The sequence below is a fragment of the Cervus canadensis genome, chromosome X, assembly GCF_019320065.1.
Source record: "Cervus canadensis isolate Bull #8, Minnesota chromosome X, ASM1932006v1, whole genome shotgun sequence".
In the NCBI taxonomy this organism is placed as follows: domain Eukaryota; kingdom Metazoa; phylum Chordata; class Mammalia; order Artiodactyla; family Cervidae; genus Cervus; species Cervus canadensis.
The window spans coordinates 119,264,663-119,335,804 of NC_057419.1; the positions used below are offsets into that span (position 1 = coordinate 119,264,663).

The following is a 71,142-nucleotide window of genomic DNA, read 5'->3' on the forward strand; positions in this document are numbered from 1 at the left end:
TATTCTAGGTGGCCAGGAATGATGGGGAAGAGATAAATGGAAGATTTGGGTTCATTTCATGGAAGACATTTTTTGATATTCAGATGGTACTAGCTCAGCCCTGGTAAATAGTGATCTTCCTGTCTCTAGAAACATTCAAGCAGAGACCACGCAGTTCTTTGGAAATACCTGGGCATTTCCAAGGTAAAGTCCATCTTGGAAGTCAGAGATGTTGTCACACTTCATGGTGGTCATTTTAGGTGGGGTCAGGGGCAAGGAGAGCAGAAGTGCAAGTGAGAGGAGGGCAGAAGAGAGCCAGGAGCCTGGGCAGGAAGCCACCATCCCCGCACACATAGACAGCACATGGGGAGCTTGCAGCTCTGGGAAGGCCGGGGAGCCCCTGGCAGCAGGGGCTGATGGGAGGGAAAGACAGTCATCTCTGAATCTCTGAACTCGTGATAAGGTCTGGGTTTAAAAACAAAAAAACACCTGCAGGCAGCTGTGGCAATTACCATCAGAGGAAGAGGCTGGGCTCTATGACCTTGGGCAAGTGACTTTGGGCCATGAGCTCTAATGAAGAGAATGACAATGATAATGTGGGCCTTGCATGGGGGTTGGAGGGGAGGAGTGTGGGGTGTGTGTGTGTGTTTATGCCTGTATGTGTGTGTATAAGTATAACCAGCATTACTCAGACGACACTTATAGAGAAAGTGCTCTTGGCCCAGTGTCCACTGCTTGGAAACCTTGGTCCCTGCTGGGTGACTCCACCTCAGTTCCCTCCAGGCTCCACCCAGAGTTTCTCCTCCAGCCTTGGCACCTACTCCTACATCTTATCTGGACCCCAGCTAAAATCTCTGCTTCGTGACCTGGTAGCCCATATCCTGCGTGTCTCCACCTTGTCAAGGGCAGGGTCCTTCAGCCCAAGCATTCTAGAACACAGGAGGTGTGACAAGCAAGAAGTCCTAGGACTACTCAGGACCACTGGGAGGGAAATCAGCCTTTCAGCTTCAGGGTCTTGCCATGGACCACTGGGGCTTTCTCAACCACCAGCCTACCTCACTTGAACTGCTTGCTCAGTTCCTGTTTCACAAAGAAACTAGGAAGTGAAGAGATGGGCCGGCGTCGGGGCAAGGGTTGGCTGGGCGGGGCGGGGCTGGGGAGTGCCTCCCACTCCCCGCTGAGAGAACCTTGAGGGACAAGATGGACAGAGAGGAAACGGTTGTTATTGAATCTTTCATATTTCTATTTTTTGGCACCAAGAGGGTCCAATCACTGAATGAGGAAGTACCCAGCGAGTTGGTAACGTTCACTGCTGACGTGGTTTAGCGGGGTGAAGGGTGGCTAGCCCCGCCTCTTCTGTGGTTCTAGCCCATGAACAGCTGGAGCAGCTGGCGGGCAAGTGAGAGAGGACTAAGTCATAATTTTGAAAATGAACCGTTTAGAGTCTCTGTTTACATATGCAGGTATGTCATCTAACCTACGTTCTTTTGTATTCCAGAAAGGATATAAAGGGTCAAAAATGGAGGTCAATCCCATCATCACCACAGCCGTTACAGCTGTGTGACCTCAAAGAGGTCTCCGTGCACCTCAGTTTGCTCATTAGCACCAGGAGGGGAGTAACTGAGGCCCACCTTGGGAGTCGGAGGGGAGCTAGCTCAGAGCTGGAGTACTGGGGGCTTCATCTGAGCTCCTACCCCAAAGAACAGTGTCACCTTGGGCAAGTCCCTTCTTTTTTCTGGGCTGCTGTTGCAGTTTCCCCATCTGGATACTGAAAGGGTCAAACCTGCTTTTTGTTTATTTGGTCCTGGAGCTATTAGTCAGGACTGGCTATGGCATTTGTGGGGCCTCGTGCAAAGTGAAAGGCTGGGTTATTCAGTTGCTAAGTTGAGTCTGACGCTTTGTGACCTGACCTCGTGGACTGCAGCATGCCAGGCTTCCCTGTCCTTCACTCTCTTCCCAGAGTTAGCTCGGAGTCATGTCCATTGAGTCTATGATGCCATCCAACCATCCCCTTGTTAAAAAAAAAATCTTAAAAGATTTCAAGATGATGACATCAGAATATCACATCAGGTGTGGGGCCTTTCTAAGCACAAGGCCTCAGGCAACTGCACAGATCAGTCAGTCAGAATGTGGCCCTGCAGTTGCTTCCAATACAACTCTATGGGAAGCCCCTTCGGCTGCTTTTTTCTTTTTAATTGAAGTATAGTTGATTGACAACATAGCATCCGTTTCAGGTGAATTGGCACTCTGCTTTGCCCTGTGGCATTTCTGAGGAGCCCTGGGCTCCAGGGAGCATAGCTGGGAAAACAGAGACTTGTTCAAAAGCCTGTCTAGTTTTGACAATTTATATGTAAAAGTTGAGCCCAAACCTTTTCCTTACCTCCCTCCAAAGGTGAGCAGATGATGGTGTTTTCATCTGTGAGGCTTCCTGGCTTACAGGGCACTGTCACATCCGGATCTCATGGGCCTCTCATCATAACCTCATGAGTAAGGCGGGCCAGGGAGTTTACAGCAGGGATAACTGAAGACCAGAGTGGTGCGGTGACTTGAGCAAGGCCACACAACTGGTACAAGAACTCTAGAATCCTAACTCCTAGGAAAAGGGAGTTTTCCACATGGCCCGCTCCACAGTGGCGATTGGCAGGTGAGGAGGGGTTTGGTAAGCTCTATCCTCCAGTATAAAAACCAAGGACCAGAGCCCAAGGGGGCATTTATTTATCTTTGGTTCCTAATGATATCTCAAGCGCCCTGTGTTAGCCCTGCTGTGAGCCCTGAACGTCTCCCTGCCTGATCCAGAGGGAAGCCCTTGAAGCAGGATGCTCTGTGGGCTGGGCATCCGAGGCCCAGGAAGGGAGGTGGTGAGGGGCTGTAGCCCCCTCTGCAGCCAGGATCCTGGGGCCAGGGTTCTCAACCCCAAAATGGTGGATTGGAACAGGCAGTTAAGTTGTGGGGAGATGAGGCAAAGCCCTGGGTCTTGCACGAAAGGGAGGAAAGGGGTGTGAGCTGCCTAGGGTGAAAGCCTTGTACAAGAGGGGGTCTTGGCCAGGGACTCGGGCCCCTCTGCTGCCCAGGAACCCCAGGAGCAAGTGTCAGGGGTCAAAGGTAAAGGCCAGGGCGGGCAGGCCCTGGGGAAGCAGGATGGTGTGAAGAATGTGAGCTAAGTCCCAACTCACCAGCCATGTGATCGTGGTTGAACCTGTTTTCTCATCTGTCAAACAGTGAGAACCAGAACTTTTTCCCCTTTTTAAGGGAATGGGTCCTGGAGAACTTTGCTTGGTTTAAATCCTGCTCTTTTCATTTCCTTGACAAGTGACCTTGACAACTTGGTTAATCTCTATGAACCTAGCTTCCGGTCTCTCACTTGTAAAATGGAAACAATAGAAGTACCTTCTCAGAGGTTGTGGGGATGAAATGGGAAAATGTGATAATGTATGGTACACTTAAAAATTTAAGAGTAGATCTCACTTTTAATGTTCTTAGCACAATAAAATTGAAAAAAATGTAAAAAACATGGTGAGCACTCAGTGGATGGTAGGTTTGATGACCATGATGGCGACTCATTTTATTATGACTACCTGTCTTTGTGGGGTGAGCTTGTGAGGGAGCAAATGACTCAGAAAACAGGGGCCCACCATGGGGTGCTACAGGCTCTCAGTGAGGATGGCTCAGAGCTGGGGCCTTTGGGTGCAAGCACTGGTGGTGATAACTGTCACAGGTCACCCTCACACTTGGCAAGCTAGGCTTGGTGGTCCCACCCAGGGGACTCCTCAGCCGGGTGCCCTTGCTCAGCACTCTGCCCCAGAGTTCTCCTTTTCTCCTCCCCTGACTGTGCTCCCTTGGCACTGGCCCCAAATTTCCAGGACCACCTTTGACAAGTCCCCCAGCATGGGGCTCCCCTGGTTCTGTCAACAAAGCTACAACCTTTACCACAGGAGGTGGTTGGCTGGGCGTGGCATGCATGCGAATCCACGTACACGCACGCATGCTCACTTGCACCTTCTCAAGCACATGTGGTCCCCAACTGAGCTTCTGGGAGCCTCACGTCCCCGCCCCCACCTCACCTCCTCCCCTTCCTCCCCCACCACAAAAGCCACAGGTAACAGCAGTCCCTGGCTGCACAGCAGACAATGCAAAACCCAGAGGCAGGCTTCATTGCCAGGCTGTTTCAAGCCTTTAGCAGGATGTGAGCCCAGGTGGCTAACGGTTCATTTGGCCAGGGACAGCCCTTCCCTATCGTCCCCCCTGCCCCAGCCGCTGGTTCGGCGAACCTGGAAAGGGCTGGCAGGTAGGCTATGGCATTCTGCATGGTACCAAGGGGCAAAAGATCGGACTGCTGACCCATTCTGGTCCCACCATATTCCCACCAAACACAGTGTGTCCTTGGGCAGGTCTTACCCCATCTGGAACTCAGTTCTCCTATCTGTAAAATGGGGAGACCAGATTTCACTTACACAGGCTAATGACCATCCAAGGATGCTGGAAGATTTTTCAGCATGGTCCCAGTGGCTGTGCTGGAAAGCTCACTGGGTGATCCACATGCTGGGAAGTCCAGGGTAGTGATTGGGTAGAGTTGCTCAGGTTGTTACCAACTTCGAGTAGGGCCACATTCCAGAGTCCCCTCCTATCCCCTGGTAGATTCCTATGGCTTAACTCCCTATGCTGTCAGTAGGCATGGAGCCCACCCAGGGTTTAGGAGTGATGTGCTTACACATGGGTGGGTAGGGGGGCTGGTCTGTCTGACCCCGGAGTGGCAGTAACACAGCCAAAGGATTCGGCTGCCATCCCTTCCTCTCCCTCCAGGGGCACAGCAGCCTGGAGGCAGCAATTGTTCCTTCAGCCTGTGGACTGCAGCCAGGAGGCCACTGTAGGGTCAGGGCCAGGGCGGGAGGCCAGTGGCGGCCTCAAGGGTGCGGGAATACCGACAAGTCAGGAGCCAGTGTAGGTCAGGCTGTATCCAGCAGGTGTGACAGAGTGGGGCTCTCACAGGGCCTTGGAGCTCCTGGGAGGTAGGGTGCTGTCTTGTATTGATCTTTTGAAGCTGGGAAAAAGGTGGGTAACAGGCTCTGCCAAGTCAGTGGCTGGTCTGCTGGACTCACAGGAGGAAAGGGGACCACCTGGCTCTTGTATCCAGGGGCTAGGGGTTGGGAGCTGAGGGTGAAATGTCCCAGCCTGAGGGTGGGAGTGTAGGGCAGAGAGGGGCTGGGGGGAGGTGCTGACAGTGACCAAGAAGCCGCACACCCCTAGGGCTTGGTTCTGGAGAAGGAGGCTGAGGGCAGTGGTTTCCAGGCAATGGGCCAGCGGGGGCTCTTGGGGCATGGGTGTTGTGGGGTGAGGGGAGTTGAGTGAGAGGGTCAGGCGGGGAGTCTCAGACACTAGACACTCCAGCCTAGGATAGTGAGAACAGAGACAGTCACCAGAGGGGCCAAGGAGGTGGTGGGCACCGCCCTGGCGGTCAGGGGCTCTGTGTGCCGCTGTAGCCAGGAGAACTCCTCCTGAAGCTGGCGCCGCTGCAGCTCCGGGCCCACCTTCTCACGGATGATTTGGTAGTAGCGGTTCAGGTACTGGAGCTGCAAGACATAGGAGGGGTGAGGGCCTCCCAGGCCAAGGTGTGGGAGCTCGGTGACACCGAGTCCCACTTCGGCCCAGGTCCCCAGCCATCCTAAGGTGAGCAGGGGAGGGATGCCCCAGTGTGAGTCTACAGGTGCCACTGGTGTGGACCCTCCCAAAGTGAGGGAAGGGGCAGAGGGTCTTAGGGTAAGGGATCAGAGGTGAGAGAGGGCCAGGGCCAGGGAGAAGGCAGTCAGTGGCTCGAGGGCTGGAGATAGACAGCGCAGAGGGGTGCCCGCTCACCTGCTCAGGGGACAGCAGGCTGACATCAATGAGGTTCCGGTCGTAGGGTACCAAGGATACCACTTCAAAGGTCAGGTAGGTCCCTGGGTACTGGGGGACCCACCAATAAAGGAGGAAAGCAGGAAGTGAGCAAGGCTAGATGGAGAGAGAGAACACTCCACCCAGAAGCCCAGGGCACGGGGAACTGGCCTTGTCAAGACTGAGCCCCCACAGTGCCCCCTTGGCCACCCCTGTGTCCACCACTTCGCCACCTGCCTTTGGTGCTTCCCTCATGATTCCTGAAGTTTAGACTTCGGCCTATGTTTCTCAGATGTAGAGATCGAATTTCCATCTCTACGTCTCTCTATCTGTCTATCCGTATCTGTTTCTATCAATTGATGTATCTATGGAGACAAACATAAAGAAGAAGAAATAGCCCATAATTCCCATCTCCCAGAGAGCTCTTGCTTGTATGTGCTTAGAAAATTCAAACTACAAAAAGATACTCAATAAAAATGGAAAGAGTCCTCCTTGCCCGGTTTCTTTCCTGAAAACATTTTTGGCATATATAATATATATACACGTGTATTCTAAAAAACTTCAAGCATAATGGATGCTACTATACACTTTCCTGCACCTTCCCCCACTCTGTCCTCCCCACAGTAAACTTAGGAGAGTGCTCCGTATTAGCATAGGAACATCTACCTCCTTCTTTTCAAGGGCCCATAGCATGTGGATGATAATTTATTTAGCCAATGATGGATATTTGGGCTGTTTCCATTTTTTAAACTATTACTGTGAATGCTACAATCAACATCATCATATAAATATCTTTATACAAAAGTGACATTTTGGGACTATACCCAGAAGGTACATATCTGGCAGTGGGAAGGCTGAGACAAAAAGTACAGGCATTTTTAGTATAAATTTTGATAGATATTATCAAACTGCCTTCCTGAAAGGTTGTAGCTATTTGTAACTACCCAAGACACATATGAGAGTGTCCTTTTCACCACAAACTCACAAGCACTGGGTATCATCAAAGTCTTTTGCTTTTGTCAATCAGGTGGTATTCCATTGTCACTTTGATTTGTATCTTTTTAACAATAAAGGTGAGCATCCTTTCGAATTTATGGACCATTTGTGTTGATTTTAGTTAATTGCCTCTTTATGTCTTTTAACCATTTTTTCTGTCTTCCTTATTTTGGTCTTACTAATTTTTTTTAAGTCACTCAGTCGTGTCCAACTCTTTGTGACCCCATGGACTATACAGGGGGTATAGTCCCTGTATATGGACTATATAGTCCATGGAATTCTCCAGGACAGAATACTGGAGTGGGTAGCATTTCCCTTTTCCAGGGGATTTTCCCAATCCAGGGATTGAACCCAATCCTCCTGCATTGCAGGTGGATTCTTTACCAGCTGAGCCACAAGGGAAGCCTGGTCTTATTTTTAAAAGCTTGTAAAAGAAGGACATCCCCCTTTTTTCAGATATACGTGCTAAACTTGTCATACATCTTTTGACTTCATTTTGGCATTGTTCCCATATAGACGTTCTTTGTTTAACTGAGTCGGGGTTATAAAGGCCCCTTTCTGCCCTGGGATTATAAATGAATTCATATAGGTTTTCTTCTAGATCTTTTATGGTTTCACCTTTAAACCCTGATCCATTTGCAATTTTTTTTTTAGTGTAACAAGGAGGTTCTTCAGTTTAATTCCCCCAACCAAATGATTAGCCATTTGTCTCCCTTGCCCAGTGATCAAACGATCTCTCTTCTTGACTGTTTTGAGGCAACAGCTTTATAGTAAACTAAATTCCCATCTTGTTTGTGGAAATTAGAGGGTCTATTTCTGGACTAACTATTCAGTCCCACTGTTCCATCTGTCTTTCCCATCTCTAGTGTCTTACTGTTTTAGTGACGGCAGCTTTGTAGTGTGGGCTAGTATCTGCAAGAGCTAGTTTCCCTTATTGTTCTTTTCCAGAATTATCCTAGCTACTGAGCTATCTTTGTATGTTTATCTTTACAAATAAACTTTACTATCATTTTGTGAAGTTACAAAAGCATCCAGTTAACGTTGAAATTGCGGTTGTCTTGAATTTATAGATTAATTTAGGGGGAAATGACATCTTCATAATATTGAGGCTTATTTCCAGAGAGCACCATTTACTTAAATCTTTTTTTATGTCCCTCAGTAGAGATTTTCTGCACGTAAGTCTTTTAAAGTTTATATCTAGGTATTTTATCTTCTTGGTTGTTATTATACAGAATCTTTATACCTAACAAGCTCCCCTGGTACTTATTATGTGCATGAAGAACCAATGATTTAGGGCAGGGCTACTGATTCATTTGGCTCAGAATGAGACCTGGGCATTGGCTTGAAAAAAAACTCCAGATGATTCAAATATTCTAATGTGCTAACAGGTTTGAAAAATTGATTTATGGAATTATTCTGGTGCTAAGGAAGACTCTAAAGAAATTCATGCCCATACATTGAGTTCTCCTTTGACCTTCCTCACCCCCGATGCAGCCCAAAGTCCCTGCCACGCTGTCCACCCCTCCAGCCTGTCTTTACCTTGGTCTTTGCTTCTACCACAAGGGCCACATCTTCCAGACGGATCCCAAATTCTCCATCCAGATAGTAGCCAGGTTCTGGGAGACAGAAGAGATGCTGGTGACTTTAAGTAGGGGGAAGACCCAAGCCCAGGTTTCCTGAACTGAATGAAGAGTGGCAGTCCCACCACTTGTTAGATGTTAGAAGGGGCTTGGTGTTATGGTGGGACAGCTTATTTGGGACTGGGGAGGTGGGTGAGGGAGTACAGCAGTGGAGTCTGGGCAGGCCTGTGCGGGGTTGTGCTCCCTGAAGGCTGGCATTTGCTAGAATGAAGTCGTGGAGGAGCCCAAGAACCATACCAATGGAAGTGAACATGCCCTTGGCCATGGCAATGTTGTTGGACTGGAATCCGACTGGCCCTGGGAAGGGAGAGAGGGAGAGGCAAGGCCAGTGTCAGCTCTCCTGCACTCACCAGCATGGCATCTAGCAGGTTCCATGGCATCTAGCAGGTTCTGGGGAAGAGCAGGTAACTGGGTACCCCCAGCAGCATGCATCCACCACATCCTCGTCTACCAGTGACTGGTATGGACCAGGTTGGCTCTGGATTTTATTTCTCTGGGGTCTAGGCCAGTCAGCCACTGTGTCTTGACCTGCCTCTCTTCTTTCTGGTGCTGTCCTAGATGCCAGTTGGAGTGGCCAACTGCCAGCATTTCTTATTTACCCTGTGGAGCACCAACTTCCCACCAGCTGGGTCCCCCGGCCTGGGTCACTGCCCCTCCATGGGTCCTAGTCCTTTCCATACCTGTGAAATACTCCACCTCTCTCATAAGAGGCGGGACTGCAGGGGAGTGCCAAAGAGATACGTACACTCGTGCACACATAGGAAGTTGCCAATGCCGTGGCCTGTCCCGTGACCATAATTGAGCCCAACATCCCACAAGGCTTTTCGGGCAAAGGCCTCCACCATTCGCCCTGGAAGAGAGACGACCTCCAGTCAATTGGCTTGACGCCATAGTATTGGCTTTGCCCCTTCTGGCTAACTTTTCCCAGACTAACCACCAGGATGGTGCATTAGGAGAGGGGCCCGAGAGGCAGGTAGGCATGCCCTGTATCCAGTCTATTCTACATTGTACCCATTACCTGGACCTCCCCATGTGTCAAGACACCCGCTTCCTCCCGGATCCTCCCATGACTGCTGTAGCACAGTGACCGCCCCTTCCTCTGAGCTCAAGGCCTGACTCTCCCACGAACCCTCTGTGTGATCTCGGGCAAGTGGCTTTCTCTCTCTGGGCTGGATTGGATCTATACAGTGAAGGGGGGTATGACATAACCCCTGCCCCAGTGGCCTCCCAGGGTCTGGCTGCAGTGGAATCAGGGCCTGAGGCTCTGGGTCAAGCCTGGTTTCCAAAACCCACCTGAGGTAGCAGCTGGGAAGACGAGTCTGGACAGGTCGATATTTCCTATCAACACACGGGTGTATGCCTCCTGATGGAGAGAAGGCGACAAAATGTGCACGAAGCCCAAGTGGCTAGAAACTCATATGTGGGCCCAGGTGAGGGTGGGGGGATATGGGGGGGCCCATGTGTGCTTGTGTGTGGGAACACGGGTTCTGGAAGATGGCCAGAGGAGGCTGAGGGGTGCCTGCCCAAAGCTGGGTCTTGGTCCACGTGGTTCCCTTTGGCTGGTCTAGGTGGGGGGTGAGCTGAGGCTGCGACAGTAAGGGTTTGGAAGGCAAACTCCCTGGGCTAGAATCCTAACATGGCCACTCACAAACTTGACCTTGATCAAGTGTTTTGAGCTTCTCCGTGCCTCAGTTTCGTGGTCTGTAACGGGATGATCATAGTACCAGCTCAGAAGGTCATTGGGAGGAGCGGGTAGACTCGTGCATGTAGGGTGCTCTCAACAAAGTAAATGGGTCAAATAGAGGTCAGCGGCCCTCACTGCCCTTATCATGATCACCCTTGAGTTTTCTTACAGCCTTATGGTTAAGTTGAGGCCTGATAATGGGCAGGTCAGTCTTGCTCTGTTGGGGCTGTTACCTTGTGGAAAGAGGGAGGGAGGCGTCTTCTCCCAGTCACTCCCGGTGGTGATGTGGTGAGTCCCCTTCACCACACACATACACACACACTCCCACACACACAGGGCTTGTCATCTTGAGCATGACAGCCTGGGGCAGTGGATCTACCCACTAAACTGAGCTCCTGGAGGCCTGACCAATGTTTGTTTTCTCTGTCTCTCTGTTTCAGGTACAATGTCTGAGCCACAGTCTACCTGCTGAATGCACGAATGTGGTCCCAGAGGTGCACAGACCGTGTCCCCACACCTACCCCCAGGGGACCAGCCCTCATCACTTCCTGAACAGTGAAGTCCCTTTCCACCTCTGAGACTGTGCTGGTGCCAGATTTTTCACCCTGGAATGGAATGCCTGTCTTCCTCCTTTCTGCTCAGCACAGGGCTCGGCTCATAGACTGCACTAAATAAATATTCATTGAGTTTCTGAAATGGGATGATGATAAGCTTGGACTGAGGCCCTGCTGGGGACCTGAAGTATCTCTGGGGAAGTAGTCCGGGGCACTGGGTTTCCTGGTACTAATTTGCTGTGTGACCTGTGGTGAACTACTTAACCTCCCTGGGCTTCGGTTTCAGCCTCTGTATGATCAAACAGCTCTTGCAGGAGTAGTTGCTTGGGTGTCCCTTAGGTGAGTGTGGGCAGGGAAATCTGGTCTGATGCCTACCTTTTGGAAAGCTGAGGGGGTACCCCAGTGGACTGTCCTGGTGATGTCTGTTGTCCCGTCCCTGTGGAGAAGGGCAATCATCAGGTCCAGCTCGGGTGAACACTTTGGGGTAGGGATGGTGGCCATGTTCTTCTGGAGTGTTCACCACTGGTGTCTGAGTGGCAGGACTGGGATGGGGGTGGGGAAGAAGGCCAAGGGAAGAAGATGGCAGCCATGATGCAGTTCCCATCCTCAGCATGTGCGCCTGAAGGAGCTCTGCAAAGTTGTCAGGAATCCTGAGTCCCCACATACATCCTCCACTCCAATCCCACCCAGTTTGACCAAAAGTTTCCTTGGGCCAGTCTGGCTCTAAAAGAAAGGCTCCCTCCAGGCTTCCTGTGAGGCAGGAAGGGGTTGTCCCACTCTTACAGATGAGGAAACTGAGAGATCATAACACTCTTACACATTCATACACTTATTTACTATTTACAGAATGAGGGATGCAGAACAAACCTCATTATCCCCATTTCACAGGAGAGGCAACTAAGGCCATGAGGCCCTCTCCCGCACTGGCCTCGGGGAGGCCAGGCTTGGCTCAAGCAGTGGCTTTATACAGTTCTCTCCATTGTAAACATTAATCTGCCCCAGGGATTTGCTCAGTGAACCAAAGCTGCCAGAAGGCAAACAGTCTGACTGCCAACCACCACCTGCAGTCGTTACCCCAGAATGGCCCCTGTGGCCACCCCCCACCCCCGGGGAAGTGGGGAATGGTCCCAGGGCCTTTGGGACTCCAGCTCGGGAGCAGGTCACAGGATGTGGCTGACTTCTTCAGAAGGAGAGAAGAGGAAGTGAGGTGACCGTTTCCCTGGCCTCACCCAGCTCGAGAACGCCCAGATCCAGCAACACGCCGAGAATTCACTTCCCCTTTGCACATCAGCCATCTCAAGTCTGCACTGCGCCATACTGGTGACTGCAAAGGCTGCTAGGCTGAGCGCCTGCCAGGCTGGCTCCCAGTGAAGGGCCTTTGTCATTAGCACCTTCACCACAGGATAGAGGATGGGAAACGATTCCTGGCTCCTGCATCAGTTCAGCACATCCCTTCCTTTCCCCCAAGTTTCCCAGAGTCCAACTGCTTCCTAGATGAGAAGGGAAAATCTTCCAGCCTATTTCAACTCAGCTCCCATGTGAATGATTGGTCATACATTTGGAAGGAATGGGCTTAGCCTATTCTCATGGCTATCGTGGGCTTCCCTGGTAGCTCAGCTGGAAAAGAATCTGCCTGCCATGCAGGAGACCTGGGTTCGATTCCTGAGTTGGGAAGATCCCCTGGAGGAGGGCATGGCAACCCACTCCAGTATTCCGTAAAGGGGCTTCCCAGGTGGTGTTAGTGTTAGAGAACCCATCTGTCAATGCAGGAGACATAAGAGACGCGAGTTCGACCCCTGGGTCAGGAAGATCCTCTGGAGGAGAATATGGCAGCCCATGCCAGTATTCTTGCCTGCAGAATCCCATGGACAGAGGAGCCTGGTGGGCTACAGTCCATGTGGTCGCAAAGAGTCAGACATGACTGCATCGACTTAGTACGCATGGCTATCATGTCTAGGTGTTCAGGTTGTGCACTGTACAAAAGTAACACATCTTAAAAAAATGCCACTCACCAAATGGGTATATACTAATTTCAGTGAGAGCACATAGATGGACACGCAGATTGTGGAGTCCTGGAGCAGGCGACAGTGCGCTCCCACATAACCCTATCTGTGGTCATGCACATACTCAGAACACACACACGTCTACTCACAAACATATCCCATGCTGATGGGAGTGCCTTGTCCCAACTGTGCTGCTGGTTGTCCTCTGATGCTGCGTCACTCACCTGCCTACTTCTCCTGAAGGTCCGATCCTGCTCCCACTCCACATGATGCAGTCACCTCACCAAGCATGCAGTGAGGGGCAGGGTGGGGGTAGGCACTGTGCTGTCACGGCATGCAGGTTGTGTCCAGGGTATTCGGGTGAGAATACGGGCATACTGTTTGCACAGTCAAGCAGGGCAGTTCGGACTGTGTAATAATGTTCAGGCTTAAAAATACCTTTTACTTGCACAAGGGGAGTCTTTTCCTGATTCTTACAGGGTGGCATCTGTGGGCAGCCCCACCTCTGGCCTCTGTTGGTTGCCCACTGGGCAGGGATTTCCACGTGTGAAAATGGGCAGGCTACTTAGGCAATTCAATCCAGGCCTCTCCTTTCTCAGATGCAGGATCCACGCCCAAGAAGGGAAACCTTTGGCTGGTTCTTGTCTGAGCTGACACAGCCGGGCCAGGGCGGGGATGAGGTGGAATACATACCAGTATTGTCCCCCAGAATCCAGCAGGTACATCTCGTCAGAGGACAGCTTGCGGTGCAGCTCTTTGGTGGGGCTGGGAAGGGAAGAGATGCTGAGGAAGGAACAGCCTAACAACTGAGCCAGGTAGGGAGGGGTCCTGAGTGAAAGCAGAGGAACCCCTTCCTCCCTGTGGGTCGGCTTTTTAACTAACTCCTTTGGGGACGTCATCATCTCCCAAAGGGCCCTGGAAGACTAATGAGCTTCTGCTGCTAATGTCTTCAGTGCACATCTGTGTATCCTACATCTCCCCAGGCCAGGTCCTGGTCCCCAGGGAGGGAGAAAGGAAAGAGCCCTGAATGTGGGAGATGAGAGGGCCTTAGCAAGCACCCAGTCCAGCCATCTTTTACATCAGGAGGCCCCTCGGGAAAGCCATGAGGGAACTGGGCCTGGACCCAGATGCTCAGTCTAGAGCTTTCTCTAACTTCCTGCTGCCTCTGGGAGCAGAGGGCCCCAAGAAGCCAGGGCACAGGAAGGGAGGGAACTCAAGGGTGCGGCTGGAGAGCAGCAGTTGGTAGAGCTGAGGAGTTCCTACCCTGCTCCTCTTAGTAGGGAGAGGGGGCTGGACCAAGGCAGCTGAAGGCTTGGGGCCACCAGGAGAAGGAAGTCTGGGATACGCTAGGCCAACCACTGGAGGGTCTTTGCCCTCTCCCAGTTTTGCCCTTGCCAGCCTGAGGCATCTGGTGAGCTTGACCACTCCCCTTGCCCAATCTCACCAGGCTGGCTGCAGGTGTTTGTCTTCAATGGAGCCAAACATCTGCCCAGCCTATATCTGGGGCCCACCTTGGTTGGTTCAGGGAGAGTGAATGGCCCTTCTTCCCCACGTGTTTGTGAGCTTTAAGAATTAAATAACTCACAGGAAGCAAAGGAAAAACATCCAGCAGCAGTCCCACCATCTGCCTTCCAGATCCTTCTGCCCTAAGTGCTCATAAAGTCCTAGCCTCCTGGGCAGTGAAATTACTCAAGTCTTTTAATTCAAAGGAGACTCCCCACACCTGACTGGGCTCTATTCCCCACCCCCAGCTCCCACAGTGCTAAAGACCTCAAAGCTTAAATGTGGACTCAAGTCCTCCACAGGGCCCCAGAAAATTCTTCCTCCTGAAGTACCTGTAGTGGGCCAGGGCGGCATTCAGGCCACTTGCAGAGATGGTTTCAAAACTGGATCCGGAGAAGAAATCTTCCTCTCTAGAAAGGACAAGGCAGGAATGGTCAATGAATGGGCTCAGGGACTAGGCTGGGCCCAGGAGAGCTAGCAAAGGCAAGTGAAAAGTCATGTTTGCCTCTACCTTGGCAAGGCTCCATTTGGCTTTCCCAGTCCCACCTCCTGTCCTTTTCTAAGCCCTGACCTGTCACTTATAGACCACTCAAGGTCAGAGAAGGAGAGACTGCAGACACCAATTATTTCTCCTCCACCTTCATTTTACAGATGGGGAAAGCAAGGCTTTGTGTCCCAAAGTGAGTTCCTAGTAAAGCAAGAGTGAAGAAACCTAACTCCCTGTATCTGAAAACTCCCCCAGCCCAGGAGCAGCATTTTGGGCTAAGTATGCCCTCAGGAAACCTCCCTCCTCAGTCTGATATTCTCAAGTGATCCAAGGTCCTACAGGCCTGAGCTGGCCTCCCCTCAGAAAGGCCCGTGCCTGAAGCAGACACTAGGGGGCGCTGTTGTGTTGTGGCCCTTCTAGGTGTCCAGCTCTCAGCAGAGTTGGGGAATGTCATCCAATACCCCTGCCCAGCTTCCTGACCACTCAAGAACCTGTCACTTCTTATTCCAGAGAGCCCTCAAATACAAGGAGGGTCTTCCTTCCCCAGTAAGTAAGGAGACCAGGCTCCCCTCCCTGCCCCCACTCCCACACTTAGACAGTCAGCTGAAAAGGATGGCTGTGGTCATTCACCCTCGGAACTTCTCCAGTTGTTCTGCCCCTGAGAACTCATCCACGGTGCCTTGGGGCACATTCTTCTCCAGCCAGACCAAGTAGCGGATCACAGCCACAGCATCCCGCACCTGGAGCAGGGCAAGCAGAAAGGCAGACCGAGGAACGGTCTCAGCTGGGGCTCCAGGATGCAGGAGATGATGGGGTGACTGCTCTGGGAGCTGAGCTTTAAAAACGTGAGGGTTTAACTGGCTATGTGATACTATTATGGGATTCTTATTCACGTCTATATACATGATCAGAGTATGGTCATGTTTTGAAAAGAGTTCTTGTCTTGTCAGAGATACTGAAATGTTGCTAGAAGAAACACTGTGATAGATGGCACTTGCTTTAAAATCATCCAGCAGCAGAGGATGGGGAGTGGAGGTAATGACTGTGGGGTTGTAGAGGAAATGAGATTGGCCTTGAGTTGATGATTATTGAAGCTGGATGATAGTGACGGGATCACTAAGCTATTTCCTCTACTTTTGTACATGCTTAACATTTTCCACAAGAAAAGTTTTAAAAAATGAGGCAGCATATCCCAATTTTAACAGGAATATCCAAAGGGGCAAGCCATCCTCTCCCCAGGGTGAAGAAATTATAATAGCTAACACATTTAAGACTTGGGGTGTGCCACGTGGCGGTACTAAAAGCTATCTACATATTTAATATATATAAGTACATAGCTGTATTTATACACATAGAACTCTGTAATTATAAGTATCATATATTTACATAATTATTATATATTTATAGGTATATTTTGCACATATACATAACTGTATATAAATGCATATATGTATACTGTATATATTTAGGGTTTCTGAGGTGGTGCAGTGGTAAAGAACCTGCCTGCCAATGCAGGAGATGCAAGAGATGCAGGTTCAATCTCTGGGTTGGGAAGATCCCCTGGAGGAGGAAATGACAACCTATTCCAGTATTCTTGCCTAGTGGGCTACAGTTCAAGGGGTCACAAACAGTCAGGCACAACTGAGTGATTAAGCATGTACATATTGTATATATTTATATTATGTATTACAATTAATATATTTAAACATATTATTTATTATTTATACTATATAATGTAGATATATATATATCTTTAATTATCATAACAATCCTCTGCTGTAGGTTACAGCTATGATCCTCATCTTACAGAGGAGGTAACTGAGGCCCAGAGAGGTGAAGTGACTTACCTAAGGTCACACAGCTAGGAGGTGGCTAGAGGAACTAGGATTTGAACTCAGACACTGTAGTCCGGGGCTCAGGTTCTAAACCACTGAATCAAGCTGTGAGTGAGGGGGTGGAGCATAAATGGGTGTCCAGGAGTTTGGTGTCCACTTCTGTGTTTCACCAAGGGCCTTCTTGAGGCTTCTCCCGCATGGTCTCCTTTCTAACCCATCAGACTGGGAGCTCCCCAGAGGCCTGTGTGTCTGCCTGCCCACGGACTTACATGACTGGCCCTGAGGAGGGTTTGCTCCTTGCTGTTTTTCACCGCCTTGGTCACCATCACTGGAGAGTAGGTGTCTGCTAGAAGCTTCTCCTGTGAGGAGCAGAGAGGAGATGGTCTGGGAGCCCAGTCTAGGGCACGGTGGGGTTTGAAAAGGATTGGCAGGAAATCCTGGCTGAGATGAGAGTTGCTGTTTCCTGGAGTGGCAGTGCCCTTCCTGTGTGTGCTTTCTGACCATGCAGGGCTTTCCTAGTCTTCTCTGTCCAGCCTAACCTTCCCTCTCTCCCTCCCTCCCTTGCTTCCTCCTCCCTCCCTGGTCTTGGATCCCCACAGTGCTCTGAGATGGATGCGAGCCTGGCCCTTGCCAGTTGTGGGCTGTTCGGACAGTCTATTTCCTGCACATCTCATATCCTGACAGCTGCCACTTACTGAGAGCCTGCGCTGCTGCAGGCACTGGGCTTTATATGCACAGTCTCCTTTTAAGCTCCTCAGAGCAACTCTTTTGAGGTTGTGACTCTTAGTGCCACTTTACAGATGAGGAAGCAGAGGCCTAGACTGACAAAGTCACTCATCCAAGGTCCTGGCACAGTTGGTTCTCCGCCTCTCGTTTGGTGACCTCAGAGCCTCTGCTCCCCCAGCCTCTGTGACAATGTCTGGGCTCTCTGTGGACAATGTCCTGCTGCTGCCTCTCCTGTCTCTTTCCAGGGTGACCTACAAGGGGACTCACTGCACCACTCCTGACTGACCAACTGCCAGAATGGCCAAGGGGCTGTCCCCCCTTCCCTGTTAGATTGAGACTTATCGGGGCTCTTGGTGGGGGTGGGGGGATGGTGCCTGGCATGAGCCGGGGCCTGGCAAACCCACCTTGGGTATCACTTCATAGAGCCCATATGAGGTATAGCTGGTCCCGATCCAGACCTTCACGTCTCCTGAGGTGTAAGCCTGGACACTGTCACGGACTTGGCCGTAGTCTTCGACTTGCACACACAGGGGACCCGTGCAGCCAGAGTTCAGGTACTGCAAGGTCTCAGAGCTAAAGCGACTCTTGTTTGCAAATAACCTGGGTGGATAGGGAAGACCAGGAGGGTCCAGAATTCTCTAAGGACAATGCAAAAGACCAGAGGCCCTGTGTTCCTGGAGGTCACAGGTGGCCCGCACCAGGCAACTGTGCAGAGTGGATTTGGAGTATGTGGGAACAGAGATCAAGGGGGTCAGGAAAAGGTGATCAGAGGCTTCCTAGAGGGTCCTGCGGGGGCAGGCACCCCACTTCTGGGAAGGCTGCAGGTCGGGGCTGTGAGGAGTTGGAGGAAGTCAATGACCACAAGCCAAAGACAAGTCCTACCTGATGGAGGAGTCGGTGAGCAGTGTGTAGGAATAGAAGAAGGGATTATAAGGGATGTCACTGCCACGCAGGTTGAAGAGCCCTGGGGAAGAGAATGGATGGGGCCTACTTGAAGCTGACCTGCCTGTGGCAATTACAAATGGCGCCTTTTGCCCTCTTGCTTGCTTTGGCCCCCAAAGATCCCCAGCAGCATGCCTACCCGCATCCCCTACCCCTGAATGTTTCTCAGTCTTTCTGGAGAGGGGCAGGTCTTTGAAGCACTAATGAGCTCTAGGGACTCTTTCTCCCAGGAAAAGCAGATACCCAGCCAGTAGTCTGCGCCGGGTGTCAGTGGGCTTCCAGCCCAGAGCTGGGGTCGGGTGAGCCATGCTGGGACAGAGTAGGGCTGCACGGGGTGCTAAAGCTGGGCGTGTGAGCGCCCTGGACTCATGGCCAGGTGGTAAGAGGTGTTTGCTGGGCCTCCTCCCCTTCATGAGACAGAAACCTCTATTGCTTTGGTCGCCTGGTCCTCCAATGGCCCGCAGGCTGGCCCCAGATCACATGGGGCTTCCTGGTTTCCTTACTGGGTAGGCATGAGCTACTGCCCTCACCTCAGTTCCTGTGGGCCAAGGCCAAGGAGCTCTCAGAACCCACAGGTACATGGTCATTGCTGCAGGGCCCAGAAAGCTTGGGGGTTCCAGGGGAAGCCAGGCCCTCCCTGCACCCACAGATCTATACTCACAGGCTGTCTCATCCAGTGCGGACAGAAGGACGGCAGTTGGGGCCTCAGGATGCTTCTGCATCTGGCTACGGATGCCAGCTACTTTCTCTTGCCAGGTGCTCCCTGGAAATGAAAGAGCCCAAAGAAAGCATGAGTGACCTACCTTCTCTTTGCCATTCTGTTCCTGAGAGGGCTCCCTTAGGGCAATAGTTTTCCATTCCTTTAAAAAGCAATAGAACCCTTTCTTTAACCAGACTCTTACTTGTGTAGTCAGTAAGGACATGGGGCTCTTGATCCAGACTGTTTGGGTTCAAATTCCAGCTCTGTGATTACTTGCTGGGTGACCTTGGGGAAATTACTTAACTGCTCTGTGCCCTATTTTGCACATCTGTAAAGTGGAGGTGGATTATAATAATAGTGTCTACCTCAATAGAGTTGTTGTGAGAGTCGAATTAACTAAGATCTGTAATGTATGTAGAATGGTGTCTTGCTGTATAGAAAGTCTGGTATAACTTTCTGAGTAATAAATAGGCATGCAGAAGAGAGATCAGCAGAGCAGCCTGAGGTGAAGGGCAAATGGATAGGGCTCGGCTATGTTTAGTCCTCTTCTCTGCAGTAACCCCAGCACTTACTAGAGCCACTTGGGTCTGAGCTAAACATTCTGTGTACATTGTTTTAATCCTTACTTGGCCCATTTTACAGATAAGGAAATTGAGGCTTTAGAGAGGTAAAGTGATTTATCTATGGTTTTCATAGCTGGCAAGGGGTGGAACTGAGACTTGACCCCAGGTCTGTCTGACTACATGGCCTGCACTCTTACTGGTACAGACATTGGATGACCTTGTCCTTAAACTTTGTGTCACAGAGCTGTCCTTTTGGAGATGCTTGTATACTGGTTCTAGGACTTCGATTTTCATCTTCTTTTCTTACTCCCTGCAATCCCTCTAAAGAGTCTGCCCCTCTGTAGGGCCAGGAATTTGCTGGCGGAAGATCATAAGCATGAAGGGTTCTAGCTGGGCTTGGAGATTAGCATAAATAACATAATTCAATTTAAAAAATCTTTATGCAAACAGGTAAAACTATTCAACAAGAACCAAAGCTTTGGGTTTAATACTTTTTTTTTAAGGTTGATTCTATTTTACTGTGGTGAAATACACATACCATAAAATGTATCATTTTAACCATTTTAAAGTGCACAACTCAGTGCCTTTAAGAACATTCACGAGATTGTGCAACCACCACCACTAATTCCAGAACATTCTTATCATCCCAAAAGGAAACCCTGCCCTCCAGCTGTCCCCCTCATTCATTTCTCCCCCCAGCTCCAGCAACCACTGATCTGCTTTCTGTCTCCATGGACTTGCCTATGCTGGATATTTTACACAGATGCAATCATACAACATGGGGCCTTCGCTGGCTTCTTTCACTTAGAATGATGTTTTCAAGGTTCATGGATGTGATACATTTTTGAGAGGACAAATGAAAGCCAACTTCAATGGCTCAATACACAGAGGTATCTTTGAGTAACTACTTTTCATGTTCTTTACTTCATCCCCTTTAAAACCTGTGAGTGACTGGAGAGAAAGTCTCTCTTATAAGCTTAGAACGACTCTGTTCTTGGGCTTCCAGGCCCAATTCTGGCTCCACATGGCCTTTCCTTGAAGACTAGCAGCCTGCAATGGCTCGGTTTCCTTTCACTTGTGGGAAGTGATAAAACCCATGTGAATTCTTTCCCAGCCCCTGGAAGGTTTTCCCTCTTTATCCCCTCCTCTTTCTGATGGAACTGCAGCCTTCTTTATTTGAATAGGATGAGTTTTATTTATGATGGAACCGTCTTGGATAGCAAGTTTCTTTAAAAACTGTGTCAAGCAGCAGAAAGATTCTGCAAGTTACATCAGAATGGATAAAGAAAATTGGACCCAATTGTGACTTGTTTCATCAGACCCACTATTTTGAAATTTCTCTCCTGTTTTCCAGATTCCTTTCCAAACAAGAAGTGTACGTAGACCTGTGTATGGAAATGGGCCTCTCAGATTGCCCAATGTTCCCAGGAATCCAAGTCAAGGGCTTGTATCAGAATTCCTAAGAAGGTAGGGAGTGGTGGCGGTCAAGATACTGATTCATAATCAGTAGCCTGGGTCCGGTCAGGAGCTTAGTTACTACTTACAAGAATCATACAGCATACTGTTCTCTTATGACATATTTAGATAGTGTCAGTGGGGTCAAGATTTTTGATGTTAGAACTTTAGGGGATCAGTTAACTTTCCTTTGTGGTTTGGCCAAAACTTGAATCTTAATCTGTGCCACAGACTGACCTTGAGTTTAGTTTATGCTTCCTTTGTCCATACCAGCCCATCTGACCCCAGCCATCTTACATCTGAAATCCTCATCACAGGAGGGCCAGAAGTCAAGCTCTGAATGATTCAATACAAAGCAGTCTTCAGTACCAGAGAAGCAACTCATGTTTTTTCTCTCTATAAAGGGGTAGGGATTTTTTCATCATTCTCTGACTCCCTTGTTTCCTCCCTTCCTGTTCCCTCTTGCTTTATTCCAGCATTTTCTAAGTATGGTCTGAGGACCCTCTGATTCAGATTCTCTGAGGAGAGGGGGCCTAGAAACCTGCATTAAAGGTGCACATGAAACCACTGCTTTGGAACCTCTTAGGATGAATTTTTCAGCCAAACGAGCAGCACTGCGGGTTGGGGCTGCTTCAAGCTGGGAAAGAGGACCAGCGTAGGAAATTACCTGTGAATGCCTCCTGCAGGGCATAAATGGGCTCATTTGGCACTGGAGGCCTCTCTGACCCCCACACCAGGTCCACAAGGTTGACAGTGATGGACACCAGCTCTCTGTCATAGTCTTGTAGGGCCACGTCATAACTCTCCCAGGAGTCTACAGAGACAGGAAGGAGTTCAGACTTGAGGAAAAATTGTGACTAGGGCAAAGTTAGCTCTTGTCCCCTCTGTCTCTCATTCCACTCCTGCAGCCTGGCTGCCAGAGCCTGTCCAAGAAGTCTGAACCTTCTGAGCTCTGCCCTCTCACCTTCTTCCTTCACTTTTCAAAGCTCAGTTGCCCTGAGCCCACCACAATGCTGCCCACAGTCAGCTGGCTAAGCTCATCTTTTTTTTTTAAAATTTATTTATTAAGCTCATCTTTTTAAGTGTCAATGGCTGTGGGGCCCTCTTTTCGGTCCTGTCTGCATGCCACAGCCCAAAGGAATGGTGAGGTTCAGGCCACTGGAAAGGCTGGCAGAGAAGCCAGGTCTGAAGTGGGAGCCTTCCAGTACATATACATGAGGATGCCACCGCTGGGGGCAGGCTGGCCAGTGGTGGGGGCACCAGGGCTCAAGGAGCCATGTTCCTAGAGGGGAGAAGAGGGGACTGTGTTGCTGCTTCTTTTTATTTATTTTTTGGCCATGCCACACAGCACGCGGGATCTTAGTTCCCAGACCAGGGATTGAACCCATGCCCCTTGCAGTGGAAGTGCAGAGTCTTAACCACTGAATTACCAGAGAAGTCCCAAGGACTGTGCTTCTTTACTCAGAAACCCTTCCATCTCCTCCAACTCTTCCAAGCTGCCTTCCAGAAGAGGGCTCTCAAGTGATTCTAATGCTCTGATCAGTAGAGTTCCAGGGTACAGAGGATGGTTCTAGGTTGAAGACCATCTTAGCCTACTTGTTGATTAGGTCTTAACAATTCCCTGAGTCTTCTAGTTTGGGTCTCTGCCCTCCTGACTTTTAAAAAACTGTATTTATTCTTTTAAATGTATTTTCATTACACAATCCTGGAATACAGCCTTGTTGCAAAATACTCTGCAACCACAAGTTCAAACACTCTATTTTTAGAGTCCCCCTGCACCTCCTTCTGCCAGGATGTGTTTCTTTACATCCCGAGGGCCTGAGACTCCCTCACTGGTGTGGACACACACGGGAACTGAGGGAAGAACCTACCGATGGAGAAGAGGAAGGGGTCAACGCCCACACGTGCTCCGACAGGAATCTCGGTGAGGAGCCAGGTAACAACGGGAGTGGTGCCAACTGAAAGACAAGAAGGGACATTGAGGTTACCACAGCCCTGCAGCCGGGCTTCTGTCTGTGACAGTCCTGTCAGGCCTGTCCTCCATGATATCCATCTCAAAGGTTAGGGATGGCTCCAAATTTCCTGAGCTCCTCACAGCAGCCCAGAATGGCCTTGCAGGCACGCCCTCACCTGTACCTTCCCCAGCGGAGTCTCTTACCTTCCTTATGAAGCTCCCAGTTGCAGTCCATTTGCCGCTCAGCCTGCGTCCAATAGCGGCTGTCGGTCCAGAGAGAGGCTTTCCCCATGGTCACCACTGCGACTCCTGGGGCAGAACAGAGACTCTTGAAGGGGAGGGTGACAGTGCAGAGCATGGCTTTAGTTAGCTCATGCGTGATGTGGTGCAGTGTCACAAGGGGCCTCTGGAAAGAGTCTCTCTCCTCCCCTGGAAGGAAGTGAGCCAGGATATGTTAAACAGAGTGTTGGGGGGGAAGGCTGATGTGGACACTAACCCACGGGCTTTGCTGAGGACAGGCAGAGAAGCCAAACCTGGTGACTTTGGCAAACAGAAGAAGGGCCAGTGATAGGCAAGCCAGGCAGTTAGAAGCCCAGGGGAGGGATGTTTAAGCATCAGCAAGGGAAGCTTAGGTTTCACTCAAGGAGTCAGGATCAGGGTTAGAGGCCCATTCCAAAACCGGTACCCCAGAAAGGGTCTCTATGTTTGTATCTCATTGGACCACGTGAGGTGATGCTGTCCATAAAGGGCCCAGCAAAGTAAAACCTTGTCCCCAAATGAGCCATCGGGTGAAAGAAGTCAGTGGCTAGATATAGAGGTAGCAACTGACCCAGAAATGGAGCCCAGGGAGTGTGAGGCTGGGCCTGGCTGTGGCCGAGGCTGTGAGCACAGGAAAGAAGTCAAGAGGACCATTTGCCTCATGCAGAAGTGTGGCTGGTCGGCTTTAAGATGTGCTCTGGTGACCCTTTTAGGAGTAATCGAGGGGAGACAGAGAGAGTAGCAGGGGCCTCTGGACACTAAGTCCTGGGGTCCTGGCTGCTAAGAATTAGTCACTTTAGGGCCTCTCTGACCACTCTTGGTCTCCCAACAGAAGCAATGAGGGGCAGGTAATAACTGTTACCTGCAGACCCTGTAAAGCCTGTAATCCACACACGCCTCTGGTCATATTCACCAATGTACTCGCTCTAGGAAATCAACAACACTGTCATTAGTCTCCTTCATGGAGTCACACCCCACCTGGAAGGCCCCCAACCACATCCCAGTTGTTTCTGTCTAGTCAGAATCAATCAGTCCTACAAGCCTGAGCACACTGGACACCTCTTCCAGGAAGCCCTCTGGAACTCCCCCAGCTCTCAGGATCTTTCCTTCCTTTGAACAACTATATTTCTTGGCATTGAAACCCCACAGTCCTGCACTGGATTGTTTTGCCAAGAAGTTTTGTCTCCCCAGCCAGGATGCAAATTCTCTACAGCTGGGATCATGCCTTTTTGTTTTACTGGGTTCTCCCCTCCAGTCGTCCCCCTCCCCAGTCTAGCACAGTAGAATGGGTATATCATAAATAACTTCTGCAGAGAGCTTTACACATTATTGTATTTTGGTCCCCATAATTCTTGGAGACAGATCTCATTATTCCCGTTTTGCAGTAGAGAAAACTGAGGCTCTGAGAAGTTCAGATCCTTACCCAAGCTTCTTAGCCCTTTTCAGCAGGTGGGGAAACTAATTCAAGTAATGGTATTGACACTAAAAATGCCTTCTCTTCCAACTGGGTAGGTGCTGGCAGGGTGAATGAGGTGGAGGCTGAGCCAGGGTGGGCAAGAGTGGGATGGGTGGGCAGCTCTGGTTCAGACCAGCATCTTCCCTGACTACTCCCCCTCTTCCAGCCTGTACCACATAGTCTTGGACGTGAGATCATTTCAGCACTCCATCCACCAGCTGATGGGAAGGGCTGAGCCAGAAGGCAGCTCAGGGTTCCTCTAATTCAATTTCCAGGCTATATTCTAACCTCCTAAGGCAGGGGTATCCTAAACATTCATTCTGGATCCACCATCTAGGAACTGATCAAAATTGTTCTGAAGTTGTTTATAGTTTCATGGCCTGAGGTCAAGGAAATTGGGCAATGTCTTCTGTTCTATGTAAAGGAATACATTCTTTCAGTTGCCCTAAAACACCCGTGTCCAGGTTCCCCACTTCCTTTCCTTTGCCTGTCAAACCCTTTCTCTGTCTTCCATCTTCTGAGTCTCAACAGTCCTGTTTGTGGCCTGGGTAGCAGAGAGGGTGGGGGTTGGGGGGAAGAGCCATCCCTCACCATGTGGGCATCCGTGTCGGGGACGATGTAGGCAGAGAGATTCTGGGTGTACATCTGCTGGCGGAGGGCTGTGAGCCGCGCTGTGGTATTGACCGCAGTAACTGGAAGGTACTGACAGGTGACAGGAAGACACCAAGACACACACACACAGACACACAGACACACAGACACACACACATTGCTTTGAGAAAATGCAGGGGCCTCCAGCCTCCCTTTAGGTAGGGGTTGGGGGTGCATAGGCTGGGCCAGCCTGGACAGAGAAGGGGCAGCAGCGGATGTTATGGATTATTCTAGATTAAAGTGCCTGGGTCAAGTGTAGATGGAGGTGTTTACGAGTTTGGAGAGGGACTTTCTGTGACAGTAATGAGACCTGAGGTGGGGAGGGGCGGGTAAGAACTGTAGGGGTCTGAGCCCTGGCATTGGGCCAGGCCAGGGAATGGCCCCTCTTTGGATACCAGTTTAGCAAATAAACATACAGGATGTTCACCAAGTCACATTTGAATTTCAGGTCAACAATGAATCATGTTTTAGTATAAGGAAGTCCCATGTACTATTTGGGCATATTTATATTAAAAACATGATTCACTATCAGCAAATCAGATGTAATTGGGCTGTCCTGTATTTCAGCTGGCAGCCCTACCTTGTTAAAGGTTATTTGATCTTAAAAATAAAAAGTGTGGGTTTTTTGTTTGGTTTTGCCTTCTACTCAAGGACACATCCGTGTTGGTTGTAATATAAAAGTGCCCACCGACCTGCCTGCCCCAGGGGTCACATACAGTGGGCACGGCACGCACATGTGTCTCATGTGTCTTGAGACTGTAGTGACCTGCTGGCAGGCCCGCAAGCCCTCGCCGACTGGGCTGCTCCTGCCTGGGCCGCTCTTTCACAATCTCAACTAGCTGTGGAAAGAATCGCTCTGGTCTCCAGGTAGGAGCTGACGACCCTTCAGCTCCAATGTGCTGGGCCAGTCTTCACACCCGAGGCCTCCCTTTCTTGACCTTCCGCTGGCTCTTCTAGCCCTCAGTCTTCCGCCCTCCTCCCGGTTCCTCCAGAACTGTTGTTTTCTTTCCTCCCATCCTCCTCCTGGCCTCTGCCTAGCCTCAGCTAATGGCTAGCTAGGGGCCTCCCGCCTCCTTACCGCCCCTCCTCCCACCGCCCTCCCGCTCCCAGGGGCTGCCCAGGCCCGGGCCTGGAGGGAAGGAGATAACCTGCCGTGGGAATGGCTGAGAGGGCGGGATGGGGGCGGATGTCAGACACCTGAGAATGTGCAGCCCGCCCCGCGGGAGGTTAATCAGAAACTGTGGCCCCCGGGTCCGGAAATCGCCAGGAAGGCTGGCAGAGGGCGAGGCTAGCAGCTGGGCCCGTGGGGGATGGGCAGGAAGGTGGGAGCGGTGGGGCGGGGCGAAGGGAGGGCCTCACCGGAGGGCTGATGGAACAGTTTCTCACATCGTCTCTCTGGTCCAGTGACTTTGGGTGGCCCCAGGCATAAGCTAGAAACCGGAGAAAAATCCAGGGTCACTCGGAGACCAGATAGGTCCTAAACAGCACGGGGACATGTTCCCCCAACCCCCTCCGAACCCCGGCAGAGCCGCCATCCTTGGTAGCACTGAGATGCTGTCCAACTCTACTTGAGGATAAAAATAATCACATTTCATAGGAAATCAGGCTGAATTGCATGGCACCCTGGGTCACAATCAAAGAAACCTGTTTCATCGACAAGTGATTGCCACTTTTGGATGGGTTTTAGTGCTCATTAAGTCAATTTTTCCCTTCTAATCTAATTGGGTCTTTTCAGGGTCTACCGAACTGGAAAAGTTGTGTGTAAATTAAATTTTTGTAATCAGATTTTCCCTTAAATGCTCTAGAGGATCTCGCTAAATAATCACCCCACCTTCGTTTTACCCTTCTATAAATCTAATTATATATATATTGGGTTTACTTAAATTCAAGGCCCACTTATACCATTTCTTACACTCCAAATCACTGTGGCTCATTCCAGGCCACAGAAGACAAGCAATCCCAGGCTGACATCGTCCCCTGGTGGGGTAAGGTGGGTTAGCATTTAAAGAGCTCCTACTGTGTGCTAGACCCTGAACTCTGCTACTTACCTATATAGTATTAGATTATGGCCTCATCTGCAGTAACAGAGAAATCTGAACGAACTTTTTGGCCAGTTCTATATATCATCTGATACTTGCAACAACCCTGTGAGTTGGGTATTATTGTCTGCTTTCTACAGAGGAGGAAGTCAAAGCCCAGATACATTTAGTTACTCACCCAAGTTTTGCCAGAGTGAGTCTGTGGCAGAGCAGGGAGTTGAACCTGGGCCATCTGAGTACAAAAGAGCCAACCATGGAAGGCTGGTGTCCCACAAGGGACAGAACGTATGGAGACTTAGTTTCCATTTGAGGCTCTGCCACGGGCTTCCCTTGTAGCTTAGCTGGTAAAGAATCTGCCGGCAGTGCAGGAGACCCAGTTTCGATCCCTGGGTTGGGAAGATTCCCCTGGAGAAGGAAATAGCAACCCACTCCAGTATCCTTGCGTGGAAAAGTTCATGGCCAGAGGAGCCTGGTGGGCTGTAGTCCGCGGGGTTGCAAAGAGTCGGGCATGACTGAGCGACTGACACTTCCTTACTTACTTACTTGAGACTCTGCCACAAATTTGGTGTGGTCTCTGATAGGCCTTCCCTCCAGCCCATGTTTTGGGGGAATCCTTTCTGAGGGGGTTGAGCCACAGATGGAAGGAGCACAGCTGGGTTCTAACACTGTCAATGCCACGCCTGGCTGTCTCTCTCAGTCACATAAACTCAAGGGGGAGATGAGACCCACCCTGTTGATTTCGAAAGTGAATACTTGTTTCCACAGGAACAGATCTGGCAAAATGGTGGGGCTAAAACACCTACATAAGAAGCAAGACACAGCCAACCCGTGTCCCTCCAGATACCCCAATTACTGTTCTCTGAGGCCTGGGCTGTGGCTCACAAGGGCCAGCTCTGCCGCCTGTGGTCCCTGGCACAGGGCCTGGCACTGGGGAGGTGTCAGGAGCTGGGTACTGAATGAATGAGCAGGGACCTGCTGCCACAGAGCAAAGGGAAGGGGGCCTCCCTAAGGTCAGTGTGGAGTGGGTGTGGAGGATGTTGAGGTGGGCACTTGGCTATGAACAAAGAGAACAAACAGGACACCATAATGGTGACAAAGAACAAACTGTAGTCAGGCTCCTCCAAGCCCTCTTCTCCATTAGGCCTGGAGTTCCACCTCCATCCTGTCCTTACTGAGCCTGCATGCCCAGCCTTAGCAAGAGTCCTGGTAAGTCACTTTAGAGAGAATCACTCACCTTTTGTATCTTATCAGCTTTGAAATCTGATCAAATTCCTCATCTCCCACCCCTGATATCTGATCACCCCGCCTTCAGCAAGAATCCTATGAAGTCAATTTAGTAAAAATCGCTTCACCCTTGATGTCTCCTCTTGGTAGTTTTACATCATCCACTGACCCCCCTCACTCTACTCAAGAAGTTCTCATCCATCTGAACCCCTCACTCTGCTCAAGAAGTTCTCATCCATCTTTACTGTTTTCAGAGTTGAGCCCTTTCTCCCCTATTGCAGTGCCCCTATTGCAGTAGAGGGTTTCCTTGCTAGCTCGGTGGGTAAAGAATCTGCCTGCGATTCAGGAGACTTGGGTTTGATCCCTGGGTCAGGGAGATCCCCTGGAGAAGAAAATGGCAACCCACTGCAGTATTCTTGCTGGGAGAATTCCACGGACAGAGGAGCCTGGCGGGCTACAGTCCATGGGGTCGCAAAGAGTCAGATAGGACTGAGTGATTAACAATTTAGGGCTTCCCTGGTAGCTCAGACAGTAAAGAATCCGCCTGCAATGCAGGAGACCCAGGTTCCACCCCTTGGTTGGGAAGACGCCCTGGAGAAGGAAACGGCTACCCACTTGAGTATTCTTGCTAGGGTCGCAAAGAGCTGGACATGGCTAAGTGACTAAATCTTAGCTTATTGCAATAAAGTGAAAGTGAAGTTGCTCAGTCGTGTCCTACTCTTTGCGACCCCATGGACTGTAACCTACCAGGTTCCTCTGTCCATGGGATTTTCCAGGCAAGAATACTGGAGTTGGTTACCATTTCTTTCTCCAGGAGATCTTCCCGATCCAGGGATTGAACCCAGGTCTCCCACATTGTAGGCAGACGCTTTACTGTCTGAGCCACCAGGGAAGCCCAGTAGTTGGACTATAAGTCCGATAGTCTTATTGCAATAGTTTTGAATAAAATCTTCCTTACTCTTTTAACAAGTGCCAGAATCATTTTTTCTTTAACAGGTGGGAATGGAAAAGGGGCCAAACCAGACTTGAGATGGGTCTTGAGGGTCCCCAGGACTGTCCTGGGGTTCCTCTTGCTCGACAGAGAGAGGAATCAAGAAAAGAGAGACAACCTGGGCCCAGCCTTCATGCCAACCCTTTCTGAGCCCAGAGTGGGGAGGCCAGGATGCACATACCACAGAGGAGGACAAGCCAGGGGTGGCCACCCCAGCGAGCCCGGGCCATGGGGTCTTCAGATGCTGGTGCTGGGTGAATGCAGGGTCAAGGGAGAGTGGACAAGGCTGTTTCCTTGGCCTCTTCCTCTAGGCCTTTCCGGGGCAGCAGCAGCCAGAGGGTGGGGGCTGGCAATGGGGAGGAGGTGTGCAGCTGGTAGATGGAGAGTCTTCCTCTGGTCTTTCGTTTCTGAGGATTCCAGGAGTCGGGCTGGATCAAGAAGACTCAACTGCCCCAGGCAGCCTCTGCTGGCTCCCAGTCATCCAGAATAGGGTATGAGCCCGCCCCGGGCAGAGTCCAAAGATCTGAGACAGAGGAGCAGCAGCTGGTCTCAATCAGCCTGCTTCTCCCAACCCCCTCTTCAGCAGCCAGCCCCGGCCATTCCCGAATTCTGTCCCCCTCCCTCCTGCAAGCTGTTTCCCATTAGCTCCCCCACCCGGGCTCTGGCTACGGCCCCACTTTTGCTTCGAGATGGAGATGCATGTTTATCCTTCCGCCTCTTCTGAGCTGGCCTGACTCAGAAAAAGCCAGTGTCCTCTCTCCCTAGTGCCTGCAAAGCACCACAGCACCCTCAGGAAAGTTAGTTATGGCCGGAGATTGACTTTCCTGAACTGAGGGCTGAATCACCTCAGGAAAGCCCCTTCTGCAGAAGTGGCAGCAGCCACTGGCCAAGGGGAAGATTCCCTTCTCTTGGGATGACCGGGATGGTGGCATCCATTCAGCTGCTAGTGCCATCTGCACCTGAGGGAACGAAGTCCTGTTTGGAGGGATCAGGGGATGACATTGAAGAGGGAACACCCAGAAAGAGGAGTTTGGGACTCGTTGAAGGAAGGGAGTCTAAATGAGTGAGGGAGTTCAGGAAAGTCCATCTCCAGGAATAAAAGTAGAGGCAGAGCCCAGGGCCTCAGAGGACAGACCAGGACTGGCGCTGAGGTTATGCCGAAGACCAAAGGACTGGGGAAATGCCCCCTCAGAGGCCTTTCCCTCTCCTGTGCACTGTGTTTGCCATCCTCACTGCAAGCAGGTAGACTTCATGGGTCACGCAGGGGAGGGGCCCTAAAGACAGTCTTCTAGGACAAACAGCCCTGCCTGGATCAATGGCCTAGGAGCCAGACTGCCAGGGCTTCCACCCCAGCTCTGTCACCTACTAGCCTCATAGAGGTTTAGTCACTAAGTCGTGCCTGACTCTTGTGACCCCGAGGACTGTAGCCCACCTGGCTCCTCTGTCCTTGGGATTTCCAAGTCAAGAAAACTAGAGTGGTTTGCCATTTCCTTCTCTAGGTGATCTTCCCAACCCAGGGATCAAACCTGTGTCTCTTGCATCACAAGTGAATTCTTCCCCACCAGGGAAGGCTTTACCACTAGCCTCATGGTCTTGGGCAAATGATGCCACTTCTCTGAGCCCACAGTTTCATCACCTGTGAAATGGGTAATAACTGTAGTATCTTCCTAGGGATATGATGTGGACAACATGCATTCATGACTGTGAAGCTCTCAGAATGTGCATTGCCACAAGGAGTAAATGCTGTCTAAGTGTTTGTTAAACCAAATGCATAACTAGAACTCAAACCATTCTCATCTGTACCTGGTGCTCTCTGCCCCTGGCGTCTAGTACTGCTGAAATGGCAGTTAATGTTTTAGCAAAGATCAGCTGGAAAAAAATAACCTGACCAGACATCCTTCCCCCATCTTCTGGACTCTGCCCTGGGATGGTCCCAGGGCTGCACACAGGACTCAGCCCTCTGATTTTGTCCCCACGGTCCCTGTCTTGGCCCTGGTGGTAAAGATGACCTCATCTACCTTCACCCTCAGCTCCTCCCTTATCTCAAAAGCAATATCTTTACTCATCAGTTTGGGGACTTGAACCCACATTGGCAATAGACCTGATGTGGAAAAGAGTGATTCAGGGTGGAGAGGGTGAATGGCCAAGACTGTATCAGTGCTGTTCAGATGATCCGTTCTTCAGATGATCCGTTGTCTGGCCGTGACAGCGCAGGCAGCCAAGTCGTCCGAGTCCAGCTGAAAGGCCAAATTCTGAAATGGGAGAAGGTGTTCTTCAGGGTCCTTCCTGTCCATATCTCTTTTTTGGCACCCTGATCCCACCTTAGGCTTGCCACTCTGCCTTTTGACCTGGATCCGCCTGATCTGGGCACCCAGGATGGCCTGACATCATCAGAATGTACCTTCATAAATTGCATCTTCTCCCACGGGGTGAAAATAGATGCCCTGAGTCACTGTCCTGATCACTACCACAGCCCATCTCATGTGTGAGACAGAAAAATGCATGTAAAGTGACTAGCGTGCCAGGAGTTCTAGCACCAGGGTGGCAAGCAGTCCTGCTGTGGGACTCTCTGGAAGAGTGGAATCCAAGGATGGCCCGAGAGCAAAGGAGAGCCAGAGTTGCAGAGAGCATCCTGGCAGCCTCTCACAGTACCAGTGGGGTGAGCTTTGGCAGGAGAGGTGTGGAAACAGCCCCGCAGGCAGTGGTCATGGGGGTCAGGGGCAGATTGGTGGTGCTGACATAAACAACAGCCCAAGAGATTACAGACAGGTGGCACCATGGCCTGGAGCAGCCTGTGGCAGCCAGAAAGTCAGAGACCCAAGGGTGCGTACTTGGAGCATTGTGAAACAGCAGGCTGGGGATGTCCCAAGATATTGAGGATGAAGCCTGAAAGGGGACCTGTGTTCCTGCGGTTCTGCAGGTGGGAGGGGACTTCGGATCTAACTGCTGATGTGACCTCTGAGGTGAGAGACCAGCCCCCCTTGCCATGTGAGTGGAGCCCATGTCTGCTGCTTCCCAGCCCTTTTCCACTCTTCCATCATGTGAGTCCACCATCTTGTGAGACAGGGTGGTCCTTACCTGCAGAAGAGGAGGCAGGCTGGAGAAAAATAGTGGTGTGGCCCAGGTCCAAGCAGATCAGTGGCAGAACTGGGACTCAAATCTGGATTTGGGGGCTTCAAAGCCCCTGCTTCCTCCATTAGACCTTACTGTCACCCCCATCTGAAATTCCTCTATGGCTCCCACTGTCCTCAGGATAGAAGTCAGTCTCTCCAGCTGAGCAGTCAAGGCCTTCCTCCCTGATATGTCCCATCACCCATCTCTTTTTGCCCACATTCTCTCCAACCATCAGAGTCTAGTTCAAAGGTCACCTTGCCCATCAGTCCTGACCCCTATCTCAAATTGATCCCTCCATTCTGGAGGCTCCCAAAGCATTTCATTTGAGCTTCTATATTAAAAGCTTGCATTGACCCTTTGCTTTCTCGACTCTCTCTTCCTAGGTCACCATCCCTGAGGGCAAAATCTTGCTTTTATAAACCACTGTATGCACCAAGTCATCCAAGACAGAGCCCAGCAAAGAGTGGGCTCAAAACCATGGCAACCAGCTCCTGGCTGCCTTTCCCCCACATGTCTGCCTTTACTATGGGTGACATCAAGGTTCCTGTCCATGATCCACTTCATGTCCTAGTTTTTAAAGTTCAGAGCTCTTTCTCCTCCATTCCTCTTCAACCCCCACCCCCCATCCAAGGCAGCATTCTCTGGCGTCATCATTTCTTGGGATCGCCATCCTCTGATATGAACTCTGACCTCCCATTTTGTGACCACATCCTCTTACCCTTCTGGCAATAGTCCTCCCTCCCTCACTTCTATTACACCTGCTTTTCAACTTCACCAAAACTTCCTGTCACTTACCCTATGCTCTTCCTCTCCATTTACCAGCATCCCCTGGTCTCTCTTCCCTCCTTAGGTTCAAATGATGTAATCCATCACTCCAACCTTTTTACCAGCACATTTAACTCTCCTGTCCCTTCCTCTTTCCACCACATCCATCCTGCCAATCTCCATGCTCAAGCAAAGTGTGCTTCTATTGCAGGGCCTTTGCATACACTGTTCCACTAATAGGCATGCTCTTTTTTCAAATATCAACATGGCTCACTCTACTTCATTCAAACTTCCGTTCACATGTCATCTCTGCAGAGAGGCTTTCCCTAATCTCATTATCTAAACAGTACCTCTGTCATTCTGTATTCCCTTATTCTGCTTTATCTTCAGAGCGTTTACCTGACATTGTACTTTGTATCTGTTTATTTTTGTTCATCTCTCTCACTAGTATGCAAGCTCCAGGAGAGCAGGGACCCTGCTTATTTTGTTCACTGCTGTATCCCAGAGCCCAGAACACTGCCTAGCACTTAGTGGGCACTCAAATATTTAATGACTGAGTGAACCCCAGGGCTTTTGAACCATGTGTCTTCTCCACAGGAAAAAATATCACAACTCTATTGGTTGGAGCCACTCCAAACGCATGGTGTCCAACCTCAGCAGGTCTCTCGATGCTTCCTGGCAATCCTTTTACTTGTCCTGCCTTAGCTCCCTTTCTTGTTCCCATATCTAGAAGTAGAAAAGTGTACATTTTTCACTTTAATAGATTCTGCCAAATTGCCTTCCAAGAACAGCTGTACCAGTTCACACTCCTACCAACAGGGTATGAAAATAACTGTTTCTACAATCTCATGAACACTGGATCTCACCAATGTTTTATTTTTTATTTTGATGTGAACCATTTTTAAAGACTTTTTTGAATTTGTTGCAATATTGCTTCTGTTTTATATTTTGGTTTTTTTGGCACCAAGTCATGCAGAATCTTAGCTTCCCAACCAGGGATCAAACCCACACCCCCTGCATTGGAAAGTGAAGTCTTAACCATTGGGCTGCCGTTACCAGAGTCCACACTCTCTGCTCACTGCAGGATAGGCCAATAAATCTGAGAGACCAGGGCTTGAGGCAAGGAATACAACTTTATTTGGAAAGCCACCGTCTCAAAAGAACCATCTTGTTGGGGCCTGGATGCCAAGTTCTTTTATGAATCAGAGATGGGGGGAGGTGAGGAAACAAAGTAAAAAGACCATTTAATCCTCTAGGAGATATCCTTCAAATAAAATCTAGAATGGCAAGCCTCAGGCAGGAGGATGTGTTACTTTCACTTCCTTACAGCCATTTCACGGGTGGTGTGAATGGAGTATCTTCTATCATATCAACAAACAAAGATGCCACATCTATCTGCGATTCAGGCCTCCCCAAATGTGAATTTCTGGGCCATGCCAGTAAACAGCAGAAGAGGGGCGCAGTGCCATTTGTCACACAAAGAATTCAAGAATGTCACAGCCCTTCACAGGTGGGTGGGTTTAGCTTATCTCCCTGAGGCAGGTCATTATGTATGCCTATAATAACAAAAGTGGCAAAATAAGGGTTACTTACAGTTACAGAAGCAGATCCAGGGTGAATTCAAAATTAACCCTTACAGTTATGCTGCCAGGGAAGTCCCTCATCAATGTTTTAAAATTTTGTCAGTTTGATGGGTGAAAATTGGCCTCACATTCTTTTGTTTATGCTTACCTGATTGCTAGTAAAGGTTAATTATATTTTTATATGCTTTATATGCTTTTATTTGCCCTTTACTTTTTTCATTCTGAGTACCAAGGAAAGCCTTGGCTCATTTTCCTATTGGGTGGTTTGTCTTTTTCTTATTGATTAAAAAAAAAAATCTTTGAGACTTACCTGGTGGTTCAGGTTAAGACTCCAAGCTTCCACTGCAGGGGGCATAGGTTCAGTGTCTGGTGAGGGAACTAAGATCTCACATGCTGCATGACATGGCTAAAAAAGAGATCTTTATATACTTTGCATATTTTTCCATTATCGGTTTGACATATGACAAATATTTATAAACCACAAATATTTTCTTCCTTTTAGCTTTGTCTGTTTTTTATTTAAAAGACTTAGATTTTTTATGTAATCAAAAAAATCTATCAAGAGATTATTTTATAATTTCTAGAATTTGTGACTTACTTGAAAAGGAAATGTTATCTCATATTTTCTTCAGAGTTTTAGATTATTTTTTATGAGTGCATGTGTGCTTATAGCTCATTATTTCATCTGGAATTTATGTTTGGATATGGTAATGTTAGGGGAAGCACACTGATTGAAACCACCCACCCTGGCCAGGCGCCATAGTAACCATTTGCATGAGTTGTTTTACGACAGGAGGTCCTGGTAAGGAACAGGGAACTAATAAGCCTCCACCAACCAGAAGAGTTCGGGAAAGGTCAAAAGGAGACACCACCTGTCTGACCACCTCCCAAAATCCTTCTCTCTGGCATCCATCTTGGCTGAACAAGGGTGCACCACCAAGAAGGACTCTGAGTCAGAATGATTGACTAAGGACAACCTGGAAACGAATCCCATCACCGTAAAACCTGAGACTGCCAGCCATGTGACAGAACTGTTCTCCTGGGTTCCCTTACCCTACTGTTCTCCACCCGGGTGCCCTTTCCCAATAAAATCTCTTGCTTTGTCAGCATATGTCTCCTCGGACAGTTCATTTCCAAGTGTTACACAAGAGCCCGGTTTCGGGCCCTGGAAGGGGTCCCCCTTCCTGCAACAAATGGCGACTCTGGTGAGAGGAGGATTGGAGACTGACCTCCTCCTCTTGGTAGAGAACTCGAATTCTGGTCTGATTTCTGGTAGGACTGAGTTCCAGTCCTCCCTTCTCTGGAGGCCCAGGGTAAAGTTCCGTAATGCCTGGGTATCTAAAGGTGGCAGGAGAAGTCTGTAAGGCCACCCCTTTGCCCCTCTCTCCCGCCTCCTCCCCCTTCTTTCACCCTGGCTTCCTTTCCTCCCTTTGAAATCTTTGAAGACCTGAGATATTTTCCTTTGCTCTGTTAGTTCTTGAATCTGAAGTTCTGTGTCTCTATACGAGGTTTTCTGAGAGACTGTATTCTTGTATTTAAGGGAGTGTCTGATGAGGACTGCCAGGTTTATATGTGTGTGTTTTAACTTTGTGTTCTGTGTTGTGATTTTTCATGGCCATTTTGCTTTGTTTGGCCACCATTTGGTTTAGACCTGCCGCCGTTTTGTTAAAACTTGATTTTCTTTCCCTGTGCCTTGAGACCAGGGCTCTCAGGAACACTTATCTAGACCATCTCTAACTCCTGAGACTGAGGGAAAAGGGGGAAAAGCCTTTAAATTTTGTATTTATTTCAACTTTTTAAATAAACTAGTAAATTTTATATTGTAATATCTAATTCATGACTAAACTTAGAAAATGAAGCTAGATCTTGCACTGTGTCTGTCTAAATATGTCTTGGTATGTTTTTGTCTCTGGGTAATATTTTTGAGGTTAATTTGTAAATGAGCTATGTTTAATTGGCTTTAAGAAAGGTAAGTGCTTACAAATCAAATAATTCTAAATTAAACAATAAATTCCAGGTTCATGTGAACTGGGAAATATTCAGTATTAAATATCTGATATTAATGTTTGTTTGCTGACCTATCTAATATAGACATGTCTTAGAATAATTAACATTAAGTAAAATATTTTCATTGTACCTAGGTTTAATATAAGTTAAATATTATATCTGTTACAAGTTTGTCAACAAGGAAATTACCTCGAGTGAAGAAACTTCTAAAAAATTGTAAATCAGATATGGGCTTTTATATAAACTCTATTAAGAATAATTATTCTTTAGGAATATCTGTCTAAAATAGTCTCTCCAGATTGGTGTAACTTGAATTTCTAAGGGTTGTGCTAAGTGTGCTAAGTGTTGGAAGTCTATTGAATAGTTAGGTCATTTCCAAATAAAACAAGATTTTGAAACATTTACTACTAAACACCAATTTTCTTCTACAGAGAAACTGAAGACATTTGGGACTATAAATGAATAATGTTTGGTGCCATCCTAAAATGTTCTAAGAAAGCAAGGGTTTTAGAAATTATCACTGGTATTTATGCTCACCAATCTATAAAATGCTAATATAAAAGTTAGTTCTTGGTTGCTAAAGGAAAGTAGGAAGTGTGTTTTCAGTAAAAAAAAAAAGGGGGGGGGTATGAAAAAGTACTAAAAAGAGTTATGCTGATCAGGATTTTCTAAAATTGGATTACAATTAGTTAGATAAATGGATTTTGTTAGGAATGACAGCCATAAGAAAACTGGTTAGAGCCAACTAGGTCCAAGATGGTGGAGCTGACTTTCACTAGACCTTGAACCTTGGTATTTACACCCATTGTGACATATCAACAAGCTAAATGATACACCCATCAGTTTAGTTCAGTTCAGTTCAGTTCAGTCGCTCAATACACCCATCAACATTGACTAAATCTGACCAAATGTTCTAAATGCTTTTAATTGATCTTTTTGATAAAACTTCCTAAATCAAATTCTTTTGAAGTTCCTTTGACCTCTAGCTAACTTTGGGGTGCTTCAGAGGGCCCCTGATACATCCCAAAGAGAGATATTCAACTATGTTTATTTGGTTGGTTAAATTACATGAAAAAGATTATCAAATGAGTAATAAATCCGCTCATGTTATAAAGTATGGTAAAATTACTAATACAGATATCCTAGAAATTATATGGAGTTCTTAACATTTTGATATGTCTTGGTATTCTAATGAAAAACCTGATGACTTCACAAAAGTTAACAAAGGACTGAATGAACCAGTGAATATGCTTATTTGCATTTCACCTGTTTTACAAAATTGCTGTTTCTTACACTGCCAAATGTGTGTCTGAGCCAAATGTGTGTCTGAGGCCTCTAATAGAATAATATATAGTCCCATATGAGATCGATGATGGTAACAGTGTAACTCTAGATATGGGAAGAATCAACAAAAGGAAATATTTTCCTGGACCAAGAGGCTAGTAAGACAAGTTCCAATTCTTGCATCTTCTCATACCTAGAAAAACACTGACATCATTAATGGTGACATCTGCTTTGGCTATTAAGGAAAATTTTACAATTAAAAGTCAAAATAGAGTAGCTATGGTTCAGATATCCTGGGAAATAACTAGGTGATACTATGGCTGTAATTTCAGATTAGATGTTGTATTGCCAAACACTTGAGTTTTCTGAGTCGTGTCAGGCTTAGATGCCACCATTCTCAAAACAATGTCTGCTGGAAGTTAGTAACTGCAACCTTACTTTTTATAAAACTAGGCAACTGGCTACCTGGCTACAAGTCTCCCCGAAGTGCCAGGTCCAGACTGGGTTTCAGGCCTATTCTTCTAAAAAGAAATGAGATTTATTTTGTCTATTAAAATTCCAGTTATCCCTCATCCAGCTACTTCTAATTGGGCCTGTTACAACAAAATGGCAGACCAAGGGATTGATATTTTAATCATACAAGGCTCAGATCTAGGACTTGGAACTCAGGAATACTTCCAATTCAGTGTCTATTCTCCAAGCTGAGGCAGTCCTATGCCCCATTTTGGCAGGAAGTTATCACAGTCATAGCTGCCCTGTTCCCTAAATTAAAACTGACCAGGACTCTGTGGGGCTCTGGAGTACAGATCTGTTGTGTGTTCTCCATTTCTTATCTGTAGGATATAGGCTTCATTCAGCCTCCTTGACCTTCCGTGAGTTTCAAAGCGTGGATTCAAACAATTGCTAATCAGGGAAGGGAGGGGATACAGAAACAGGAGAATCAAATGGTGGTACAGCCCTGAGACAGGGTCCTGGTTCCTACTCAAAGAAATATGCATAACAATGTCTTTGAGTTCTACAGAACTGGAGCCCCCTCACAGGTGGAGGATGGTAACTTCAGACTAAACACAAGATTCCTGGAGCATAGCTCTGTTGCTTCACCACCAACCAATCAAAAAAAAAAAAGTCACAAACCCTGTAGCCCTCACCCCAAATGTTGCTTCCTGTTTCTGGGGACCAGTGATGACCATCCTGTTAGGTCTCCTGTTTGGCCCCTTTCTATTTCATCTCTGAGAGAAGCCAACAGTTTCAAACTAAATTGCTATTATTACAAGGGTGAATTCTGGTTTCAGGCAAAAAAAAAAAAAATACCTTGACTTAGATCAGGTAGAGAGAGACTTCTGCTCGGCTAGGCAGACCTACACCCATGCACAGCAGGAAGAAGTTACAGAAGAAAGAGACCTCCGTCCCAATTCCCAAGAAGTATCTTGAGTATGAAGTCTCTCAGGGGGGAGTTGTTAGGGGAAGCACACTGATTGAAACCACCCACCCTGGTCAGGCACCGTAGTAACTATTTGCATGAGTTGTTTTACGACAGGAGGTCCTGGTAAGGAACAGAGAATTAATAAGCCTCCACCAACCAGAAGAGTTCGGGAAAGGTCAAAAGGAGACACCACCTGTCTGACCACCTCCCAAAATCCTTCTCTGGCATCCATCTTGGCTGAACAAGGGTGCACCACCAAGAAGGACTCTGAGTCAGAATGATTGGCTAAGGACAACCTGGAAACGAATCCCATCACCGTAAAACCTGAGACTGCCAGCCATGTGACAGAACTGTTCTCCTGGGTTCCCATGCCCTCCTGCTCTCCACCTGGGCGCCCTTTCCCAATAAAATCTCTTGCTTTGTCAGCATATGTCTCCTCGGACAGTTCATTTCCGAGTGTTAGACAAGAGCCCAGTTTCGGGCCCTGGAAGGGGTCCCCCTTCCTGCAACAGTAAGAGGTACAAATCCAATAGTACTGTGGCTTTCCCCTCCCCCCAGTTTGAGAACTAATTGTCACAACACCATTTATTGACTAGTATATGTGTGTGCGTGCTCAGTCACTTCGGTCATGTCTGACTCTTTGCGACCCCACAGACTGTAGCCTGACAGGTTCCTCTGTCCATGGGATTCTCCAGGCAAGAATACTGGAGTGGGTTGCCATGCCCTCCTCTAGGATCTTCCTGACCCAGGGATCGAACCTGGGTCTCCCAAATGGCAGGCAGATTCTTTACCGTCTGAGCCACCAGGGAAGCCCATTGACTAGTATACCTTTCCTCACTGATGTGCAACGCCTTTTTAGTGTGTATTGTATTCTCATACATACTTGGGACTGTACTAGACTCTCTGCTTTGTTCCATTGATCTGTTTGTTACTGTGTCATCACACTCTTTAAAAAATTTTTTTTAAATTTATTTTTGGCTGCTTTGGGTCTTTGTTGCTGCCTGTGAGATTTCTCTAGTTGTGGCTAGCAGGGGCTACTCATCACTGCGGTGCATGAGCTTCCCATTGGGGTGACTTCTCTTGTAGTGGAGCACAGGCTCTAGAGTTTGAGGACTCAGTAGTTGTGGCACATGCGCTTAGTTGCCCATTGACACGTGGCATTTTCCCAGACCAGAGATGGAACCCATGTCTCCTGCCTTGGCAGGCGGATTCTTAACCACTGGACCACCAGGGAAGTCCCACACTCTTTTAATTAGTAGAATCTGTGTTGCGTTTTGAGAGTCGGTAGTGCAAGCCTTCCCCCTCCCAGACCTTTTCAAATACTTTTGTCATAATTACCCATTTTCTGCTCTACATGATCTCAAGATCAGCTCCTCAAGTCCCTTAAAAATCTATGTCATGATTCAAGTTGAGATTGCCTTAAATGTATGGGTTAATCCGGGGGAAGTGTCTGTCTTTCTTTTTTTTTTTTCCCCCTAGTGTCTGTCTTTCTAAGGTGACTTCTTTTTATTCTGGAACATTTCATGTCTTTTCATTGATTCAGGTATTTTATGCCTTTTGGTTATGTTTTCCATCCTGATCCTCCTCCACTGGGGCCCAATTTTAGCCCCTACCACTCCACTCCAGCTGCTCTTGTTAGAGTCAGCCATAAGCTTTGGAGATTTGGGTGTTCCCCCACGGAGACTGGGGGACTGTGTCTACTCCCTTTGAAGCTGAACAGGTTTTTGTGACAATTTTGGCCAATAGCATGTGATGAAAGTGACACCATGTGGCTTCTGAGGTGAGGTCAGAAAAGGCTATAAGGCTCCTGCCCTGTTTGTTGGAACATTTTTTTAATGGAGGTGAAATTCACATAATATATAATTAATCATTTTAAAGTGAGCAATTCAGTGACATTTAGTACATTTACAGCATTATGCAACCACCATCTTTATCTAGTTCAAAACATTTCCACCACTCCAAGATGAAACCCCACACCCTTTAAACAGTTACACCCCATTCCTCCCTCTCATCTTCCCATGCTTGGCAACCACTAATCTACTTTCTCTCTTTGTAGATTTACATATTCTGGAAATTTCAAATAAATGGAATCATACATTATGTGATCTTTTGTGTCTGACTTCGTTCACTTAGCATAATGTTTTCCAGGTTCGTGCAAGTTGGATCAATAGCTTGTATCAGTACTTCATTCTTTTTATGGTTGAGTAATATTTCACTGTATAGATATCACAATTTGCTCATCCATTCATCCATAGATCCAATCCAAATTTGGGTTATTTCCACCTTTTGGCCATTGTGAAGAGTTCTGCCAGGAACATTCATGTACAAGTTTTTGTTTAACATCTGTTTTTAATTCTTCTGTGCCTATGCCTAGGAGTGATTAGAATTGCTGTATCATATGGTAATTATGTTTAACTTTTCAAGGAATCACCAAAGTATTTTTCACACCATTTTACCTTTCTATTAGCAATGTTTGAGAGTTTCAGTTTCTCCACAGCCTTGTCAGCACTTGTTATTTTCCATTTTTAAAATTAGAGACATGCTAATGGGAGTGTGAAGTGGTAGCTCATGGCTCTGATTCACATTTTCCTAATGACTGATAATGCTGAGCATCTCTTCAAGTGCCTTTTGGCTATTTGTATATCTTCTTGTAAAAATGCCTATTCAAGTCTCTTACTTATTTCAAAATTTGTTTGTTGAATTATAAGAGTTTTTATATATTCTGGACACTAAACTCTTATCAGATTCATGGTTTGCAAAAATCTTCTCCCATTCTGTAGGTTACCTTTTCACCTTCTTGATATGCCCTTTGATGAACAAAAGTTTTACATTGTGATGAAATTCAATTAATCTATTTTTTTCTTTTGTTGCTTGTGCTTTTGGTGTCACAGCTAAAAATCCATTGTCAAATCTGGGAGGTCATGAAGATTTACCTCTATATTTTGTTCTAAGGGTTTTGTAATTATTTCTTTTATATTTACGTCATTGATTCATTTTGAGTTAATTTTTATGTAATAGCCTTGGTGTCCTTATTGAAAATGTATTGGTCATAGATATGTGTTTATTTCTGGATTCTCAGTTTTATTTTATTGGCTTATATGTGTGTATTTATGCCAGTATCACACTGCTTTAGTTACTCTAGCTTTCTAGTAAGTTTAGAAAATGGGAAATGTGAGTACTTCAACTTTATTCTTTCTCAAGTTTGTTTTAATTCTCAAGGCTCCTTATGATTCTACATGAATTCGATGCTCAGCTTTCCCGGTTCTGCAAAATAGGCCATTAGAATTTTTTAAAATTAATTTTTATTGGAGTATAGTTGCTTTACAATGTTGTGTTCGTTTCTTCTGTACAGCAAAGTGAATCAGCTATACATACACATATACCCCCTTTTTTTGTGATTTCCTTCCTGTTTAGGTCACCACAGAGCTTTGAGTAGAGTTCCTGCGCTGGACAGTAGGTTTTATACATAGTAGGTCACAAAGAGTCAGACACAACTGGGCGACTGAGCAACAACAACAAGAAGTGTATATATATGTCAATCCCAACCTCCCAGTTCATCCCACCCCTCTCTTTCCCTCTTGGTGTTCAAATGTTCGTTCTCCATGTGTCTCTATTTATGAAAAGGCCACTGGAATTTTGACAGGAATCGTGTTGATCACCTTGGACAGTATTGCCATCTTAATAGTATTAAATCTTCTGATCAGGGAACACAGAATATCTTTCCATTTATTTAGGTGTTCTTTAATTCTTGTAAGCAATGTTTTGTACTTTTCAGTATACATGTCTTTTACTTCATTGGCTATATTTACTGATATATACTGTATCTTTTTGCATGCTATTATAATTGAAATTATTTTCTTAAGTTCTTCTAGGATTGTTTGTTTCTGGCATATACAAATACAGGAGCCTCACTTTGGAAGGCTTCAGCTGCCATGTCAGCAGCCCACCTATAGCCTGAGACCTCCACACCATGAGAAAGCTTAAGGTAGCCCATGCAGACACGTGGTTTGGAGGGGCCCTGAGACCACATGGAGAAAGAGAGCTGCCCGGCTAGGCCTCAGCTGCTCCACCGCCTCTGTTACCCAGTGTTCTAGCTCCAGTCACTCTTTAGCTCAATTGTGTGAGAGACCCTGAGCCTGACTGCTCAGTACCCCAAATTCCCAATGCATGCAAACTACAAAAGCGAATAGGATAGATAATACAGTGATTTTTGTTGTTTTAAGCCGTTAAGTTTTAGAGTGACTTTCTTTAAAAAAAAAAAAAAAAAAAAAAAACACAACATAGCAATAGATAACCAGAATGCCTTCTAATGACAAAATTTGAAAGACCATTTTAAGGGCGCTGACCTCTCTGTGGTAGTTGATCTAGTAGAAATGTCCCCTCCTTTAAACGTTCCCTTTCTTTGATGTCCTTGACAATTTTTCCTGGTTTTCCATGATTGCTTCTTAGTCCTCTGCCTACACTCCTTTATATTCCCCACCTTAAATTTTGATGCCTTGCCCTCAGCCATCTTCTTTTCTCTTGTATGTCGCTCTCCCTGGACAATCTCACTAATCTACCAAGGGGATGCCAGTCCACACCTCTTTTCTGAGCTCAAGACTCATAAAACCAATTACCCCCAGACCGTTTCCACTTGGATCTCTCACCCTCACCATTTCCAAAATGGATCTCTTCATTTCTCCTGTACCCCAACAGGTTTCTCATCCAGCATCTCCAAGTTCCCAACTCTGTGACTGGCATCCCTAGGCATCCAGTTGCCACAGCCAGAACATTGACAACCACTTCAGACCCTTCCCTCCCCCCTGCCCTCACAGTCAGTCAGGTACCATATTTTGTCAATTCCACCTCCTAATACTTTAGAAGATCTTCGTGGTTGTCTTCTGAAGCATCTGCAGTCTCCGCTGATCAGCACAGACAAATCAGAACTGACATACCCAAGCCCCAGCTGCTGTGGTCCATGAGCTTGGAGCTGTTTCCTTCAGCCAAGACGGTGAGCTGCTAGAGCAGCTCCAAAGTCTGTGTTCTCAGCCACTGACCATGATGTGGAGGCCAGTTTGAGGGAAAGAGAGTAGAGGCAGGCAAAACAGTTACGATTGGTGGCAATTGCTCCATCTCTGCCATTCCCTGGCTCTGTGACCTCAGGCAAGACATTCACTTCTCTGAGCCTCAATTTCTTCTGTAAAATGGAGATAACAATAAGTTTTAAAAATTATTTATTTATTTGGTTGCGCCAGGTCTTAGTTGTCACACGTAGGAGCTTTGATCTTGGTTGCAGCATGTGGGATCTTTAGTTATGGCATGTGAGGAGATAATGATTTTACCTATTTACGAGGTTGTGGCCAGGATTCATGAAGATAATGCATATGCAACATTTAGCACAGTGCCCCATATACAGCAAGGGCTCAGGATCAATAAATGACTGTGGAACCTTCAAGAAGGAGGCATAGGTGGGAACATGGCTGGCTCGAGCAGCTCGCTTTCTTTGCTGAAAACAGCAGCTCCAAACTCATAGACCATGGCAGCTGTGGCTTGGGAACGTTGTCGGGTCTGAGTAGGAAAGACTAAGTGCGTGTTCCTGTTGATTAGGGTTGAGGGCAAATGTTGCAGAAGACATTAGCATTGTGCTCCTGAGCACAGCTAGGGGCTGGAGAGACTGAACCTGCCCAAGTGGAGCCTGCATGCCTGGGGCTAGACAGCAGAGGGCAGCAGAGGTTGATTCTATTACAGTTCCCTGGGTTGGAGTTGGGGTGGTGAAGAGAAACCTAAAAGAGTACTCGAGATCCTAATTCCAAACTGGGCTGGGGAAGCGGTTCAGAGAAGAGACATGCTCTCGGGATCACTCTCCCTTAGGCTCTGGAATGAATATGATTCATGAAGTAGGGCAGCTTTCAAGGGGCCGAAAAAGCTTGAATTTAGGGGTGGAACTTAAGTGATTAAGTTGGGATGTTCTCAAAGTATATTAAAGAAATGCATCTATCCTAGTCTTGTGTCCATTTATTTGCCTTCTCCCTTTTCTTGGAGTCCCACTGCTCCTTCTAAGGGCAGAATTATCAACTAGGGACCCTAGAGGGTGAAGACACCCTTATCTGTGTTCGGTGATGAATTTGTAGTATAGGTAGGGACCACATTCCTAAAGTAGGGATGAAAGAAACCTCAGGTTCATGAGAAGAGAAACCAAAACCTAGAGAGAGGAAATGACTTGCCCAACGTTACATAGCTAAGATTCAATGTCAAAGCCAATCCTACAGGTACTGCCGCACACCTTACACACATGACCTCACTTAAGCCTCACAGTAACCTTATGAGGCCGAATCGGATGTTTTCTTATCACAGGAAACTGAAGCTCAGAAAGGCTAAGCCATTTGCCCGAGGTGCAGCTAGGACATAAACCCAGGCAGCCTGATCCTCGGGCTGTTCAATTAACCACCTTGTTCTGCTACTCGTCTAGACCAAGGGTTAGGTCTCCAGACTCCCAAATCAGGGCTTTTCATCACTATTCTACATTGTCTTGGTTGGAAATCTGATTTTATAAGTAAAATCCTGGTCTTAAGTATAATAACAAGGCAGTTTGCTTCTTTAAGTGGATTTTCAGTTAATTCTTTTGTAAGGTAAATACTCCCATTGAAAAAAAATCTCCTCTCAACCATATTTACCTTCTCTGTGATATTCCTATATTGTGTGAACTGTCTGGGGAATGTGTGTTTGGTATGCTTCCTACAGAGCATTAATGTCAATACGTGTTCTGCTTTAAGTGGCGTCTTTCTCAGCCTGCTCTGGCTTTCCTGGGATACCTTCTTAGATCAGACTGTCCAGCGTAGGTCCAGGAACAGTGAAAGAAAGTTAGTGAAAGCAATGAGATTTTGGGAGGATGATCATCTCATTTTGTTTTCCTTGTACTATTGCTTGTTGTCGGCCGAGCAGCCATTCTTATGCTTATTCAGTATCTGTCTGCATGGAGGCATGCAGAAACACATTCATTCATTCATTCAATACTTGCTGATCACCTATTCTGTGCCAAGCACTATGCTAGATTCTGGGGATACCATGATGAGCAAAGTGAACACTGTCCCTGCCTTCATGGAATTTTAAGTCTAGATGCACAATACGTGCCCCTCTCACTGGGACTGGTCATCGCCCACCTTCTCCATCCCCACCGCCTCAGCTTGAGCTCTTGCCATCTGTCTCTTCCTTGGGTCCCTGCAGCTGGCCTGCCATCTCTGCCTCCTTCCAACCCCCACCCCAGCCTGCACAGAACAGACAGCAGCAGACGGACTCCACCTTTGAAAACATCCCTTTCAACATGTCACATCCTTCCCTGCTCAACCTGCTCAAAATCTTTCAATGACTCCCCGTTTCCTGTCAAATGGGATCCAAATTCCTTCACCATCTGGCCAGAGTCAAGCAATTCCGCGAGCCCATCCTGCCCTATCCCCCTCCCCTCTCTTATTTCCTACCTGTTCCTCTGCTCTAGGGAGGGTCTTCTTACTGTCCCTATACACTGCTGCCTCATTCCGCGGCCACACTGCACTTCCATCTCTGACAATCCCATCCATCCTTCAGAGGTACCACGGCCTGCAGGATGCTTGCCCTAAAACATCCCACCCTTTTCTGCTGCCCTTCTCTGTGATCCTGGGTTCAAGGCCTGGCTGGTATGAGAATCAGACAAGAGCCATCATGGGCAAATGCTTTGCATTGCCTAATGTGAGGCTGTCTTCATGTGGGTTCTCACAGCTACCATTTATTGAGCATGTGTTCTCTGCCAGACAGTGGGGCTCAGTGGTTTGCAGGCATCATCTCACTGAATTCTCTATGAAACAGATAAAATTTATTAGACCCATCATTCAGATAAAGAAACTGAGGCTCAGAGAGGTTAGCGATCTAGCCCGAGATTACACTTCAATATTGGTCCATCTGGGGAGCCTGTGCTTTTTCAGGAGATGGTCCATTGGACTGAGCCAGATTGAATCTCAACTCTGTTCTTTTTAGCTCCCTGTGGTTCAACATGAGATGGCCTTGAGGGTATTTTACACTTGGCTTTTAAAAAGTTCTATTGATATTTCCACTGCTCCTGACTCTATTTTATTGTTATTTTATTGCAGTAAACCACCTGAAATCTTTAGGAAACAAGGTGTAAGTAATTCAATTTGAAGCAAATAGGATGTATTTCTTCTGTCTCCACTCCCAGCATCCAGGGGAGAGGTGGGTACCAGTACTGCGGGTGAGCATCATCTCACTCTGGGCTCTCGGCGGCCTTGAGGAAAAGGCAATACAAGTCAAAAGCCAAAGGTCAGTTCCTTCTGTGAGATAAAGGGCGCAGAGTCGGTGCCAGGTCCTCTAGCAAAATGCTAAGCTGTGGCACGGACTCTACTTCCTTCCCTGGTTTTATTTTTAAGGAACCATCAGGTGGTGGTGGATGATTCATGCTTTACTTACTCTTCTTGTTTATTTCCCTTCTTCGACCTTCAGATTTTTTTCCTCTTAATGTTTGTTCCGGGTTTTGACAAAGCGCTGAGGTACTTGACTTGCGTTGGTAACTTTTTTCCCCTTAATGTCTTCTCAGGAATAAAAATGAAAGGAAGTGACAGTATTCCAAAACTATCTTTTATTCCATCAGTGGATAGATTGCACCTGCTACTCCTAAGGTCACTCTATGATTGTTTCCTTTTACAGTAAAACCTCATTAGAAGACACTCCATGAGTACCAAATGCAGGTGGCTTGGGCCTTACCTGGTCTTACTTTGCTCACTCTCAGCAGCAAGAGTTATCTGAATAAATGGGCTCCATGCACTGAGTTTCCATACTTCAAGGCAACAAACTTTGTTATTCCTTTGGCAGCATCATTTGTGTACAAATGATTGATGCTGGGGAGTCTTTTCATTCAGGCAAGTCTCCTAAGAGCTTGATTAGGTTACAATTTGTTAGCCTACTTGGAGTGATTGTGAATTATTCAAAGCAATAAAGCTTCATTTCTTTATAAGTAACCTACAATACAAATGGTTCACTAATTTGAAGGCTACCTCCAATTAGTTTGAGTAAGTGAAGTTGGACTGCATTCAATAGCAATTTATTGATTTCTTTCATCATAGAAATCGCTCTCACTAGGCAAGAACACTTTTTAACAACCCCAGCACTGTGGGAAGACAGGGTCCCCCTCAGAGACAAAGATGTGCTGGCCACTAACCTGTCCTTGAGTTGCAATGTTAGTAACAGGGATCCCTTTCAACTGATACATCCATATACTTGTTTTTTTTTTTTTAATGATTTTATTTATTTATGGTTGTGCAGGGTCTTCATGCCGCATGGGCTTTTCTCTAGTTGTGGCGAGCAGGGGCTACTCTCTAGTGCTGGTGCATTGGCTTCTCACCACAGTGGCTCCTCTTGTTCCAGATCACGGGCTCTGGTGCCCACAGACCTCACTAAGGTTGCGGTTCCCGGGCTCTAGAGCACCGGCCCAGTGGCTGTAATGCATGGGCTTAGCTGCTCTGCTGCATGGGGTCTTCCCAGACCGGGGATGGAACTTGCATCCCCTGCTTTGGCAGGGGGGCGATTGTTTACCACTGAGCCTCCAGGAAAGCCCTTGGGCATATTTTAGATTCTAGTTTTCCACGCTCCTATCTGGTGAGAGAGGCCTGGGAGCTGGGAGTCCTCAGCCACAGTCCTGGCTCCGTCATCAAAAGCTCTGGGGCCTCCGGCGAGCGTCTGCTTCTCCCTTAGTCGTGTCCGACTCTTTGCGACCCTGAGGACTGTAGCCCGCCAGACTCCTCTGTCCATGGGATTTCCCAGGCAAGAATACTGGAGTGGGTTGCCATTTCCTTCTCCCATATACTTGTTTTTAAAACAATATTTATGTATTTGACTGTGCCGGGTCTTAGTTGTAGTACACTGGATCTTATTTTTATTATTTTAATCTCTTAATTAATTTTTTTACAGTCGTGCTGGGTATTTGTTGCTGTGCGGGCTTTTCTCTAGTTGTGGAGAGTGGGGGCTACTCTCTAGTTGCGGTGCAGTTTTCTCACTGCGGTGGCTTCTCTTGTTGTGGAGCACAGGCTTTAGGGCTTTCAGGTTTAGCTGCCCCACAGCCTGTGGGGTCTTCCCAGATCAGGGCTCGAACCTGTGTCCCCTGCAGTGGAAACATGGAATCTTAACCACTGAACCACCAGCAAAGTTCCACGATGGATCTTTAATTGTGGCATGCAAGCTCATAGTTGTGGCATGTGTGGAATCTAGTTCCTGGACCAGGGACTGAACCCAGGCCCCCTGCATTGGGAGCTCACAGTCTTAGCCCCTGGACTACCAGGGAAGTCCCCATATCCGTATAAAATGTGTCTGAAATTCATGGTCAGTATGTGGCTGGGATGGAGGATTGGTTCTCTGTGATACTGACCAAGTTGCTTTATGTCTCTAGGTTTGAGTTTCCTCATTCTGTGACAGTATACTTAGCCTGTGAATGTGACTAGGGACAGTCCGTGGCCAGGGTTAGGACTCGACCCTGTGGATGAAGAACTAAGCAAAGGGGTCTTCCTTTTCCAATTCTGACTGCTTGCTCATATGCAGCTTGATGCTCTACCCCGCTGAGCTTAAGATAAAAGACACTAGACAGCTAGAGGAGACTAGAATTAGAGGCCAAAGACATTCAGGAAGGTGGGAAAAGATGCTGGATAACTCTTCTTCCCTGCCCAGTACTTAAGCACTTTTTGTGAAGAAGGCAAGAAGGAGAGGGTCACTTCCACAATCACTGGTGTTGGCAAGGCCTTCTCAGATTCCAAATACATATTTGAAATGAGTGCCTTTGCTGTGAATTCCTCCCTGGGAGGCTCTGGCCATGGGGAGCTGCTGGAACTTGTTTCAGCAAAGCTGTCTTTTCTCTGCCTATAGTCAGGGTGGGGAGGAAGGGAGGTGGGTTGGGCCACCTTGGCCATGTTTGACTTACTGAATGACAATAGAATTCCTGCCCAGAATGCTAGGGAAATGGGTTTCTCTGATCTCCTGGGAGGAATTGTAATCACCAAGTTTTGAAAAGCCTAGGGAATCTGTAACTGAAGGCTGCCTTTCTTTGGGGACAGGAAGAGACAGACACGGAGGGTGAGACTGATAAGTTCAAGGGCGTGAAGCACTATTTCCCTGGCAGGATGCTGGGGCTGGCCTGGAGAAGAGGAGGTGGTGGTAGTGGGGGAATCTATCCTCCTTGATTTAAATGCTCAGAGCCGCCTTAGGAGGTGGCCTTTATTATCTCCACTTTACAGATCAGGAAACCGAGGCAAAGAGAGAAACAGAGATCACACAACTGGTGAGTTACAGAGCTGACATTTGAACCGAGGACTGACTCCAGAGCCTCCAGTTGTGGTTACTGGGAAGATCAAGTCCACCCGGAATAGCAGGGAAACATGGAGAAGAAAGGATGGGCTGGGTTTATGGTAGCATGGCACCTCAAGGGCCCTGAGATGGCCTCCACACCAAGAGGCAGTACAGTGTCGTGGGGAAGAGCATACATCGGTGAGCCAACAGTCCCAGTCACTCATCTGGGTTCAAATCCCAGATCTGCTGCTCCCTGGCTTGTGACCTTGAGCAAGTTTCTTGACCTCTCCATAACTCAGCTGCTTCATCTGTGAGATAGGGATGTAGGGGTAATCATAGAACCCACTTGCTGGGGTTGTTGTGAGGACTGAACGAATCAATACAGGATTGAATGAATCAATGCCTGACTCCCAGTGAGGACCACCTAGCTAGTTCGCATCTTGTGTGGCAATGAATGTGCGCATAAGGGTTAGGGCTGTGGTTGGCTGGGGGCTCTTTGAGCCCTAGTACCTCCCTGCAACCCACTTTGGGGTTCCTGTGAGATGTAAACCAGGCAGTGCAGAAAGAGAAGGGCGCACACTGAGTCCTGGATTCCCCACAGCTGTTTTTGCGTAATTACATCAGCCTCTTGCAACTCACCCTAGAATCCACATTCTCCTGTTGACCTCAATCTGGGAGTTCAAACATTAAATGGGTGGATCATTGGCAAGGGATGCGGAACACCCTTTGCTATGCAAAGAATGTTTAAGTTAATTTTTGTCGAGTAGAGTGGAATTACAATGTTGTGTTCTCTTCAGGTATACAGCAAAGTGAATCTGTTACACAAATACTTATATCCGCTTGATTTAGATTCTTTTCCCATATAGGCCATTACACAGTATTGAGTAGAGTTTCCTGTGGCTCAGTGGTAAAGAATCCATCTGCAATGCAGGAGACCCAGGTTTTATCCCTGGAAAAGGGAATGGCAACCCACTCCAGTATTCTTGTCTGGGAAATCTCCATGGACAGAGGAGCCTGGTGGGCTATAGTCCATGGGGTCCCTAAGAATTGGATACGACTTAGCAACTAAACAACAATAACAACAACCCTGTGCTATACAGTAGATCCTTATTAGTTAGTTATTTTACACACTGTTGTTGTTTAGTCACTAGGATGTTTCTGACTCCTGTAGCCCACCAGGCTCCTCTGTCCATGGGGTTTCCCAGGCAAGAATACTGGAGTGGGTTGCCATTTCCTTCTCCAGGGGATCTTCCTGACCCAGGGATTGACCTCAAGTCTCCCGCATTGGCAGGCAGATTTTTTTTTTTACCACTAAGCCACCAGGGAATCACTATTTAACATGGCAAATAGATGGGGAAACAGTGCAAACAGTGGCAGACTTTTTTTGGGGGGGGCTCCAAAATCACTGCAGAAGGTGACTGCAGCCATGAAATTAAAAGATGCTTGCTCCTTGGAAGGAAAGTTATGACCAACCTAGACAGCATATTAAAAAGCAGAGACATTACTTTGCCAACAAAGGTCCATCTAGTCAAGGCTATGGTTTTTCCAGTAGTCATGTATGGATGTGAGAGGTGGACTATAAAGAAAGCTCAGAGCCAAGGAATTGATGCTTTCAAACTGTGGTGTTGGAAAAGACTCTTGAGAGTCCCTTGGCCTGCAAGGAGATCTAACCAGTCATCCTAAAGAAAATCAGTCCTGAGTATTCATTGGAAGGACTGACGTTGAAGCTGAAACTCCAATACTTTGGCCACCTGATGCAAAGAGCTGACTCATTTGAAAAGACCCTGATGCTGGGAATGACTAAGGCGGGAGGAGAAGGGGACAGCAGAGGATGAGATGGTTGGATAGCATCACCGACTCAGTGGACATGACTTTGAGTACGCTCCGGGAGTTGGTGATGGATAGGGAGGCCTGGTGTGCTGCAGTCCATGGGGTCGCAAAGAGTTGGACACGACTGAGTGACTGAACTGAACTGAACTGAGTGTGAAAATGTCAATCCCAACCTTCCAATTTATCTCTCCCATCCCTCTTACCTCCAGGTAACCATAAGTTTGTTAAGAATTTCATTTTTAATGCAATTGACCTTAGGCTTTGCTGATAGTGATGATGGAGAGAGGCCATGGCCTCAGGTACCAGTGGGCCCAGATCCAGAGCTTCAAGAATCCAAGGCTTGAAAGGCGGTAGAGCCCATAGGGACCAATAGCTCAGCTTCCAGAGCCAGACCCGCCTGGGGCCAGTCCTCCATCTTGCACAGACTGTGTGGCCTGGGGCAAGTGACTTCACCTCTCTGGGCATCGGTTTTCCCATCTGGGCTGCTGTAGGATTAACTACATGCACACATGTAGAGAGCTTAGAGCGGTGCCTGGCACGTAGCATGAGTATTGTTGACTTATTTCCCGAGAAACCAAGGAGACAAGAAAGAGAAGAAGGAAGGCAAGCACTCCTCCCCACCCTTTCCCCTTCCCCACTGGCTGGAAGATGCTCTGGTCCAAATGGGACATTGAAGCCAAAATAGCACAATAAAGGAGAGGAAGCGCTCGGGGGAGCAGATGGGCTCCCCATTGCCTCCCATGGAATGTGCTGAGTCTTCAGGAACGTCTTTGGCAGTCACTTCACACAATCACGGAGCAAAGGGAAATGATCAAGTCTGTCACCAGGGTCAGTGCCAATTTATTTAAGAAAGTGGTGAGGCTGAAAAGGAGGATGTAGGGAATGGGAGGCCCCCGGCATTCTTGGAAGCAGTTTGCAAAACGGCAGCAATCCCAGGTGAATGGGGAAACCACCCCTCCACACACGCCCTTCCACAGTCCCCAAGGGAGCAACCTTGAGGCTGGGGTTGGAGGCTGTGAGCCAGGCCTGGGAGAGGGGCTGGCGGCCTGCGTGGGCTGAGCCCAGTTGGGGCTCTCATGCTTTCTTTCTTCTATTCAGCAAACTTGTAACAAATGCCCACTGTGTGCCAGGCACTGGGCCAGGAGCCATGGGAGATGCTGGGAAGAATAATACAGGTGAGGTCCTTGCCCTGGGAAAACTCACAGAGGACAGAGGTGATGCTCATTATACCTGGGGAAAGTATCTGAGAAATACTGAAGGGTCAGGGACCAAACGGCCACCCCTTCTCCAGGGAGTTTACCTGGAAAAAAGGGGATGTCTGGAAAGGATAATGCTTAACATGGAATAACCTCCTTTGCTGGAATTAGCGGGGGAGTTATTTCCTGGGGAGTGGAGGGGCCATATCAGACTGTAAACTCATTAAAGAAGAGGCTTATGCTTTTGTCAACCCCTGGACCAGTCATTAGCCTTGCTTTAAACCTAAAGAGACCCATAGGCAGAGCATTTAGACATGCCATGCTCACAAGGCCAGGTGCTCCCCCATTCTTGAATATCTTAAAACATCTGAGTTGGATCAGTGTAAACAGTGATTGAGCATGAATCATAGAAAGGTGCATGGATGTCATATAACCCAGTGGTTCTCAAAGTGTGGTCCTTGGACCAGTAACATCAGCATCATCTGAAAAATTGTTAGAAAGGCAAATTATTGGCCCCATTCCATATGTACTGAATCAGAAACTCAGGCAGGGGTCCCAAAAAGTTGTATTTTGCAACCCCCCTAGGGGATGCTGATGCATATTCAAGTCTAGAGACCAGTACTCTAACCCAGGGGTCTTTAAAAGGGAATCTCCGCTGCCATGGAGGTTCTGGGGGCAACTCTGGGGAGGAGAGGAGTAGCTCAATTTTCATCTGCTTTATATGTTGAGCTGTTCTGTTGGGCTTTGTTTAAAGAAAGTACTTCAGACTGAAAAAGTTTGAAAGCCATGACTCCACTTCAACTATCCTGCCTCATCACCTGTACAGATGGGAACCCAGAGGCCCGGAAAGGGAAGGCTCCAGGAAGCAGGACGGACTAGCAGCCAGGCCTCCTGACCCTTAGCCTAGGGTGCTTTGCGGCATATCAGGCAACCCCCTCATGAGAGAGGAAAGAGGAAGCCTAGCCTTTGAGCCATCTGTTAGTGAGATCCTGGGGTCTGTCTGCTTCTTTTTCTAGTTATGCCAGGATAGGCCAGGGGCTTCAGGAGTTCTTGCAGGAAGCCCTTCCGGTTCATCTTTCATCCTGTGGCCCAGGCTCTGGAGCCCCAGACTCCCTCGTGGCCAGCCTGACTCTCCCGCCCCCAATGCCAACACTCATCTCAAGATGGAACATCACGGGAAGGGGGGTCTGCCTGAGCTTCCAACCTCTCCCTCTATCCCCCAGCCCACCCTCTCAGGCCCACCTGATGTCTGAGACCCTGTCCAAGTCTGCATTTCCCTGCCTCCATTCCTTGCCCACTCCAGTCCCAGCCCTGCTCCATCATTGCCATCATGCTATGAACTGGGGTCACTGGGAGCTCCTCCTGGGAGGTCACTGTATTCTACACCATGGCTCTCCCTTCCCAGCCCCCAACAGCGTCAGGCCTGTGGTGCCAACAGGCAGCTCCTGGGGCAGGGGAGATGCTGCTGACGTTGGGGTCTCTGCTACTTGCTGCTGGCTCCTCCCCAGACCCAAAGACCCAGCTGGCACAACTCACCCACTTCTGCCTATGCCCTTTCAGATGCCAGGCATCACCTCTGACTTGGGATTTGAGCTCCTGCCAACTTCTATGGCTTTCTCCAGGGCCATCAGTGCAGCCATCTCCACAGTGCAAGGGAGAACGCAGCGGCTCCTCAAGGTGCCAACTGAGGACAACACTGAGGTGGGGCAAGAGTCTCAAACCGCTGAGTGTACGTGAACAAAGTCAAGGCCGAGGCAGTGTGGTGTGTGAGTCAGCTGCTTGGCTCTTCCCTTCTGGATGTGTGCGTATGTGTGGGGGGTGGATTCTGGAGGAGGGAGAGAATGAAGAGAAATTGGCAACATGACCACTGAAAGGCTAACATTCATAGACCCAGCCAGCTCACCCCTCCTGCAAGAGTGCGAAACCCTAGCCAGGCCCGCCCCTGGCTGACCTCTTGGCCTCTGTGGACTGGCTTATAGCAGGAATTTCACAGCTGATGAAGCTGGGCAGAGTGAGGGCAATAGCCCAGGCTCTGGAGTCAGAGGCATGGACATTCACATCTGCGCTCTGTCCCTCACTAGGTGATCAACTTCCGTGAGGGACTCCACCTCTTTGAACTCTAGTTTCCTTAGCTCCCTCAAAGGGATGGTAATATTAGGTTGAACCATATGAAAATGCTATTTTGTAGGTTAAGAAAGGTTGAAAAGTGCCAATGTCATATTGGTTCAACCCAAGAGCCCCTTTCTTCCAGTGTTATTGTGCAGATGAAATAAAGGCAAGATACAAAATTGTTTATCCCAGTGCCCACTGGGATAAGTGGGCACTAAAGTGTCCACTGACTAATAAGTGCTCACTAAAGGGTAGTGGTGATGATGATGAAGACAGTGGGTATCTGACACCTAATATTGGCCACAGACTGAGGCCCAGGTCTGACCATCTCACAAATGCAGGTCTTGGATAAACCGAAATATATCAGTGACATAATCTGAGGGGTTAAAATGGAACCTTGGCCAAATACTCCTCCTCTCTGGTCTGGGTCAGCTCTTAAAATTTCTTGATTATTATAGGTCACTCTTGTGGTGAAGCCACTCTCCAATGATGGCTCCCAATTAAGAGTCACAAAAGAGGAATAGAGTCAATCAGTGACTCATTCATTCAACAACAGGATCAAGAGCCTATTATGTGTCAGACACTGTGCTGTGTGGAAGAAGCTATGGTATCGGCCCTGGAAGAATTTGCAATTTGGTAGAGGAGAAAACCCCAGCACAGTCCACTGCTGACAAGTGTCATTGTCATGAAAAGTGTGTCCCATGACTCATAGGAGTACTGAGAAGGGATCAACCAACTCTGGGGATCCAAGAAGGCTACATAAAAACAAGTGTCATGCCAGATGGACCTTAAAAGATAGGAATTTCTTGGATGGAGAAGGTGAGGCACTAGAAGGACATTTCAAGCAGGGGAAACCTGACATGTAGAGAAACAGGTTTACAAGGCGGAGTGATTGAAGTTCAGTGCGTCTGGAGCATGGGGTGGGGAAGGGAGTCTCAGGAGCTGAGGCTGAAGGGGTAGGTTAGGGCTGAGTTAGGAAGTGTGTGGTAGGCCCACCTAAAGGGCTTGAATGTGATCCTGTGGGCAGTTGAGAACCAACAGATAAGGGTTTCCCAGAGTGTGCAAACAGATAGCGATCTGATTCTGTCTAGAGTAGGTCCTGGGAATCTGACATAGAAGGGGTTTTTTAATTGTTAGTAATAATTCTCAAGTTTATTGAGGCATGATTTATATATAATGGAAGGCACCTATTGTAAGTGTACAGTTCAGTGAGTTTTGAGAAATAGATATTATACCCACGTAACCAGTATTATCTTAGACTTGGGCAAATGGGGTCCCTGCTCCACACCCTGCATCTCAAGGGTGGGGGACTATGCTTTGCAACACCTTCATTACAATTTTTCAAGGTCCTCTTTCGTGCCTGGTCAGGGGTCAGCAATATCATCTGGATGGGGCTGGCCAGAGTACAGAATGGGTTGCAGGGTGGTGGGAGACCAGTTTCTCCCCTTCAAGACACACTTTGAACCTCTGGACCCTTACCCCTCCTGCGTGGGCCCCCCAAGGATACCCCAAGGATACCCCCCAATACCCCAAGGAACTTCAGGATTCTCACCTGTGGGATCATCTATGGCACTCACATTCTTGGGACCTGGTTTCCGGAGGGCAGCATGGCAAGGAGATTGATCCACCAGCCACTGCAGTGTTTCTTTGACACAATGCATGAAACGGGGCAACCAGCTGACACAGTGGTTTTGGATGATTCAGATAGTCCCTATAGACAGGGGCCATGCAAAGTGTATTTTCCCAGGTTCTGAGCACCCAGGGAGTGGCCATGGTAAAATCACCACTGCAATCAGGATTGACAACATTTTCCTCGTGGTAAAAAGTTTTCTTGAACACCTTTGCAATCAGTCTCACTCCCACTCTCTATCCCCGACTACCACTGTCCTACTCTCTGTCACTTTAGGTTAGTTTTTCCTATTTTAGAATTTCAAATAAATGGAATCATACAATATCTAGTCTTTGTGTCAGGTTTCTTTCAGTTTGCATAGTGCTTTTGAGGTTTTCCATGGTATAGCATATATCAGTAGTTTGTTCCTTTTATTGCTGACTATCCATTGTATTAATATACCATTATATAGGTTGCATACCAATACAATTTGTAATGTATATTGATATGCCATTGCATCGATATACCATCAGTCCACTGTATAGATATACCACAATTCATTTATCTATTCACCCATTACTGGTCATCTAGCCTGTTTCCATTTTTTTTTTATAAAGCTACTTTGAAGAAGGCTTTCTGTGGGCATATGTTTTATCTTGGACAAATACCTAAGAATGGAATTACTGGGCCAAAGCATTGGCTTATCTTTAATCTTATGAGAAACTATTGAACTGACTTCCACAATGGTTGCACCATTTTATACTTCAGTCAGCTATGTAAGAGAGTTCCCATTGCTTCCACTTGGTATCGTAATTTTTTTTTTAAATTTTCAGCCACTCTAATGGATGTGTACTGGTATCTTATGGTGGCTTTGATTTGCATTTCACTGACTAACTAATGAAGTTGAGCATCTTTACATGTGTTTATTGGTCATTTGCATGTCATCCGGCATGAAGTATCTGTTCTTTAGGTATAATTTGCAGACAATACAATTTTCCCATTAAAAGTGTGCAATTCAATGAGTTTTGACAAATGAATGTATGTGTATGTGTGTGTGTGCATGTGTGTGTGTTAGTTGCTCAGTCATGTCCAACTCTTTGTAATCCCATGGACTGTAGGCCACCAGGCTCCTCTGTCCATGGAATTCTCCAGGCAAGAATATGGGAGTGGGTAGCCATTTCCTTCTCCAGGGGATCTTCCTAACCCAGAGATCAAATCTGAGTCTCCTGCATTGCAGGTGGATTCTTCACTGTCTGAGCCACCAGGAAAGCCCTGACATACAACCACATAACTAGTACTACCAATCTAGAAATTTATCAGTAGTACTGATCTTTTCAAAGCACCAGCTTTTGGTTTCATTGAATTTCTTTCTTTTTTTTTTTGGAGGGGGTGTGCTGTTTCATTGATTTTTGCACTTACTTTTATTATTTCCTTCCTTCTACTTACTTTGGGCTTAATTTTCTCTTCTTTTTTCTAGCTTCTTAAATTTGAAGCTGAGGTCATTGAAACATCCTCCTAACTACTGTTTTAGGGGTGTCTCACAAATTTTATATGTTGTTTTCATTTTCTTCTGTTTAAAATTACTTTCCAGTTCCCTTTTGATTTACACTTTAACCCATGGATTATTTACAAGTGCGTCATCTAATTTCCAAACAGTTAAGGATTTTCTGACATCTTTTTGTTATTGATTTCTAATTTAATTATGTTGAGGTCAGAGAACATATTTTTTTTTATTTCAATCCTTTAAAATTTATTGAGACTCATTTCATGGCCCAGCATGTGGTCTATCCTAGAGAATGTTCCACTGTGTTCAGAGAAGACTGTGTATTCTGCAGATGTTGGGTGCAGTGTTTTATTCATGTCATTAGGTCAAGTTGACTGATAGTGTTGTTCAAGTCTTTTACATCATCATGGATTTCCTGTTTACTTTTATCAGTTACTGAGAGAGAACTGTTGAATTCTCCAACTATAATTATGACTTTAAATACCTCTTGTTTCAGATCTGCAGTTTTAGCTTCATGTATTTTGAAGTTTGTTATTAGGTACTTAAATGTTTAAGAATGTTATATTATTCTGATGAGGCTACCCTTTTATCATTATAAATGTCTTTACTGTTGGTAATATTCTGTATCTTGAAGCTTACTTTGAAGTTAATATAGCCACCATTGGTATATCTTTATCCATCATTTTAGTTTTAACCTGCATCTTCATACTTGAAATATATTTCATATAGACAGCAAAAAAATTGAGGTTAATTTTATTTTTAATACATTAGGATGATGTCCAATACTTTGGCTACCTGATGCGAAGAACTGACTCATTGGAAAAGACCCTGAGGCTGGGAAAGATTGAAGGCAGGAGGAGAAGGGGACGACAGAGGATGAGATGGTTGGATGGTATCACGGACTCAACGGACAGGAGTCTGAGCAAGCTCCAGGAGTTGGTGATGGGCAGGGAAGCCTGGCATGCTGCAGTCCATGGGGTCACAAAGAGTCAAACATGACTGAGTGATTGAACAACAGGATGATCTCCTTTAATAGTACTGCTTAGAGTATATTTACATTTAAGGTAGCTGGTGTTATGGCTGGCTTTAGGTCACCCATTTCTCTATTTGTTTCCTATTCTTCTCATCTATACTTCATTGGTTTTTGCCTTTTTCTCTGCCTTGTTTTATAGTATCTTTTGAAAAAAATTTGTTTTGAAATAATTACAGATTTATGGAAGAGTTGCAAAGATAGTACAAAGTGTTCTCAAATACTTTTTATCTAACCTTCTTTACTGTTCACATCTTACATAAACATGCTAGTGTATTTATCAAAAACTAAGAAATTCACATTGGTACAGTATGATTAACTAAACTACAGATTTCATTTGGATTTTCCCTTTTCTATTCCAGGACCCCATCCAGGATCCTACAGTTCAGCTATTCATCATGTCTCCTTAGGTTCCCCCTGGTTGTGGCAGTTTCTCAGATATTTCTGGTTTTTGATGACCTGAACAGTTTTTAGGAGTACTGGTCAGGTATTCTATAGTGTTAAGTTGCTTCAACCGAGACTGAGTCTTTGAGACCCTATGGATTGTAACCTGCCAGCCTTCTCTGTCCACAGGATTCTCCAGGAAAGAATACTGGAATGGGTTGCCATGCCCTTATCCAGGGGACCTGCCGAACCTGGGAATCGAACCCTTGTCTCTTCTGTCTTCTGCATTGGCAGGTGGTTTCTTTATCACTAGTGCCACCTGGGAAGCCTGTTCCTCAGTTTGGGTTTGTCTGGTGTTTTCTCTTGATTAGTCTGTGGTTATGAATTTGGGGCAAGAATACCACTGAGGGGATGTGCCCTGTCATCCTGTTATATCAGGGGATACATGAAATTAATGTGACTTACTGGTGATGTTAACCTTCATTACTTGGTTAAGATGGCTATTTGTCAGATTTCTAAACTATAAAGCTACTGTTTTTCCCTTTTCAAAAAATTTAAATTATGCGCAAGTCACTAAATTCAGCCTACACCCAAGGGGAGGGGAATTCAGCTTCACCTCCTGGAGGGACAAGCATCTAGGAATAATCGAAATCTTTTATCTTCTATTTTATCTCCACAATTGGCTGCTTAGCTGTAATTAGTGGTTTTTGGAGTTTCTCCAGGGCTTAAAGCAAACATTTTTATCTGAAAAAAACAAAAGCATTAATTCAAAAAGACACCTGAACCCCAATATTCATAGCAGCATTATTTACAATTGCCAAAATATGGAAGTAACCTACGTGTCCATTAGATGAGTGGATAAGATATAGTGTGTGTATATGTATGTGTATATATATATATATATATATATATATATATATACACACACACAATGGAATATTACTCAGCCATTAAGAAACCAAAATTTTGCCATTTGCAGCTATATGAATGGACTTGAAGGGCCTTGTGGTAAGTGAAATACATCGGAGAAAGACAAATACCATATAAGTATGCTGTCACTTATATGTGGTATCTAAAAAATACAACAAACTAGTGAATTTAATAAAAAAGAAGCAAACTCACAGATAGAACAAACTAGTAGTTACCAGTAGGGAGAGGGAAGGGGGAGAGGCAAGATAGAGGTAGGGGAGTAAGAGGTATGAACTATTAGGTATAGAATAAGCTACAAGCATATGTTGTACAACACAGAGAATACAGCCAATATTTTATAATAACTATAAATGGAGTATAACTTTTAAAATTTGTGACTCACTAAACTGTAACCTGTAACTTACATAATATCATACAACTGTATTTCAACTAAAAAATCAAATCAAATCAAATAAGCACTTTTAACTTATCATAATCCATCTTCAAATTCTGTTATATGACTTCATGTACAAGTAAGAACCTTAACACAGCATGCTTTGATTTCTCCTATCCTTTGTGGTATTGTTTTAATACATTTTGCTTGTACATATATTATAAACCTCCAAATACATTGTTATTGCTTTAAACAGTCATTTAGATCTTTGGAATAATTAATCCAGGTGAAATTCGCAGAACATAAAATTAACTATTTTAAAGTGAACAATTCAGTGGCATTTAGTAGTCAATGATCTTTTTTTTTTATTTTTTATTAGTTGCAGGCTAATTACTTCACAACATTTCAGTGGGTTTTGTCATACATTGATATGAATCAGCCATAGAGTTACACGTATTCCCCATCCCGATCCCCCCTTCCACCTCCCTCTCCACCCGATTCCTCTGGGTCTTCCCAGTGCACCAGGCCCGAGCACTTGTCTCATGCATCCCTCCTGGGCTGGTGATCTGTTTCACCATAGATAATATACACGCTGTTCTTTCGAAACATCCCACCCTCACCTTCTCCCACAGAGTTCAAAAGTCTGTTCTGTACTTCTGTGTCTCTTTTTCTGTTTTGCATATAGGGTTATCGTTACCATCTTTCTAAATTCCACATATATGTGTTAGTATGCTGTAATGTTCTTTATCTTTCTGGCTTACTTCACTCTGTATAATGGGCTCCAGTTAAAGAAAAACAATTTAAAGGTTGAAAACAAGTCTTTTCATATTTATCCACGTTTACCATATATGGTGCTCATCATTGCTTTTCGTAAGTCTGACTTTCCATCCGGTATCATTATCCTTTAATCTGAATAATTTCCTTTAACATTTCTTGTAATATATAGACCTTTGAATATTTTAAAGATGTCACCTGATGTCTTCTGGCTTGGAACATTTTGGTTGAGAAATCGTGGTAATCTTTAGGTTGGTGTCCCTGTATGTAAACGTGTCTTTTTCTAGGGATGTTAGCATTTTCTCTTTAGCTGTGGTTTTCAGCAATTTTCTATGATGTGCCTTGGTATGATTTTCTTCATTTTTACCTTTCCTGAGGTTTGTTGAGCTTCTTGAATTTTTAGTTTATTGTTTTCATAAGATTTGCCAAAATTTCAGCCATTATGTATTCCAATATTTCTTTTTGCCTGTAGCTCCTCCTGGAACAATAAATACACATATGTTAATATCTGTGGTATTGAAACACAGGTCACTGAGGCTCTGCTAACATTAAAAAAGTTTTATAGACATATAATTCATATACTATACAATTCACACATTTAAAGTATAGAATGCAAAGGCTTTTAGTTATAAATAGATATGTGTAGCCATTACCATGGTCAATTTTAGAATATTTTCATCATTTCCAATGAAATTCCATATGCTGGCTATCCCCCACCCCTAAGCAATCACTAATCTACTTTCTATCTGTACAGTGTTGCCTATTCTGGAAATTTCAAATAAATGCAATAATATAAATTGTGGCCTTTTGTGGCTGGTTTCTATCACTCTGCATAATGTTTTCAATGTTTTTCCATATGGTAGTATATATCAATACTTCATGACTTTTTATAGACAGACAGGGAGGCCTGGCAATGCTGCGGTTCATGGGGTCACAAAGAGTTGGACACAACTGAGTGACTGAACTGAACTGAATATGCCTTTGTATGAATATACCACACTTTGTTACCCATTCATTCTGTTAACTTTCAATCAGCCTTTTTTTCCTCTCTGTGATTCATTTTGGATAGTTTCTATTGCTATTTCTTCTACTTCACTGATATTTTCTCCTGTACTGTCTAATCTGCTATTAGGCCCATTTAGTGAATTTTTTATTTCAAATATTGTATTTTTCACCTATGCATTTAAAATATATTTTAAAATATTTTAAAATATATAATTTACTCTTCCCTTCTGTAGCCATCGCTGAAGCACCAGTGGCCAAAATGAAGTTCAATTCCTTTGTGACTTCTGACCGAAGCAAGAGTAGAAAAATGCATTTCAATGCACCTTCCCATATTCGCAGGAAAATTATGTCTTCTCCTCTTTCTAAAGAGCTAAGACAGAAGTACGACGTTCGATCCATGCCCATCCGAAAGGATGATGAAGTTCGGGTTGTACGAGGGCACTACAAAGGGCAGCAAATTGGCAAAGTAGTCCAGATTTACAGGAAGAAATATGTCATCTACATTGAACGAGTGCAGCGGGAGAAGGCTAACGGCACAACTGTCCATGTGGGCATTCACCCCAGCAAGGTGGTTATCACCAGACTAAAACTGGACAAAGACAGCAAAAAGATCCTCGAACGTAAAGCCAAATCTCGCCAAGTAGGAAAGGAAAAGGGCAAATATAAGGAAGAAACAATAGAGAAGATGCAAGGAGAAAGTCATCTTGTCTGCAGCTTTCATTAAAAACTGTTAAAATGAAAAAATATATATATATATAATTTAAAAGTTTAAATATATAATTTAAAAGTTAACAATTTAAAGTTAAAAATAGAACTACCATATGATCTAGTAATCCTACTTCTGAGTATATATCCAAAAGAAGTGAAATCAGAATCTCAAGAAAATATCTGCAGCCCATGTTCATTGTGGCATCATTCACAATAGCCAAGATACGGAAATGACCTAATTATCTGTTGATGGATGAGTGACATAAATGGATAAGGAAAATGTGATAGATATAGGTATATCACATTGCTATCTCTTTTTTCTTTATTTCTATAGTATTTATTTATTTTAATTGGATGCTAATTACTTTACAATGTTGTGGTGGTTTTTGCCATACATTCACATGAATCAGTCATGGGTGTACATGTGTTCCCCATCCTGAACCTCCCTCCCCATCCCATCCCTCAGGTTCATCCCAGTGCACCAGCCCTGAGCACCCTGTCTCATGCATTGAACATGGACTGGCAATCTATTTCACATATGATAATATGCATGTTTCAGTGGTATTTTTTTAATGAATCTCTTTAAGCATGTCTTTTCGTGCTTACCTACTTCAGTACGTGTCTCTATATCAAGTCATGAGGCTATATATTTTAATATGTACTATTCATCAATTTAAAAAATGAATAAGTAATAAGCACATTAAGTATATAAATTAACATTTCTTTCCTCACCATTTTCATGTTTTCCTTTAAATCCTTGGATATATTTATATTAGGCGTTTAATTAATGAAAGTACTCTGTCATTCCTGGCTCTGTTTCTACTGACTGACTTTTGCCCTGGCTGTGAAAGCAGCACATTTTCCTGCTTCCTTACATGTCTAGTAATTTTTTTATTGGATCTTAAATACTGTGAATGTTTGAGCATCTGGATTTCATGTATTCCTTTAACTCTGTTCTGGAAGTCAGTTAAGTTTCTTGCACATCAGCCTGAGCTTTTCCAGACTTGTTTTTTGGTTTCATCACAGCAGATCTAGAGTAGCATTTATTGCTGGGCTGTGTGTGCTGTGCTTAGTCACTGAATTGTGTCTGACTCTTTTGCAACCCCATTGATTGTAGCCCACCAGACTCCTATGTTCATGGAGATCCTCTAGGCAACAATACTGGAGTGGGTTGCCATGCCCTCCTCCAGGGGATCTTCCCGACCCAGGGATCGAACCCAGGTCTCCCGCATTGCAGGCGGATTCTTTATTGACTGAGCCACCAGGGAAGCCCAAGAATACTGGAGTGGGTAGCCTATCCTTTCTCCAGGGGATCTTCCTGACCCAGGAATCGAACCTGGGCTAGCTTATCCTTATTGCTGAGGTATGATATTTCTTGGGGTTTCTCCTGAATGCCCTGGATTTTCAAAAGGTTTCTTTATGCTGGCTGGTGGGAAACTGAATGTCTTTCAAACCTGTGAGAGCTCTGGGAATGTCAGCTTACAGCTTTGTGGTAGTTCTTTGCCTGACTTTGTGGCATTCCATCCTATGTGTGAATAGCTTAGTGTCAAGCAATCCAATCAAGTCCCCATGCAGATATCTAGAACTCTTTCTCTGTGTTGCTCCCTCCTTTCCAGTCCTCTGCCCTGCAAATTCCAGATTCCTCAGTCTCCCAGACTCTAATGTCTTTCTTTTAACTCACAGAGACCACTGTGCTCTTCAAGGGTTTTTCCTTCTCACTGCACGGTCCAGAAAGTGCCTCCAGACAGAAACCAAGGGCTGTCACAGACTTCACCTTATTTATTTTCCTTCTCTCAGAGATCACTGCCTGTTGTCCAATATCTAAAAACAGCTGTTTCATATAGTTCAGTTTTCTAGGTTTTTTTTTTGTTGTTGTTTAACAGCAAGAGAAAAAGTTTGATACAATTTGCTCCAACATGGTTGGCATCAGAAGTCACAGTAGAGATTTTTAAGCAGGGATATCATCATATTTGTTTTGAAGGAAAACCTGGTGGCCATCTGATAGTCTCTTGAATGGACAAGAGGTAATACCTAGACAGAAAGACAGAATAGATTATTTAAGCAGTCTGTGAAGGAGCCGATGGCGGTCTGAATGGGAAGAGCAGCAGGGGAACTGGAGAGGTGTGAAGACATGTGAAGTGGGACTGGCAAGATTTGCTGATAGACTGGATGTACATGACAGGTGAAATAAGGGGTTCAAGATGAACCCCACTTATGGTAGTGCCATTTACTGAGACTGCAGAAGAAGAAGCTTTGTTTTTCTTTTTTAAAAGAAGTATATTGTCTGTAGTGAGTTCAGTTGTGGACATGTGGAATTTGAGTCGCTGGTGAGCTGCCCTACCAGAGGAGGCAGTTAGATATGTAAAATTCAGAGGAGAGCTGGTGGCTGAAAAAATCAATGTGGGGTTTATGGCATATACATGACATGGTAAATGAGGCCACGGGAATGGGTGAAATTGTCCAGGGAGGGGGTGTCCAGTGACCAGAGAAGGCAGCCCTAGACAGAGTGAATGTCTTAATTTCTACCAGAGACCTGGATGCTGAGAGAATGGGCCACAGCTCAGGGAAGTTTTGATGGGGAGGAAATGGGATCAAGTGGGAGCCCTGCCCGTCCTGCCCCTGGAGAAGCAGCCCTGGGGGGGGGGGGTACTGCCTGGGGGCTCAGGGCCCAGGGATGGGAGTAGGAGTGCTAGGAGAGAAATCACCAGGCCCCAAGGCACATTCTGCTCACTTCAGTGTTCCTTTGGTTTCTGTCTGGCCCTGCCTGTCTCACCTCCAGGCACTACCATTAACAGCAGGACAAAGAAATGGAAAACTAGGGCAAAGAAATGCATAATAGAAATAGAAATAGTTTCTAAACCCCAAAGTAGGAGAAAACCTCAACTGGTATTTTGGAGGCGACAGGCAGCAGTTGCCACTCCGTCTCCACAGGCCAGCATTGTCAACTTGGCCCTGCGCCCTGCAGCTGGGCCCTGTGGCCTGGCCCCACTCCAACCCGCCCACATATCTTCTCCCCCACTTCTGGCACTGGGAACCATGCCAGCGCCTCCCCAGGCAGCCCGCCATGTGGCCAAGCCTGGGGAGCAGAGTAGGAGGACCTCGGAGTGACTGGGACAGGGAGAAGCAGAAATGCCACCGCTCTGGGTGGCGCTGGCATGGATAGTGAGCCCAGGCCTGTGTGCCCACCCTCAGTGGTCTCCCTGACTCTTCTCACCTAACCTCACTCACGCCTCCTGGAACTAAGGAACTAGCCATGGTGTCACCACACAGTTCTGACTCGAATTCATTCTCTGTTGGCCTATTGTTCTCCCATTGGCTCTTGTCTGTCTCCTCAGTGGGCTGGGGGGCCCTCCCAGGCCCGGGACCCGCCAGCAGTTGCTGTTTGCTTGACTTCTCCACAGTCCACCTTGCTTGGAAACATGCCAGGGCCACGCTGAAGGGACCCTTCTTCATCAGCTTTGCCGTCAACTTTGCAGTCAACTCAGATACATGACCTGCTGACTGACTTGTGATGAACTGCAGCATTCCTTTGAACTGGGGAGCCTCTTGGGGCATGTACAATAGGACCTGGTTCCCCCTGGTTTCATCTGCATTCAACTTCTCAAGGGCATGGCTTTTGGATAGAGCAAGGTATAGCTGGATTTCTTTTCTTTTTTTTTTTTAGGCCCTGCTGTGGGTCATGTGGGATCTTAGTTCTCCAACCAGGGATTGAACCTGTGCCCCTTGCATTGGGAGCACAGAGTCTTAACCACTGGACTGCCAGGGAAGTCCCTGGATTTCTTTTTTTGAATTAAAATAAATAGTTGGCATTGAAACATGTATATTACTATATGTGAAATAGATTGCCAGTCCAGGTTCAATGCATGAGACAGGGTGCTCAGGTTACCCTGGGATGACCCTGAGGGATGGGGGGGGATGTGGGAGGGGGGTTCAGGATGGGAAACACGTGTACACCCATGGCTGATTCACGTCAATGTATGGCAAAAACCACTACAATATTGTAAAGTAATTAGCCTCCAATTAAAATAAATAAATAAATTTAAATAAATAAATAGTTGGGGGCCCTTCCAGACCATCAGCAGTGAGCCCATACTCATCCTCTCCCCCAGACTTGGGAAAACAATGCTCTCTCTCCAGTGGGTACTGGACCTTCTGGGCTGTAGGGGGCATGTGTATCTACGAGGCTACACATCTTGATCCACTGCATCTTTGACTTCTGTCAATGGAGGTCCTCGGAGAAGCAGACATCAAGATAAGATTAAATGTGCAAGTGCGGTCTTGGGGGAGACCCCTGTGAAGGATGCAGGGGAAGAAGTAGAAGCAGGCAGGGAGCATCTTCCCATCCAGTGCAGGACTGATCCCTGAGAAAGGAGAGGAGGAAGGAAGGAGGCACGATGTGAGGCTGCTCACATTGCAGCCTGGTTCTGAGAAAGTTTAGATCACCGGGAATTACTTGAGCAAGGCTTGCTTATTGGAGGAATCTCGTCCCAGGGATGGACTGGGATTGGCATCCTTGCTGGACTTAGTCATTGGCTGGGAGCAGCCTGGGGGGAATTTGGCCTTGATATAAACACCACCGTGGATCCCAAAGTGGAGCCCCTGGGGCTGTTGGTGACCTCTGCGTCCCACAGGAGCAGGTTTTCTTGAGGTGAACTCTGAGCAGCACATCTCCATGCCCACCTCACCCTCCCTGCAGCCTCCTGGGCTTCTCCTCTCTGCCACCTTGCCTGGGACCAGTCTTCACTGGTTTGTTCCCAAGGCAATCGTTTCTTCCCTTCCAGCCAGACTCAGGGCCAGACAATCTGCCTGGGCCTCCTCAAGCTCCACAGCAGGGTCCAGGCCCCCAATCCCTGCCTGGGCAGAGAGCCGCTTGGAGCAGGCTGGGAGCAGGGGCCAGTGGGGAGGGGCTGGGTGCTTTGGTTCACCCACCGGCCAGGTGGTCAGTGCAGAGACATTAACAACAGCTCCCAAAGGAAGGCTGCTGCTACTTCTGTCCTTGTTCTGCACCCTCTGTTCTCAGGTAGATCTGGAAACCCAATCCTTCTTCCCTAGGCCTTCAAGGAAGCCATGACCCATTCCTCGGGGAATTACAGATGAACAGCTCTCTGCATGCTCTTGGCCCACCTATGTTGCTTGTGGTGGGAAAAGGGTAAAGGAGTGGGCCAGTGGGCAGTGGGCAGCTGACCAGAGCTAATGGAAGATCCAACCAGGATCCTGAGAGAAAATATTTCCTCTGGAAGAATGGCCCAGCCGGTGGTTTCTCCTGGCCCAAGCACCAGTCTGCTTTGGTGGTAGGCCCCCAGGATCTGGTCTAATGCCTGGGACAGACACAGTGGGTGCCAAGAACCTGTGGGTGGAACAAGTGTCTTCTCCTGGTTTGCCCTCCAGTGATCCCCTTTACCCTTCATTAGAATGTCAAGTTTGTGAGAGCAGGAACTTCGTGTTTTCCCTGCAATATCTTAGTTCAGAGCTGGCACTCAACAAAGAATGTCCATTGGGTTCCAGAGCCCTTCTCCCAGGGGCACAAGAAGGAGGAAAGTGTAGGCCCAGCCCATGAGAACTCGCAGTCTTCTGGGGAAACACAGCCTTGCAGGCAGCAGATGGTAAGCCTGGATTTACTCTGAAGCAGCTAGACATAAGGACCAATTTAAAAGAAAGCTCTGAGCAAGAACATAGCTGACCACAGCTGGTTGGCGGAGACTTTGGTGTGGAGGGGGACATTGGAATGACTGAGGTGACAAGAGCTGGCTGAAGCCAGCTGCCGCACATTTCCTTTCTAGGCTTCTTATTTAAGGGGAACACATATTCTGACCCAGAACTCTGGACACATGGCTTGGATGTGGGAAAGTGGGACTGGCCTGGAAAATCCGATAGGATGCTTCCTAGTCTCGTGCTGGAACTGCTCTTGGTAAAGAAGAGCCCAGATGGAGGCCTGTCTCTCTGCTGGTGGCTGGGCCAAATTCCCAGGCAATGGGTCTCACCCGTAGGCCTGTCTTTGGCTCTTTTGCTGGAGGTTGGCAGAAGTCAAGTATATCGAGGAAAGAGAAAGGCTTCTTGGACCCACGAGAGGGCAGCAGTACAGTCTCTGCCCCTGCCACCCACCAGAGGTGCATCCTTAACGTGACAGCACATCCTTTCAAGTTCTTCAGCCTTGATCCGTCAAGAGAGAACACCTTATTCATTCGCACATTGCCTTTGGACTCCAAGCTGTCACTGCCAGCCTGAGTCTGTAAGTGCCCAGAGGGCAGGTTCCAATGCCCTGTCATTTGTTAGGAGATTATTCTGTTCAACTTCAGATTCACTAAGGGCTCATAACTGAATGAGAAGGAATTAGTGAACAAATTCCACTCCCCTCAGATGTCATAAGACTCTTCTTCCTATGTTGGGAATGGTATGGACCTGAAACTTTCACACTCCATCTCAACAGGCAGACTAGGGTTGGGGTTTAGGTTGAGGTTAGGGTTATGGTTGGATTAGGGCTTAGTCCATGGCTGAAGTGAAGTCGCTCAGTCGTGTCCGACTCTTTGCAACCCCATAGACTGTAGCCTTCCAGGCTCCTCAGTCCATGGAATTTTCCAGGCAGCAGTACTGGGGTGGGTTGCCATTTCCTTCTCCAGGGGATCTTCCCAACCCAGGGATTGAACCCGGGTCTCCCGCATTGTAGGTAGATGCTTTGAGCCACCAGGGAAGCCCAGTCCATGGCTAGGGCTA

General features: G+C 46.9%; 2 protein-coding genes across 2 annotated transcripts; one reads left to right on the top strand and one right to left on the bottom strand.

Annotated features, from left to right (window-relative positions):
- Positions 1-3,510: 3,510 nt before the first annotated feature.
- XPNPEP2 (X-prolyl aminopeptidase 2) lies at positions 3,511-30,021 on the bottom strand. Its single transcript, XM_043459696.1, has 21 exons — positions 29,690-30,021; positions 26,614-26,684; positions 25,195-25,305; positions 24,010-24,073; positions 23,094-23,198; positions 22,807-22,893; positions 21,603-21,749; positions 18,879-18,980; positions 18,158-18,239; positions 17,680-17,875; positions 16,819-16,908; positions 15,345-15,454; positions 14,560-14,637; positions 13,418-13,489; positions 11,097-11,157; positions 9,777-9,846; positions 9,229-9,333; positions 8,721-8,780; positions 8,383-8,459; positions 5,830-5,919; positions 3,511-5,546 (listed from the first exon to the last, which is right to left on the bottom strand). Exons 1-21 carry the CDS (start codon positions 29,736-29,738, stop codon positions 5,352-5,354), a joined length of 2,022 nt encoding a protein of 673 aa, XP_043315631.1. The 5' UTR covers positions 29,739-30,021; the 3' UTR covers positions 3,511-5,351.
- A 33,961-nt stretch (positions 30,022-63,982) lies between these two features.
- On the top strand, positions 63,983-64,447 carry LOC122435711 (60S ribosomal protein L26-like). The gene has a single exon (XM_043459838.1). The coding sequence runs from the start codon at positions 63,983-63,985 to the stop codon at positions 64,445-64,447; it is 465 nt and encodes a 154-aa protein (XP_043315773.1).
- Positions 64,448-71,142: the final 6,695 nt, after the last annotated feature.

Coding starts and splice junctions, on each gene's coding strand:
- LOC122435711 (XM_043459838.1), top strand. CDS start 63,983: ATGAAGTTCAATTCCTTTGTGACTTCTGACCGAAGCAAGAGTAGAAAA.
- XPNPEP2 (XM_043459696.1), bottom strand. CDS start 29,738: ATGGCCCGGGCTCGCTGGGGTGGCCACCCCTGGCTTGTCCTCCTCTGT. Junction 24,074..25,194: donor CCGACACGGATGCCCACATG/GTGAGGGATGGC, acceptor TTGATTTCCTAG/AGCGAGTACATTGGTGAATA. Junction 16,909..17,679: donor TCTATGAAGTGATACCCAAG/GTGGGTTTGCCA, acceptor TGCTCCTCACAG/GAGAAGCTTCTAGCAGACAC.